The 72,089-nt window shown below is 34.8% G+C and overlaps 1 protein-coding gene across 1 annotated transcript; it reads left to right on the forward strand.

Moving 5' to 3' along the window:
* The first annotated feature begins 27,153 nt into the window (after window positions 1-27,153).
* LOC141691636 (uncharacterized) lies at window positions 27,154-29,135 on the forward strand. The gene is made up of 3 exons (XM_074496402.1): window positions 27,154-27,480; window positions 27,717-28,022; window positions 28,146-29,135. The coding sequence occupies exons 1-3, from the start codon at window positions 27,154-27,156 to the stop codon at window positions 29,133-29,135; spliced, it is 1,623 nt and encodes a 540-aa protein (XP_074352503.1).
* Window positions 29,136-72,089: the final 42,954 nt, after the last annotated feature.

Consider the following 72,089-nt stretch of genomic DNA (forward strand, 5'->3'; position numbering starts at 1 on the left):
CAAGAAATGCAAGATCTCTCAGAAGCTGATGAACTTGAGTTCCACAGACAACTCCAAAATAAGATAGAAGAGAACAACAGAAGGCTTGGGAAGAAATCTAGACAATCAAGGAAATAGACTTATCTGCTCAGACTAGAGGAGTACCTTGATAATGATTTTGAGCAACTCTTTGTATACTTTGCTTTGTTCAATTTTCAGTAAATTTTTTAGCACTTATCAGTTTCATCTACTATTTTCAATCTGTATTTTTAGAGTGTTTTGTTATCATCAAGTTTCTTTTAATTTATGGCTACAATTCCAGTAGACATAAATTGGAGGAGATTGTTAGGAACATGTTGTGAAATTGATGATAAATTAAACAAAACACCTTAGTAGATTTAACTTAGTGTATTTTGTAGCACTCGACGGATGATCAAATATAGTCCCGACGGATAATTTAATATAGTCCCGACGGATGACAATTTGACATCCACCGGGTGAGTAGCTTATGTAACAAATAAGTATTGTAGCACATTTCTGCAAACAACTTTGTGTAGATTTTGTAGGAGCATATGAGTCATGTTGACTACTAGTGGATATGCAAAATAGGTTGATTAATTGTAAATATAAGATGTCTTGTAATTATATATAAATGAAATGGAGTCAAGTGACAAATAGCTACCCGACGGATGATCAACAAAGCTACCCGATGGATGATCAACAAAGCTACCCGATGGATGACAAGCATGTACCCGACGGATGATCAAATTCAAATATCAGTTGACAGTGACAACACAGTCACATGCGTTGGGTGTTTGCAAAAAGGAATGTGGCGGCCTGTTCAGCAGGGATTTGAGAACAAAGAAGCATTACCATTTCTATACTATTGTGAAGATATTCAAAGATGCTGGAATAGAGTAGTGAAGTAGCATGGAGTTAGACTAGATATGTTTTGTTTTATTTTCTTGTCTTATTGTCATGTAAACTTGGTGATATATAAACCAAGTGTAGCTAGTAGAATAATTAACTAAGCACACATATTTTCAGAGAAACATTTTCAAGCTGCATTATGTAGCATTTCTCTGTAAGTTTAGTTGTTCAACTTATAAGCGGCTGTGAGCTATTCAAGCTTCACAGGGTTTTCATTCGATATATATATATATATATATCTGGTGGATACTTTCAAATCCACCAGAAAGTTTTAAAAACTTGTGTTTTTATTACTTTGTGTTTTGATTCATATAAATCATTTATTCCGCACTCTGCAAATCAAACACTTATATATTATCAAGTAAGAACTGTTATAAAATCTTGAAAAAGAAGCCAGAATTACATTCAACCCCCCTTCTGTAATTGTTGTTGTATTGTTAGGGAATAACACTAGCCACCAAGAGAGAAGATGGAGAGAGCAAGAAGAAACGGGTTTGTGCTAGTACACATCCAATCCTTGAGTTCAAGCATTCGTGTGGATACCGATAGAGCGTAGATCGCTAGAGCGGGATACATGGTGATTGAACAATTTTTGGATATCCATTATTCAACCAATTTGTAAAGCTTCTAAGGTAAACAATCTGATCTACGAATTAAATATCTATTTTTTCGCATGGATCCTACGGTGGGTTTCGAAAATTCTGGTTTTTCACGTTTCTAATTACTATTTCCGTTTATGTGCTCGAAACCCTTTAATGGCATGTATACAATATTCCATGATTGTTATGTATGCGATTTTGTATGTTTTACATATTGTTATATTTATATATACATATGTATGTATATGTTTTGAATATATGATATTCATGAGAGTTGTACAATCATATGATGATTATATAATCTGTATATATAATGATATATACATGTTTTATTCTTATTATAAGAATCATATTTGATATGATTCTGAATCGGATGCAGCGGATTTGCTGAAATCAGGGTATGGTGTTCGATTTTGGCAAACGAATACGCTATTTTATATGGAATCGAGCGTCTGAACGAAATAGATGGCTAAAGCCATCACCGAATTGTTTTGTAAGGCGTTTGACGCCGTTTAGACCCTGTAATCTGCGATTTAATGTTATCATATTAAACTTCGAATTTTCTGATTTTTTCATATTTTGTTTCTATGATTAGATCATAATGGGTATGATATGTTACAATCAGATTATGTGTTCTAACATGTTCTTATGTGTTAATTGAGCATGATGGATGGTTATGGCTTATGACCTTAGGTTAATGTTTTTGGTTTTTTAAATACGGCTTGCATGTCGTTTAATCTTGTAATTATTAAATCTCGAATGTAACTTGAGTTCTTATTGTAAGTAAATTAAATTAGTTTTTATTTTCATTCATGTAATGTACATGAAGACATGAAGATTTGAATATCAAGGAAGGGTAATCTCACATGGAGGCCATCTAAGGAAGCAATACAAGAAAGAAGACATGTAATAGTTAGCTTGTATTTATTTTTTACCTTAGATTGACTTAGATCTTTGTCATTAGCTTGATGAAGATCATATAGGATGAAGCCATAACCAACCACGTTTATTTATTGCACTTTATATATATATATATATATGCACATATGATAAATGTATGTATAGAGCAGTTTATAAAGATGCATGCTTAATTAGATTAAGGATGTATGTATTAGATACGACACTCATGCCATTCTTGCCAAACAAGATAAAATCTGTAACGACTCAAGATTTTAAAATGAACAAACAATTATGAGGTTCTCGTGTTTATGAAACACGGAATAAAATATAAATTTTCTTTATTTCTGACATGGGGTGATTTTGTCAAAAACGAGCTCATTGAACTTGTAAAGTTGTGGGTTTTAAGCGAGACCGTTGTGACTCCCTCACTACCTGGAAATAAAACCATTGACGAATATTGATTTATAGTATTTTATTCAAGGAAAAATTGGGAATCTCTTTATGATGGGATCATGATCGTTTTAAAATTAACAAAACCCTAAAGTTAAAATTAAGTTGATGAGATGCCTTCCAATGAGTACAATGCATTAACACCTAGATCGACAAGGAGTGGGTTCACCAAAACGAAGTACTCCCATATATCGTGGGAGATGTGTTGAAGTATATTGATAATTTTTTTTATTGGGTTTGACTTAACCAAGTTACCACAATAGGATTGTGAACTTAGAGGCATAGAGTTTGGCGAGATTTATTAGATAAATATGAACAAATGTTGTTCCGCCAAGATATCCAAGAGTTATATATTTGATATAATTGACAAATGTTGTCTACCTAAATAATCATGTTTTAGGAGAAAAGCCAAAGATGACCTAACGCATAGTGAAATATGGATCTTGGCTCACTAGAAAGGATATAGAATATATTATTTCCGAATTAATAGTTAGGGCTATTGATTTGATAAAAACAGTGGGAGATATATATTATGAATATATATATATATATATATATACGAATAATCACTTGAACATAATTTAATGATCATCTGTAGACTAAGTCAATTTATGCACTTTAATATTATAGATATCAAATGACAAATAACACAAATAACTTCTTTATGTAATAGTCCTTGAGAAGGACAAGCTGACATGAAATAATTTCCTCAATTGACATGGGAACTTGAGGATTGTCCTCAGGTTCAAGAATGTCACTCAAACTCTCCCTTATTTCTTCTAACTGAGAATGAAACATGTGCTAAATAAAATGCTTACCAGAAGCAAATTAATTATGCAACTGATATTTCATGTCTCATGCTTGTAATTATGAGTGCTGAGCTTTAGAAGCAATAAGAGCATAATGATGCTTATGATATAATTGAGTACCTTCAAAAGATGTTTGAAGGATAGGCTCGTCAGAAAGATTTGACAATAATAAGGCACCATAATTTTGCATTAGTGGGAGAATGATATCCGATCGGACCACATGTTCTAAAGATGATATGTATATGTACCTTGATATTTTGGGTTTCAAGAATGGTCTAGAGACTCATCTTGATTTGATCAAACAATCTTTGAACAACTTCTATTCTCGGTTTGTTAAGAACAAAAGGAATGAGATAGACATAACACTCACTGAGTTGTTAGGCATGTTTAGAACTGCTGAAAATAACACGGTAAAGGCATGAATTACGTCCATAACACGGTAAACAATAGTTTTTTAGGAATTTTAGGTTTTTATTGGATAACAGGGAGTTTCGAATTTCGAGATTTATTTAAAATATTCAATAACTTGATTTCTAATAATCATAATGAAGTCAATTTTTTATTTGTTACTTTCTGTGCTGTTCTATTATTTGGCGGTGCGGTTGCTAAATCTGCACAATTTCCCCTTCATGTATGGTTACCGGATGCCATGGAGGGGCCTACTCCTATTTCAGCCATCAGCTGCCGGCTCGTTGGTAAGGTGAGAGCCTATCAATGACTTGATATCTGTAATCCCAGATCTATTTTAATGATAAGGCTTATAATGTTGCATAATTAGTTAACAATTTATATGTTCTAAGATGACTCAAATCAAACATTACCTCTAGCATTGTCGTGAAGCCATATTAAAGAGAAACACATTTCTGAGTTACATATAGATGGATACTTGGATAAGTTTGATTTTGAATCATACGGAAGATGGGAACTTTGTCTCATTGGCAAAATGACTAAAGCTTCTTTTACCTGATCAGGTGAAAGGGCCACCGCACAATTAGGACTTATACATAATAATGTATGTGGTCGAATGCGTATGATGGCAAGGGGTGGCTTTTACTACTTCATAAAATTTACTGTTGACTTCATTAGGTATGGAAATGTATATCTTATGAAGAAAAAATCTGATTCTTTTGAAATGTTCAAAGAATATAAGGCTGAAGTAGAAAAGCAAACAGAGGAAAGTATAAAAGTGAGATACTTGAATATATTACTATATGATCCTTAGAGTGATTCTGAGGACAGAATCCTTTTAAGGGGGGAAAGATGTAATATCCGGGACATAGCGTATAATTATTTTATCGATAAATGATTATTATTGATTATTATGTGATTTTTGGTGAAATATTTGACGATTGATGTTGTTATGTGGATGTTGATATGTGGTAAAGTATAAGTATGTTAATTTTATTATGACGAGAATAAAATATAGATAGATATGGTATTTTTCTGGTAATTTTTGGACTGTTATATGATTTTATATTGATTTATGAATTTATTAATTATTTTCTGAATAATTACAAAATTATTTTATAAAGCCGGGAATCGCCCGACTTCAACCGTTTTTACGTTTTTACAACCCGAAACTCTTCCAAAAACACCTTCCTAACCTAATTTGGTAATTCCAGACATTTTTCGTGTTTCGACTTTTTCGATCCGGATTACGATTTGACCCGTGCGCGGCCCGACATAAGATTTTCGATACGATAATCATTTTGGTGAATCAACAAAACCCGTATTCTCAAAGGACGTGATAATATTACGTTATTTCCGTATAAAGTATTTTATAAGAAGACCGGTTTGGATAATTATCCAATACGGGTACCAAACCAGATCCTTTTTGCAGTTACTTAGCGGCTAAATAACTAATTTGTCGATCCAAAATGATCCAAAACGGACCAATATTCCAAATATATATATATAGCCCTTTTATCATTTCATTTTATTCATATAATCATAATCAGTCAGTAGAACCCTGTAAAATACAGAGAAAATGTCGAATTCATGTCGCGTTCTTGAGAATCAATCATACGAACGAAGGCGTTATCGAACTCCGATTCGGGAGTGTAATATATCAAACCGAAGCTCTCGAAAAGTACTTTCATAATCAATGATCCATTTTTATGCAGGAATCAAGGTATCTTCCTTTTTTAATTAATTTATTTCGAATTAATTATAGATTAATTTATGAAAATTTGTTCTTGATGTTCTTGATGTTGTTGATATGATTTGATGATTCCATCGTGTAGATAATCTTTTTCTGGTCAATTTGGTATATTATATGTCAAAAATAGAGTTCAATAACATATAGAAATTGATGTTTGATTTTGAAAAATTAAAATTAGGGTTTATGTTCTCGAATAATTTCAATTGGAATCAGGAACTTTTAATCTGTCAAACCTAGGATTGATTCAAGGGTACCATTAGGTAGATCGTGATTAGAAGGTTCGATTCATGTATAATTTTTTTTTTGGTGTTCGATTTTGGGTTCGCCGGATTCTGGGCACAGCGGCGGCGACGATGTTCGTCCCGATTTTCCCGACTGTAGCCTGGTTTTCTGGGAAAATAAGAGTGGGGATTAATTCAGGATGTTGTGAACAGCACATCTGCAGTTTTTCAGACCTATCTGAGATCAGCGTGGCTGACCGGCATTTTTCCGGCGGCGAACAGCGGCGGTTGGGGGCGACGAATGGTAAAATTACCATTCGTACCCCTGTAGTTTGGGGAAGACACAGTTTTTACACCAAACTTTCCTGAACGTGCAATTTACACCCTAGTATAAACTTTTAAATAGTTACAGTTTAACCTTTTGTAAATTATTTGTTTTATGTACTTATTTTAATTTCAAAAATGTTTTTTTAAATTATTTTAAATTCTTAAAATAAATCTTAATTATTTAATTAATTAATATTTATTGATAATTAATTATTTAATTAGCCAATTAGTTTAAATATTATTTGATTAATTAATTTAATTAGTTATTAATTAATTTTATTTGATTTAATAATTGAATTTAATTATTTATTTTGATTTAAAAATTCTGAAAAATAGTTTTGAGCTTTAAAATATTATTTAAAATTCAAGGCTCGATAATTATTATAAAATTATTTTAAAGTCAGATTCGGGTGTTCGGACCCTGTTATTTAACTATAAAATGATTCGGAGACCCATTTTAACTCCGAAAAATGTTCAAAAATTCGTATTAAATACCTGGAAAATTATTTTGACCCCGAATCTTCTTTGAAAAATTATTTTGATCGAATATCTTGCATGCTATGTGATACGTGCTATTTGATTGATGTGTTATATGCCTATGTGGTTGTTGTTTGACGGTTTTTGCTATAACTTTCAATTCGTAAATTGGATTTGGGTAAAACGAAGGGTAGATAAAAGCTTATGACGTCTATGTGATGATTAAAATGATATGAGATTGAGTATTGATAGATACTTGTGATGCCTAGCAGAGTAAGTGAGGCATAGAAAAGAAAGCAAGTGATCGATGAATAGAAGCAAGGCATTGAAAAAGAAGGAAAGTGATGGAAAAGTAAAAATATTATATGAGTACAAGTAAAGTTAGAAATCATCGGTGATAAGGCAAGTACTTCTGAACCTTCTTCAAGATATATTGCCAATATTTTCAAACTTTCTCATAACATGTTGTTAGTATTCAAACTAAATCTTGTTTTGTATTGCAAGCGCTTTAAACTATTCAATCTTGAACCCTGATTCTTATTGATCTTGAGCTATAAGCCTTATTCTTCATAAACCATTGATTGTTGAATTCTCAGATACGAGCCAGACACATACGATACTACTCCATAAATACATATCTACCATATACTGATTTCTGATATTGAATTGCTTGACATACCAACCCTTACTCCTTGTTGAATAGAAGACCAATCCTTGGAACCATTGAACCCTTGGTCTTTTACTTTCTGATTCTTTCCTTGATTGAAAGCCAGTCTTTTTGAATTTCTTGTTACACCTTCATGGTGTTGTAAATCACCTTATACTTCAAGATAAATGTTGTTTATGATTCAGCTCATTGAATTACATTATTTATCATATTTCTATGCTGGAATCGGATTATTTTTAAATGTGGACCAGATTCGTGGTCGGACTAGATTCATGGTCATAATAGGCCAATGTGTGCCTTGGATCTAGTATATAGAGCAAAGCTGGGAGCCTTGCTCGGGGTTAGTGCGTGACTGATCAGCAGCCTAACCTTGGTTTTTAAAATGAAAAGTGAATATCCAATTCAAATCATTGCTTATTCAGAAACTTGATTCTTCTGAATCATTTCAACTGGTTATTGTTTAACCTCAGTTATTGCTATTATGACTTGCTGAGCTATTTAGCTCACTCTTGCAAACCTTTTTATGTTTTCGACAATTGAAAAGGAAATTTGTTGATAACGAGGATTCTCAATCTAGTGTGCAAACTAGGATTCCAGGTTAAGTTGGATCGAGCTAGCAGGAGATTTATATTGTAGATGAGTTATGCAAGATTGTAGGAACGATAGCATTATCAGTTATAAGTTGAATTTGTTGGGATTTGGTACGATGTTATAAAAGATAAGGTTGTGGCTTGTTTTCATACTTTAACTATTGCGATCCGTGGTTTTGTAAAGAAGGGTCAATGCATATAATATTTTATATATACAGGTTTATATATTGTGTGTGTGTTGTGAGCCCCAAACTTCTGACCCGGGTTTGGAGGGCGTTACAGTTTGGTATCAGAGCCACGGGTTATAAGTCACTGAAACACGCCTAGATTGTCGGGAATGGATAGAAGGTTAGGATTAAGATTAAGAAATAGAAAAATATGACGTCGGGAGGTTGAGTGCGACTGTATAATAGGTTTTGGTATAATTTGTGATGAGATTCGATATTCTTATCTAGCGACACGATTGTTGGATAGCGGCGATGGCAGATTCTTTTATCCCGGGATCGTCTGACCATTCGCAGCCTTCAGTCGAAGGACCATCATTTGATTCACGCCCTGCTCTTCCACTGGTGTTAGCTATATCACCTCATGTTACGATGGTTGTACCTTTTAAGCTATTATTTCATCCTCCGATGCGAAGCTACCTATTCGAGAACCCCCCACACGCTGATTCTGGTTTTACCGGATATTCACTTGTGCGCGCATCTTTTCTGTTTACTCTACACCATGTTTTGTAACATCTGTTTAAAAATCTTATGAAGTGACAACACCTATGAGGATAGATTCGAGAGCTACAACATATGGTGAGTATACGAGGTATTAAGAAAAGTGGGAAGGAACCTAGGAAAAGAATTTAGTTATTCCAAAAGATAGCCGCTACCAGGATATATGGAACTACTAGTAAGTATGCCACACATGATTATTTTGTGAAGTGAGCTAGATGGATTTTAAAGGGTTTGAAAAGATTGGAAATCGAGAATTTTCTTGGAAGTAGATCATGATATTATGACCAAACATGATATGTATAGAAGTAATATGATATAAATCGACCTTGTGTTATAAAATAAATCTGATGATTACTAGATAGATTTGTTATACTTAGTAATAATAAGAGATGATGATGGGAATGTTACCAGTAGGGAAGACTATAAGTGAAGTTACGAATAAGATAATATGCATCGGTAACTGAAGTTTTGTCGACCAATGAAGATAAAATGGACTCAATGAAGGGTATAAGGTATATGGAAATGAATGAGTTCTTATCTGAAGTTTTTCCTTACTTGATACTCGGTAGTAGTTAAGAAGGATAACAACCAACTCATATAGTAATGACGACCAGGTGTATGATTTTTAAAATTTAAACCAGTTTTCAAAAGAAATTTTCTTAACAAAATTTTTCCTAAAAGTCCTTTAAACAAAGCAAGTTTTAAAACTTGGTTGTCCAATTACTACTTGAGTTTCTTAATTGGTATAAGATTTGGATTATCCAGAAGAATACTTGTTCTAGAAGTTAGTATGGTTCGTTTAGAAGGCCAAGTGGACCCGCTATTACGAAGAAGATTTGTTCCTAACAGAAGAATGCAAATCTTGTTTGATAAATTTAATGACAAAACCAATGTAAAGAGAAACTGTTCATCCAATTTCGGAGACGATTAGAGTTCGAAGAATATGTCGATTCACGAGAAGTCGAGTACGAGCAAAGAAGATTAGAGAAATCTCCAGACTTTTTAAAGGAAGAATGTTATTAGCAAAAGAATGGATATGTTCAATGATCAATATTATAAGTGGAATTTGAAGTTGTGATTGTAAATTTCGTAAAGCGTGCAAATAGGGTCAAATTATAGAAATATTGAACGTGGAAGCGTGACGCTAAAAATACAAGACTCAATAAATGATAAATTATTCTAATGGTCGATTCAAGAAAGCATTTTTGAGAACTTTCTAAAGTTAATATAGGACTCAAAATGGGATCTATTGATCGGACAAGCGTTGAAGCTATAAACAGATGAAATGTTGATTATAACCAATAATATCATTCTTTCCTATAATATTTATAAATCTCAAGTAAAGTGTGAACTTCTTTCATGATCAACTCTATAAGGTGACAAGAAAATTGTTGAATCCCTTTCAAATCATTCCTTCTTCAAAATATTGTTTTCTGATTGGGACAAACAGTGTTATGGTGTGACGCTTTGCCGAAATGATAAAGAGTTTGGTGGGACGCCACCTAATCATGTGTTGTGTGCCATATAGTATGAAAGACTGGTCATCTTAAGTACAAATATGGTTGTCTCATTCTTATCTAAATCATTGTTCATTCTTTCTTCTTCAATCATGATTTGTTGATTCATGAATCCTTCCGATTGTTTCCTTGTACTCTTATCCCTTACCAAAAGGTTTCCAATCAGAATCATATACACAAATTCCCTTCTTGTGTAAGGTCTATCCTTTGAATGTTTTAAAAAGGAAGTAAAATGAACCCGTGTAGCAGATGGAGTTATATGATGAGTACGGATAATTGCAAGCCAATAAATAATGGACATTTACGTGCAGAGAAGGACCATTATGCCAATAACGGGATTGTTGCAAGGACATCACATCAGAGGCGGAAATCTGTATACACGATATGTTGTAAGTATGAGATTTTGGCGTGTATTGGAGTAGTTAGCGAACCGTATGAAGTAAATTAACAAGAGGAATAAAAAAGTAAAGGTGTGTATATCGGATAAGGCAAATGATTGATTGGATAACGGAAGTGAATGAAGAAATTCTTAATAATACCCAGATACTCGATTAATACGTTATGAAGATGAAGCATACCTCAATCAGGTGAGAGATATTTGGCATGTAGATTCAAGATCGAAGAAATGCTAGTTACAAATAAACTTTAAGTATGTTCATCAAGGAATGGTTGGGCTTTCCCACTCAAGTAAATGAGTTATGGTAAAAATTGATGCTTATAACTGGGTCATCAAAGAAGGTTCAGTATGGAAAGATATAAGGGGAGATGATGGTATGGTGGTTTGACTGCAACAATTTTTAAGATATGATGCTTTAAAACCAAATGAATTCATTCAAAGATTATAAAAGTGTTGGTTGAGACCATGTGTTGGTTATCAGAAGTTGAACAATTTAACTAATAAGAACAAGTGTATGTTTTCAAGGATGGATAAATTGTTAATTAGGGAGCTTGATTTGAAACATGAACTGGAAGAATTTTAGATTAATTTTTAATTGTACTCAGGAGTGATATTATGGTAGAATAAGAATTGTTCGCTATAATCTTAAGTTGAACTAAAGACAGGGGTTGTGCTGATTAATATTACATGAGATGGTGAAATGGCGAGTTTAGAAAGTGGTAGTGGATTGGTATACTTAGGGGTTGATTGTTGGTTATTTGAATGATTGTTGGTGTCGGCTTGAGCCCGACTGGTAGTCAATAATATAAAGGAAATGCTGCCCAAATTTTTAGAAATTACCCTGCTTTTAAAGATAGAATGTAAACTTCCGTATGTTACTGATTTTCCTGTGATACTCCAAATAATTATGATCTCGGTTTTCGAAAGAGGTTGTTACATCCAATCCGACTATATATAATTGGTTTTTGATTTCATTTAGCTAGTCATCATTTGGTGTAATTGATAAATTAAGTGAGTTAATTAGCTAATTTTACCAATTAATGGTCAGTTACATGGAGATCGATTCCAATTAGATTAAGTCAAATTTTGAGGTGACTTTCAAATTCGAAATCAAAATAATGAGGAATTGGGGAAAAGTAAGGACACTGGTAGAATTTAGAAATTGCTGCAAATGTGTGAGTTTTTACGTGGATGAATATGCCCTTCATAATGGGCAAGAGAAATAAAAAGTTATTTGTATGGACAAGTGGGAAGAATATTTTCAAGAGCTAAAGATTTAAGATAAAGCAACGAGTAGTTTGGAAGAAGGGAGATGGAATAAAGCAGAAGTTAATAACTACATCAATATGGATTTTATTAGACAGTCAAGGAGAATTTATCATCTGCAACAAAGTTTTATCAAAGGACGTCTTGTTTCTAAATTGTTGTGATAATCATACAATAAATGATTTTTCAAGTATTTCTGTTTTGGATAAAGTGTGAGATACAATTTTAATTCAGTTTTCGATTTATGTTGATACTTAGGTTGTTGTTAAATATCAAAAGTGGTATTAATATAGATAATTGATGTTTACTTCAAAATGGGATGTTGTGAGCATCAAAGTTTGTATTAATATTTAATTTGATATGACAGCAAAATGAGTATTAATATCAAGAGTTCGGTTTTGAATGAGCTATGAGAATGAAGAACAGAGATAGAAAAGGAAGTGGAATCAAAAGGGTGATGAAGAAACTTTATTACATGCTAGGATATAGGTAAGATGTGGGCATTATGTGGGACTGGAGTAAAGTGAAAAAAAATTTGAGACATGGAATGCATCCCAGGAATACCATCAAGTACCGGGGCATAAAAGAAAATATTTAGTGACCAGACGTGAAGAGGAATTGGGAGAAACATGTAAGTAGGTGTTATACCTAACCAAGAATCAGGACGAAGCGTAAAAGGCGAGATGGATTATTATAACCATTGATTTTCAAAAATAAAGATAGATATATTTTTCCAAGAGACGTCGTAGTAAAATCATCTGAGAACCAAAGGTGACGATAGCATAAATTAAATTCATTAATAGGTTATCCAACCCAGTCTTTCACTTTTATTTGTAAGTAGTTCATCCAATAAGTGGGTTATTTGCTGCTTGAAGAAATGGTGGTACGTCATCAGATCCAAAAATTGAGTGTAAATGATCAATATTGTTTGATTTAAGATTTGACCGGAGTATACAGAATACGATGAATTGTGTCAAGCTGGAATAGTATATACCACTCCTAGAAGCACGGGCATTAAATAAGGCGGAACCAAAAGATAAAAATTTGGCTAAACATCGATAACTCAAGGGATTCAGGCTACTTCGAAAATATGATACAAGACCGAGATGGCAAAGAAGACTTTCTGATAATATGGCACAACGAAAGAATAAACGTTATAGGTGACTAGACGTCAAGGAAAGCATTGCAGTCGGTTTCGTATGAGAACTCCTTAGACCAAAATAAATGATAATATAGGTTAAAAATATGCCGGTGATGCCTCCAGGTTAGTGTACTTTCTTCAAAATGGTAAGAGATCTTCGCTCGATGAATATACTCGATTGTGATTCAAGGAAAATAAGATATGGTGATAAGTTTGTGCGTCAATCATATTCAGTCAAGATTTTCTCGTTAATTCTTAACTCTGGAGTAATTTCAAGAACGTTAGAAATCGAATATGCCATGGTTTCAGTATATCATTCGCAGATGGACGAGAGGATTAAAAGAACGATTAAAGAGCCTGGAATGTGATTGGAAGCGATTATGAACTAAGTTAATTGAATAGAGAAACATGCGGGAATGGGGTTGAATAACCAGTAGCTATTGCAAATGTTCATGAGCATAAATTACTAGTATTACAAAGAAAAGATAATTAGTAAGCATTATGTTGTTCCTTGAGACAGTAAAAATAGTAAGGATAAGTGTAAGTAAGTTGGCTTCACCACCACACGTTTAGCAGATTCATAGGGTATTTATATGTGTATATTCAGGAAGAGTAATGTAGCTCCATTATATATAAAATGGAGACTTGAGTTGAGTTATATGAGCAACAGATAGAATATGATGTCAGCAAGAGGCTATTAAGTAATGAGTGATGCGGTGAGTAAAAGTTTATGAAAAGTTGTAAGGGTGAGGGATCAACCCGAGAAAATAAAAGTGAGATACTCGAATATATCACTATCTGATCCTTAGAGTGATTCTGAGGACGGAATCATTTTAAGGGGGGAAGGATGTAATATCCGGGACATAGTGTGTAATTATTTTATCGACAAATGATTATTATTTGATTATTATGTGATTTTTGGTGAAATATTTGACGATTGATGTTGTTATGTGGATGTTGATATGTGGTAAAGTATAAGTATGTTAATTTTATTATGACCAGAATAAAATATAGATAATTAAGGTATTTTTCTGTTAATTTTTGGACTGTTATATGATTTTATATTGATTTATGAATTTATTAATTATTTTCTGAATAATTACAAAATTATTTTATAAAGCCGGAAATCGCCCGACTTCAACCGTTTTTACATTTTTACAACCCGAAACTCTTCCGAAAACTCCTTCCTAACCTAATCTGGTAATTTCGGACATTTTTCGTGTTTCGACTTTTTCGATCCGGATTACCGCTTGACCCGTGCGCGGCCCGACACAAGATTTTTGATACGATAATCATTTCGGTGAATCAACAAAATCCGTATTCTCAAAAGACGGGATAATATTATGTTATTTTCGTATAAAGTATTTTATAAGAAAGCCCGGTTTGGATAATTATCTAATACGGGTACCAAATCAGATCATTTTTGCAGTTACTTAGCGGCTAAGTAACTAATTTATCGATCCAAAATGATCCAAAACGGACCAATATTCCAAAAATATATATATAGCCCTTTTATCATTTCAGTTTGTTCGTATAATCATAATCAGTCAGTAAAACCCCGTAAAATACAGAGAAAATGTCGAATTCATGTCGCGTTCTTGAGAATCAATCGTACGAATGAAGGCGTTATCGAACTCCGATTCGGGCGTAATATATCAAAACGAAGCTCTCGAAAAGTACTTTCATAATCAATCATCCATTTTTATGCAAGAATCAATGTATCTTCCTTATTTAATTAATTTATTTCGAATTAATTATAGATTAAATTATAAAAATTTGTTCTTGATGTTGTTGATATGATTTGATGATTCCATCGTGTAGATAATCTTTTTCTGGTCAATTTGGTATATTATATGTCAAAAATAGAGTTCAATAACATATAGAATTTGATGTTTGATTCTGAAAAATTGAAATTAGGGTTTATGTTCTTGAATAATTTCAATTGGAATTAGAAACTTTTAATCTGTCAAATTTTGGATTGATTGAAAGGTACCATTAAGTAGATCGTGATTAGAAGGTTCGATTCATGTATAAAATTTTGTTGTTGGTGTTCGATTTTGGGTTCGCCGGATTCTGGGCACAGCGGCGGCGGTGACGATGTTTGTCGCGATTTTCCCGACTGTAGCCTGGTTTTCTGGGCAAATAAAGAGTGGGGATTAATTCAGGATGTTGTGAACAACACGTCTGCAGTTTTTCAGACCTATCTGAGATCAGCGTGGCCGGCAGGCATTTTTCCGGCGGCGAACAACGGCGGTTAGGGGCGGCGAATGGTAATATTACCATTCGTACCCTTGTAGTTTGGGGAAGACACGGTTTTTACACCAAACTTTCCTGAACTTACAATTTACACACTCGTATAAACTTTTAATTAGTTACAGTTTACACCTTTTGTAAATTATTTATTTTATGTTTTTATTTTAATTTCAAAAATGTTTTTTTTAAATTATTTTGAATTCTTAAAATAAATATTAATTGATTAATTAATTAATATTAGTTGATAATTAATTATTTAATTAGTCAATTAATTTATATATTAATTGATTAATCAATTTAATTAGTTATTGATTTAATTAATAAATTACCCTGCTTTTAAAGATAGAATGTAAACTTCCGTATGTTACTGATTTTCCTGTGATACTCCAAATAATTGTGATCTCGGTTTTCGAAAGAGTTTGTTACATCCAATCCAACTATATATAATTGGTTTTTGATTTCATTTAGCTAGTCATCATTTGGTGCAATTGATAAATTAAGTGAGTTAATTAGCTAATTTTACCAATTAATGGTCAGTTACATGGAGATCGATTCCAATTAGATTAAGTCAAATTTTGAGGTGACTTTCAAATTCGAAATCAAAACAATGAGGAATTGGGGAAAAGTAAGGACACTGGTAGAATTTAGAAATTGCTGCAAATGTGTGAGTTTTTACGTGGATGAATATGCCCTTCATAATGGACAAGAGAAATAAAAAGTTATTTGTATGGACAAGTGGGAAGAATATTTTCAAGAGCTAAAGATTTAAGATAAAGCAACGAGTAAAAAGGAAGAAGGGAGATGGAATAAAGCAGAAGTTAATAACTACATCAATATGGATTTTATTAGATAGTCAAGGAGAATTTATCATCTGCAACAAAGTTTTATCAAAGGACGTCTTGTTTCTAAATTGTTGTGATAATCATACAATAAATGATTTTTCAAGTATTTCTGTTTTGGATAAAGTGTGAGATACAATTTTAATTCAGTTTTCGATTTATGTTGATACTTAGGTTGTTGTTAAATATCAAAAGTGGTATTAATATAGATGATTGATGTTTACTTCAAAATGGGATGTTGTGAGCATCAAAGTTTGTATTAATATTTAATTTGATATGACAGCAAAATGAGTATTAATATCAAGAGTTCGGTTTTGAATGAGCTATGAGAATGAAGAACAGAGATAGAAAAGGAAGTGGAATCAAAAGGGTGATGAAGAAACTTTATAAGATGCTAGGATATAGGTAAGATGTGGGCATTATGTGGGACTGGAGTAAAGTGAAAAAAAATTTGAGACATGGAATGCATCCCAGGAATACCATCAAGTACCGGGGCATAAAAGAAAATATTTAGTGACCAGACGTGAAGAGGAATTGGGAGAAACATGTAAGTAGGTGTTATACCTAACCAAGAATCAGGACGAAGCGTAAAAGGCGAGATGGATTATTATAACCATTGATTTTCAAAAATAAAGATAGATATATTTTTCCAAGAGACGTCGTAGTAAAATCATCTGAGAACCAAAGGTGACGATAGCATAAATTAAATTCATTAATAGGTTATCCAACCCAGTCTTTCACTTTTATTTGTAAGCAGTTCATCCAATAAGTGGGTCATTTGCTGCTTGAAGAAATGGTGGTACGTCATCAGATCCAAAAATTGAGTGTAAATGATCAATATTGTTTGATTTAAGATTTGACCGGAGTATACAGAATACGATGAATTGTGTCGAGCCGGAATAGTATATACCACTCCTAGAAGCACGGGCATTAAATAAGGCGGAACCAAAAGATAAAAATTTGGCTAAACATCGATAACTCAAGGGATTCAGGCTACTTCGAAAATATGATACAAGACCGAGATGGCAAAGAAGACTTTCTGATAATATGGCACAACGAAAGAATAAACGTTATAGGTGACTAGACGTCAAGGAAAGCATTGCAGTCGGTTTCGTATGAGAACTCCTTAGACCAAAATAAATGATAATATAGGTTAAAAATATGCCGGTGATGCCTCCAGGTTAGTGTACTTTCTTCAAAATGGTAAGAGATCTTCGCTCGATGAATATACTCGATTGTGATTCAAGGAAAATAAGATATGGTGATAAGTTTGTGCGTCAATCATATTCAGTCAAGATTTTCTCGTTAATTCTTAACTCTGGAGTAATTTCAAGAACGTTAGAAATCGAATATGCCATGGTTTCAGTATATCATTCGCAGATGGACGAGAGGATTAAAAGAACGATTAAAGAGCCTGGAATGTGATTGGAAGCGATTATGAACTAAGTTAATTGAATAGAGAAACATGCGGGAATGGGGTTCAATAACCAGTAGCTATTGCAAATGTTCATGAGCATAAATTACTAGTATTCCAAAGAAAAGATAATTAGTAAGCATTATGTTGTTCCTTGAGACAGTAAAAATAGTAAGGATAAGTGTAAGTAAGTTGGCTTCACCACCACACGTTTAGCAGATTCATAGGGTATTTATATGTGTATATTCAGGAAGAGTAATGTAGCTCCATTATATATAAAATGGAGACTTGAGTTGAGTTATATGAGCAACAGATAGAATATGATGTCAGCAAGAGGCTGTTAAGTAATGAGTGATGCGGTGAGTAAAAGTTTATGAAAAGTTGTAAGGGTGAGGGATCAACCCGAGAAAATAAAAGTGAGATACTCGAATATATCACTATCTGATCCTTAGAGTGATTCTGAGGACGGAATCATTTTAAGGGGGGAAGGATGTAATATCCGGGACATAGTGTGTAATTATTTTATCGACAAATGATTATTATTTAATTATTATGTGATTTTTAGTGAAATATTTGACGATTGATGTTGTTATGTGGATGTTGATATGTGGTAAAGTATAAGTATGTTAATTTTATTATGACCAGAATAAAATATAGATAATTAAGGTATTTTTCTGTTAATTTTTGGACTGTTATATGATTTTATATTGATTTATGAATTTATTAATTATTTTCTGAATAATTACAAAATTATTTTATAAAGCCGGAAATCGCCCGACTTCAACCGTTTTTACATTTTTACAACCCGAAACTCTTCCGAAAACTCCTTCCTAACCTAATCTGGTAATTTCGGACATTTTTCGTGTTTCGACTTTTTCGATCCGGATTACCGTTTGACCCGTGCGCGGCCCGACACAAGATTTTTGATACGATAATCATTTCGGTGAATCAACAAAATCCGTATTCTCAAAAGACGGGATAATATTATGTTATTTTCGTATAAAGTATTTTATAAGAAAGCCCGGTTTGGATAATTATCTAATACGGGTACCAAATCAGATCATTTTTGCAGTTACTTAGCGGCTAAGTAACTAATTTATCGATCCAAAATGATCCAAAATGGACCAATATTCCAAAAATATATATATAGCCCTTTTATCATTTCAGTTTGTTCGTATAATCATAATCAGTCAGTAAAACCCCGTAAAATACAGAGAAAATGTCGAATTCATGTCGCGTTCTTGAGAATCAATCGTACGCATGAAGGCGTTATCGAACTCCGATTCGGGCGTAATATATCAAAACGAAGCTCTCGAAAAGTACTTTCATAATCAATCATCCATTTTTATGCAAGAATCAATGTATCTTCCTTATTTAATTAATTTATTTCGAATTAATTATAGATTAAATTATAAAAATTTGTTCTTGATGTTGTTGATATGATTTGATGATTCCATCGTGTAGATAATCTTTTTCTGGTCAATTTGGTATATTATATGTCAAAAATAGAGTTCAATAACATATAGAATTTGATGTTTGATTCTGAAAAATTGAAATTAGGGTTTATGTTCTTGAATAATTTCAATTGGAATTAGAAACTTTTAATCTGTCAAATTTGGGATTGATTGAAAGGTACCATTAAGTAGATCGTGATTAGAAGGTTCGATTCATGTATAAAATTTTGTTGTTGGTGTTCGATTTTGGGTTCGCCGGATTCTGGGCACAGCGGCGGCGGTGACGATGTTCGTCGCGATTTTCCCGACTGTAGCCTGGTTTTCTGGGCAAATAAAGAGTGGGGATTAATTCAGGATGTTGTGAACAACACGTCTGCAGTTTTTCAGACCTATCTGAGATCAGCGTGGCCGGCAGGCATTTTTCCGGCGGCGAACAACGGCGGTTAGGGGCGGCGAATGGTAAAATTACCATTCGTACCCTTGTAGTTTGGGGAAGACACGGTTTTTACACCAAACTTTCCTGAACTTACAATTTACACACTCGTATAAACTTTTAATTAGTTACAGTTTACACCTTTTGTAAATTATTTATTTTATGTTTTTATTTTAATTTCAAAAATGTTTTTTTTAAATTATTTTGAATTCTTAAAATAAATATTAATTGATTAATTAATTAATATTAGTTGATAATTAATTATTTAATTAGTCAATTAATTTATATATTAATTGATTAATCAATTTAATTAGTTATTGATTTAATTAATAAATTACCCTGCTTTTAAAGATAGAATGTAAACTTCCGTATGTTACTGATTTTCCTGTGATACTCCAAATAATTGTGATCTCGGTTTTCGAAAGAGTTTGTTACATCCAATCCAACTATATATAATTGGTTTTTGATTTTATTTAGCTAGTCATCATTTGGTGCAATTGATAAATTAAGTGAGTTAATTAGCTAATTTTACCAATTAATGGTCAGTTACATGGAGATCGATTCCAATTAGATTAAGTCAAATTTTGAGGTGACTTTCAAATTCGAAATCAAAACAATGAGGAATTGGGGAAAAGTAAGGACACTGGTAGAATTTAGAAATTGCTGCAAATGTGTGAGTTTTTACGTGGATGAATATGCCCTTCATAATGGACAAGAGAAATAAAAAGTTATTTGTATGGACAAGTGGGAAGAATATTTTCAAGAGCTAAAGATTTAAGATAAAGCAACGAGTAGAAAGGAAGAAGGGAGATGGAATAAAGCAGAAGTTAATAACTACATCAATATGGATTTTATTAGACAGTCAAGGAGAATTTATCATCTGCAACAAAGTTTTATCAAAGGACGTCTTGTTTCTAAATTGTTGTGATAATCATACAATAAATGATTTTTCAAGTATTTCTGTTTTGGATAAAGTGTGAGATACAATTTTAATTCAGTTTTCGATTTATGTTGATACTTAGGTTGTTGTTAAATATCAAAAGTGGTATTAATATAGATGATTGATGTTTACTTCAAAATGGGATGTTGTGAGCATCAAAGTTTGTATTAATATTTAATTTGATATGACAGCAAAATGAGTATTAATATCAAGAGTTCGGTTTTGAATGAGCTATGAGAATGAAGAACAGAGATAGAAAAGGAAGTGGAATCAAAAGGGTGATGAAGAAACTTTATAAGATGCTAGGATATAGGTAAGATGTGGGCATTATGTGGGACTGGAGTAAAGTGAAAAAAAATTTGAGACATGGAATGCATCGCAGGAATACCATCAAGTACCGGGGCATAAAAGAAAATATTTAGTGACCAGACGTGAAGAGGAATTGGGAGAAACATGTAAGTAGGTGTTATACCTAACCAAGAATCAGGACGAAGCGTAAAAGGCGAGATGGATTATTATAACCATTGATTTTCAAAAATAAAGATAGATATATTTTTCCAAGAGACGTCGTAGTAAAATCATTTGAGAACCAAAGGTGACGATAGCATAAATTAAATTCATTAATAGGTTATCCAACCCAGTCTTTCACTTTTATTTGTAAGCAGTTCATCCAATAAGTGGGTCATTTGCTGCTTGAAGAAATGGTGGTACGTCATCAGATCCAAAAATTGAGTGTAAATGATCAATATTGTTTGATTTAAGATTTGACCGGAGTATACAGAATACGATGAATTGTGTCGAGCCGGAATAGTATATACCACTCCTAGAAGCACGGGCATTAAATAAGGCGGAACCAAAAGATAAAAATTTGGCTAAACATCGATAACTCAAGGGATTCAGGCTACTTCGAAAATATGATACAAGACCGAGATGGCAAAGAAGACTTTCTGATAATATGGCACAACGAAAAAATAAACGTTATAGGTGACTAGACGTCAAGGAAAGCATTGCAGTCGGTTTCGTATGAGAACTCCTTAGACCAAAATAAATGATAATATAGGTTAAAAATATGCCGGTGATGCCTCCAGGTTAGTGTACTTTCTTCAAAATGGTAAGAGATCTTCGCTCGATGAATATACTCGATTGTGATTCAAGGAAAATAAGATATGGTGATAAGTTTGTGCGTCAATCATATTCAGTCAAGATTTTCTCGTTAATTCTTAACTCTGGAGTAATTTCAAGAACGTTAGAAATCGAATATGCCATGGTTTCAGTATATCATTCGCAGATGGACGAGAGGATTAAAAGAACGATTAAAGAGCCTGGAATGTGATTGGAAGCGATTATGAACTAAGTTAATTGAATAGAGAAACATGCGGGAATGGGGTTCAATAACCAGTAGCTATTGCAAATGTTCATGAGCATAAATTACTAGTATTACAAAGAAAAGATAATTAGTAAGCATTATGTTGTTCCTTGAGACAGTAAAAATAGTAAGGATAAGTGTAAGTAAGTTGGCTTCACCACCACACGTTTAGCAGATTCATAGGGTATTTATATGTGTATATTCAGGAAGAGTAATGTAGCTCCATTATATATAAAATGGAGACTTGAGTTGAGTTATATGAGCAACAGATAGAATATGATGTCAGCAAGAGGCTGTTAAGTAATGAGTGATGCGGTGAGTAAAAGTTTATGAAAAGTTGTAAGGGTGAGGGATCAACCCGAGAAAATAAAAGTGAGATACTTGAATATATCACTATCTGATCCTTAGAGTGATTCTGAGGACGGAATCATTTTAAGGGGGGAAGGATGTAATATCCGGGACATAGTGTGTAATTATTTTATCGACAAATGATTATTATTTGATTATTATGTGATTTTTGGTGAAATATTTGATGATTGATGTTGTTATGTGGATGTTGATATGTGGTAAAGTATAAGTATGTTAATTTTATTATGACCAGAATAAAATATAGATAATTAAGGTATTTTTCTGTTAATTTTTGGACTGTTATATGATTTTATATTGATTTATGAATTTATTAATTATTTTCTGAATAATTACAAAATTATTTTATAAAGCCGGAAATCGCCCGACTTCAACCGTTTTTACATTTTTACAACCCGAAACTCTTCCGAAAACTCCTTCCTAACCTAATCTGGTAATTTCGGACATTTTTCGTGTTTCGACTTTTTCGATCCGGATTACCGTTTGACCCGTGCGCGGCCCGGCACAAGATTTTTGATACGATAATCATTTCGGTGAATCAACAAAATCCGTATTCTCAAAAGACGGGATAATATTATGTTATTTTCGTATAAAGTATTTTATAAAAAAGCCCGGTTTGGATAATTATCTAATACGGGTACCAAATCAGATCATTTTTGCAGTTACTTAGCGGCTAAGTAACTAATTTATCGATCCAAAATGATCCAAAACGGACCAATATTCCAAAAATATATATATAGCCCTTTTATCATTTCAGTTTGTTCGTATAATCATAATCAGTCAGTAAAACCCCGTAAAATACAGAGAAAATGTCGAATTCATGTCGCGTTCTTGAGAATCAATCGTACGAATGAAGGCGTTATCGAACTCCGATTCGGGCGTAATATATCAAAACGAAGCTCTCGAAAAGTACTTTCATAATCAATCATCCATTTTTATGCAAGAATCAATGTATCTTCCTTATTTAATTAATTTATTTCGAATTAATTATAGATTAAATTATAAAAATTTGTTCTTGATGTTGTTGATATGATTTGATGATTCCATCGTGTAGATAATCTTTTTCTGGTCAATTTGGTATATTATATGTCAAAAATAGAGTTCAATAACATATAGAATTTGATGTTTGATTCTGAAAAATTGAAATTAGGGTTTATGTTCTTGAATAATTTCAATTGGAATTAGAAACTTTTAATCTGTCAAATTTGGGATTGATTGAAAGGTACCATTAAGTAGATCGTGATTAGAAGGTTCGATTCATGTATAAAATTTTGTTGTTGGTGTTCGATTTTGGGTTCGCCGGATTCTGGGCACAGCGGCGGCGGTGACGATGTTCGTCGCGATTTTCCCGACTGTAGCCTGGTTTTCTGGGCAAATAAAGAGTGGGGATTAATTCAGGATGTTGTGAACAACACATCTGCAGTTTTTCAGACCTATCTGAGATTAGCGTGGCCGGCAGGCATTTTTCCGGCGGCGAACAATGGCGGCGGCGAATGGTAAAATTACCATTCGTACCCTTGTAGTTTGGGGAAGACACAGTTTTTACACCAAACTTTCCTGAACTTACAATTTACACACTCGTATAAACTTTTAATTAGTTACAGTTTACACCTTTTGTAAATTATTTATTTTATGTTTTTATTTTAATTTCAAAAATGTTTTTTTTAAATTATTTTGAATTCTTAAAATAAATATTAATTGATTAATTAATTAATATTAGTTGATAATTAATTATTTAATTAGTCAATTAATTTATATATTATTTTAAATAATATTTTCAAGGCTCGATAATTATTATAAAATTATTTTAAATTCAGATTCAAGTGTTCGAATCCTATTATTTAACTATAAAATGATTCGGAGACCCCTTTTAACTCCGAAAAATGTTCAAAAATTCGTATTAAATACCTGGAAAATCATTTTTACCCCGAATCTTCTTTGAAAAATTATTTTGATCGAATATCTTGAGTGCTATGTGCTACGTGCTATCTGATTGATGTGTTATATGCCTATGTGGTTGTTGTTTGACGGTTTTTGCTATAACTTTCAATCCATAAATCGAATTTGCACTAGTCAAAATAGATTTTTAGTGTCGCACTTTAGGCATCAGTTATACTGTAAATCGTTGCTTATTATACTTTTAGGCGTCGGTTTTATGTTAGTCTGACGCTTATTATCAATCACTGTGGTTCAGAGGCATCGGTTGTATAATTAACCGACGCCATAAACTCTCAAAGACGTCGGTCAAAAAGAAATCGACTCCAAAAAATGCCTTATAGTGTCGTTAAACAGAAACTGACTCCTAAAATTACTTTATAGCGTCGGTGTTTAAAATGCCGACTCTGTAGATGTTGTGTAAGGTGTCGCCTACAGTTTACCGATGTTATAGATATTATTTAAGGTGTCAGTTCTGAAGAACCGCAGATGTAGATTATGTTTTATAGCGTCGGGCAAAGATGGCCGATGCTACAGCCTTCCTTAATGTTTTCACTCTCCTGTTTTATGCCCGCCTGTTTTTGCCTGCCAAACAGAGGTTCCTTTTCTGTTTAAACATTTAGCATTTTTGTCTTTTTTAACATAAATTGAATTTTTATATTGCTAAAATATTTGTTTAGTAAATTTCAGCTAAGTATATTTTTTTTCCATATATGTGTATGAGGTATCATTTTAAAACTTTTTCCACAAAAATACCGAACATTCAATTTTTATGTTTTAACCAAAATTTTAAAATCAAAAAATCGGATGAGACCAAGATATATGAAATGTAATATTTTTAAATTCAAATTGGCTTGGACTTTTCTTAAAACCGAGTCGGGCTATGTCAAATATATATATATATATATATATATATATATCATCTAAAATATATAGACCCGCGAATTGGCCGGAATAGATTTTTTTAAATTTATTTTAATATTAATATTTATAATTTAATTACTTCAATATTAATCTATTTATTTTGATTTATTTAATTTTGATTTTTTTTAAAATTATACTTCTATCCGAGATTTTTTAAGATAATTTAAAATTCGATCCAAATTTAATTCTATACAATTTGATAAATGATTCAGATTTAACATATAATTCTATTCAAATATTTATTCATATTATTTGAAATTCACTTAAAGTTCAAATTTTTTTCGAGAAGCACCAGTACAACTGTGTATTTATATCACCAGGATGTGGTCAACCTATTGTTAAAATCTAAGATTTATCAAGCTGGCCATTTTATTTTTCTAAAAAAAATGGCATATTTAGGATTGAAGGAGACTGTTATCGGATGAAATTTTTGATTATTTTTGGGTTGAATTTAAATTTAATATTATATATATATATATTAATTTAATTATGTAATGTAATTTAAAAATTATATGCAATATGTAATTTATATAATAAAATTTGTATATATATTTTTGTAATATATATACACACATATTTTAATATAATTTATAATTTTTAGTGTTTCAATCAATACATGTAAATCAAAAAAAATATTTTGTAATTAAAATTTTAAATATTTAAAAATATTTTTAACTCTCAAATTAATGAAATACATATCAAACTTTAACAAAACAGAGCTGTGAATCCCTAAGTCTCCCACTACTCTTTTTACACGCCATCGGGGGTTACCAAGGGTTCCACCCGCACCGCTACACCGCTACCACATTCATTCTAGTTCTACTGCACTTTACCGATTGGTGTTCAGGGTACTCTGTTTGCCGGAGTAAATAATTGATTTCATTGCCCAAAGATAGGGCTTTTCTTATCCTTAAATCTCCAAATAATCAATCTTATTTGTATATGTATATCTTTTGTTAGTGGTTTGAATGTATATATGCCTATGGTAACAATTTTGATTTAAGTCTATCTTTTGTATCCTTGTTACTACAGGGTGTACATGTGTATGATGAATGGGTGTTTGATATAGTGTGTATCTTATTTCATATGTTTATATGGGTGTTTGATATAGTGTCGTTTGAGTGTCTAATTTTATATGTATATATGAACTAGGGACACACTGGTTTCTATAATTGACTGATACTATGTAGAAATTTAGTAAATTTAATTCATTTGGTCATTTAGTCATCTTGTTCAATTAAGCCCCAATTAATATGTGAAATCTATAAGTGGTGGCAATATTGATATAAATCACTGTCCAATGTGTGTACTCAATGCTCAAGAACTAGATTCCTAGATTACTATGTCACTATTCATTTTCCAGTATAACGAAATTACCTACAAAAATATTCTATCCGTTATAATGACTTTAAGAATTTTCTTTAACGTATTTGTAGTAACACAATATTGTAGTCATACAACATGGATCGTCAGACATGGATGTACAAAATATCGCGTGCAACACAAGAATATGTTGATGGAGTTGATAAGTTCATTAATTATGCGGAGAAAAATCTAAAGAAGGAAGGAGATAGGATGACATGTCCATGTAATGATTGTTATAATTTACAAAAGTTTCCTAGTACCACAGTGCGTGAGCATCTATTTCGGCTTGGTTTTATGGATGGGTATACTAAGTGGATTTGGCATGGAGAAGGAATAAATTTTGATGGGACAAAGACACTTGATGGGAATACTGAAAGTAATCGAGATAGTATGAGCAAGAACAAAGAAGGTGATGTGGGCACTGACAGGGTGGAGGAAATGATTGAAGATATTGAAGATATTTTAAGGAACCAACCAGAAATTTTTGAAAACTTGGTTAATGATTCTAAAAGAATTCTATATCCAGGGTGCAATGACTAATTCTCTAGGTTATCAACAACCTTGAAGTTGTGTAAGTTAAAGGTCAAGAACGGGTGGAGTGACAAGAGCTTCACAGAATTGTTAAAACTTCTTGGAGACATACTTCCTCCAAATAATGAGCTTCCTACTTCTACCTATGAGGCAAAGAAAATACTATGTCCTATGGGTATGACGGTAAAGAAGATACATGCATGTCCCAATGATTGTGTCTTGTTTCGTAATGAGTATGAACATCTAGAAACGTGCCCAAAGTGCGGAGCCTCTAAGTACAAATGCCTCAAAAATAATTCTTCAGCTAATGGTATTAAGAGGCCTCCTGTGAAGGTGTTGAGGTATTTACCCATAGTGGAACGATTTAAATGTCTTTTTGCAAATGCTCATGATGCAAAGTTAATGAGGTGGCATATGGAAGGGAGAAACGTAGATGGGATGCTCAGACACCCCGTGACTCTTCACAGTGGAGAACTATTAATAGAAAGTTCCCAGAATTTGGTGGTAAAATTAGAAATCTATGACTTGGACTGTGTGCGGATGGCATGAATCAATATCGTACTCTAAGCTCTCAACACAGCACCTGGCCAGTTCTTCTAATAATTTATAATTTGCCTCCTTGGTTATGCATGAAGCGGAAGTATATCATGTTGACTTTGTTAATCCCCGGTCCTAAAGAACCCGGGAATAATATTGATGTTTATCTTTAGCCACTTATTGACGATCTAAAGTTATTGTAGGATCAAGGTGAGAGGATATATGATGCATACAGTCAGGCATATTTTACTTTGCGTGCCATGATTTTTTGCACTATAAGCGATTTTCCTGGCTATGGAAACCTTTCAGGGTACACCATCAAAGGAGCTAAAGCCTGTCCAATCTGTGAAGATGCTACTATTGATCTTCATTTAAATAATTGCAAAAAAAATGTCTATATGGGTCATCGTACATTTCTCCCTCCTACTCACCATTATCGTAGGAGGAAAAAGTCTTTCGATGGAACTATCGAGACTCGAGTAGCTCGTTTGCCGTTAACTGGGGAGAAGGTTTTTGAACGAGTTAAAGATGTTGACATTATACTCAGAAAGTTGTATTAGAAGCCAACTCTGAATAGTATTTGGAAGAAGAGATCCATATTTTGGGATCTTCCATACTGGCAGCACTTGCAGGTTAGACATTGTCTTGATTTTATGCATATTGAAAAAAATGTTTGTGAAAGCATTGTTGGGACACTGTTAAATATACCTGGTAAGACAAAGGATGGGATTAAAGCCAGATTAGACATACAAGAGATGGGTGTACGAGTAGAGTTAGCACCGCAACAATCCGGTAAACGTGCATACCTACCTCCTGCTTGTTACACTCTGTCCAGAAAAGAGAAAATCAGCTTTTGTCAATGTCTATCTAGTGTAAAAGTTCCATCGGGATATTCATCAAACCCAAAAAACATTGTCTCAATGAAAGATTTGAAGTCGGTAGGTATGAAGTTACATGATTGTCACGTTATAATGCAACATCTATTACCAGTTGCAATTCGAGGTATATTGCCAAAGCATGTCAGATTGGTAATCATGAAACTGTGTTTCTTCTTTAATTCTATATGCAGTAAGGTCATTGATCCCATGACATTGGATATATTGCAAGCAGATATTATTGTTACACTTTGTGAATTTGAAATATATTTTACACAATCATTGTTTGATATTATGGTGCATTTAGTGGTTCATCTTGTGAGAGAGATTAAAATTTGTGGGCCTTTATATGTAAGGAAAATGTATCCTTTCGAGAGATTCTTGTGTATCTTAAAAGCATATGTGAGAAACCGAAGTCTGCCTGAAGCCATCATAGTTAAAGGGTATTCGGTTGAAGAGACTATTGAATTTTGCATGGAGTATTTAGCATCTGCCAATCCAGTTGGAAATCCCAGATCTCGTCATGAAGGAAGACTTGACGGTCAGGGTACATTGGGATATAAAATGATCACTCCTAGTATTGAAATTCTTGATAAAGCCCATCTCTTTGTATTACAACACATGACAGAAGTTAATCCATACTTGCAAGAGCATATAGTCATAATTCGACAAATGCATCCTTCTAAAAGTGGCAAGTGGGTTACAAGTGAACACAATCGTTCATTTGTTAAATGGTTTAAAAACTAAATCATGTCTCAGTATTCAGAAAATCATTCCTCTGTCTCTAATACGCTTAAATGGTTAGCATATGGCCCTGACATGCCAGTGAGATCTTACCAAGGATATGATGTAAATGGGCATACTTTCTATACACATTATCAAGATGACAAAAGTATTGTGCAAAATAGCGGAGTATCTGTAGAAGCATCTTCTACAGAGTTTGAAAGAGGCAGTTCCATCACATCACGAGATATAAAAAATGCATATTATGGGGTGATTGAAGAAATTTGGGACCTTGACTACAAAGATTTTAAAGTTGCTCTCTTCAGATGTAAATGGTTCGATATTAGGCATGGTGTTCGAGTGGATGAGTCGGGCTTCACTTTGGTAGACTTCAATCAGTTTGGCCATGAAGATGATCCGTTTATATTCGCTACACAAGTTAAATAAGTTTTCTATATTCGAGATCCCGCTAATTGTAGGCGGTCCATTATTCTTCAAGGCAAGCGACGCATACCTGGAATTGATAATGTTGAAGATGAGGATGAGTATAATCAATTTGATGAAAATCCCCCTTTCTCAACTGGTCTACCCACCACATTTAGGGAAGACAATATAGATATAAATTATGCACGAAGTGACCATGATGAAGGGCTGTGGATTGATCGTCAAGTTTGAGTTTTACCAACTCCCTGCTGGTAAAGATATTTTTTTATAAAATTTTAATTTGGGATCCAAACGCAACAAGCCTCTTTGTGATATTATGCCTTGGTACTTTTTGTGGCAGGGTTGTCTGTACTAAGGCACGCCAGATTAAGGTTAAGTGTTGTTTCATCCTGCTTATTTAGTTAGGCTCCCTGATCCTGCTTAATTATATGATTTTGCATTAGCTTGTTTTTTAACAGTAGGTTATTCTATTATAAAATTGATGTTACTTGCTACCAGTTTAAATAATAATTCCATATGTATTTAAGTTGCTTACATTGACCAATTTTCCTATATAAATTGCTCTTCTACTGATTCTTTTTTTTTTGTGCTTAATTCTTCTAATCAATTTCTCTGTTCATGTTTTGGCATCTTAATACTTCATATGCAATAGTTAATGCATCTTCCCGCCTGCATTTTTGGTATGAGACATTTTCGTTTCTAACGCCTCGAACTCCTATGGGCATATTTTATATAATTTACCAAATTAAGATTATTTGAGGCTCTGCTTATTTAGTTAGGTGCCTAATCCTGTAGAATACTGTAGCAATTTAATTTCTGGATACTTGCTTTAATTACTGAATCTTTTTTTTGGGTGCTAAATTCTTCTAATTGATTTAACAATATGATAGCACATAAAGAATTAAGATTTAAAAACCAAATCAGTTCCTGAGTATATATAAAACGGAAAAAGGTATTTAGAGAAAAAAAAACGGAAAAAGGCTGTTTGGAAGTTCGAGGGGGACTTCCTTATAGGCATGGGAAAATGCACACTCGTTAAACCTATATACATAGCTTGTAAAAAATGCAGTTCAAGTTTTCTAGTTTTATTTTATTAAATGAAGCATTATGATTCTTGGTTAAGTAGAATCATCTCATTCTGTGTTTGGCAAATCAATTATGCTTTCTAAAATTGATAGTTTAATATTATTTTGTAAAGTTCTTTCCTTTTAGCTTGTGTATTTTAAATAAGCCTGCATAGATGATTACATGATTTAATTACATGGCAAAGCAAAATAGACTAGAACCTTAAATCTTTTTTAATTACATAATTTTGCATTAGCTTGTTTTTTAACAGTATGGTATTCCATCATAAAATTGTTGTTACTTGCTACCAGTTTAAATAATAATTCCATATGTATTTAAGTTGCTTACATTGACCAATTTTCCTATAGAAATTGCTCTTCTACTGATTCTTTTTTTTGTGCTAAATTCTTCTAATCAATTTCTCTGTTCATGTTTTGACATCTTAATACTTCATATGCAATAGTTAATGCATCTTCCCACCTGCATTTTTTGTATGAGACATTTTCGTTTCTAACGCCTCGAACTCCTATGGACATATTTTATATAATTTACCAAATTAAGATTACTCTGCTTATTTAGTTAGGTGCCCTGATCCTGTAGATTATTGTAGCAATTTAATTTCTGGATACTTGCTTTAATTACTGAATCTATTTTTTTGTGCTAAATTCTTCTAATTAATTTAACAATGTGATAGCACATAAAGAATTAACACTTAAAAACCAAATCAGTTCCTGAGTATATATAAAACAGAAAAAGGTTGTTTGACAGAAAAGCTTGACATGTCCAGTGCTAAGACAACTGAGTTTTATTTGTGCTTCTTCAGTTTTACGCTTCTGTTTGTGCAGCTTACATCACTGATCTTTAAATCTCCTGATCAGTGACAAAAATGTTTCACTATGCTTTATTAAAATGATATCCTTAATCATGGTACAACTATTATTTCATCTAAAAGTCATACTTTAAGCTAGTGCTTTTCTGCATTCCCGCTTTATTTTGTTGCCGATAATTCCCATTTATGTGGGTATTAAATCAATGAATGGCTGGCCTTACTGACTAATGGTTTACTTTCTATTTGGGGTTGAAGCTAACGGTGTTTGTATCTGATAAAGTTCCAGAAATTGTTGTTGGAGATCCAGGAAGATTCCGGCAAGTGATCACAAATCTTGTGGGAAATTCTGTCAAGGATAGTGTGGCTTTCCAACCTATATTGATTTTGTCACTACCTTGTACTGATGGCAATCATTAGGAATATTTATTAAAATTTGTGATTACTACTATCATTACGTATTGTAGAACTCATTTTTTTGAACTTCATTCAACAATGATCACATTCACTACGAAATCATGTTTATATAGGTTTACATATGTTTATATAAGACTTGAAAGAAAAGTTTGACATGTTCAGAGCTAAGACAACTGAGTTTTATTTGTGCTTCTTCAGTTTTACGCTTCTGTTTGTGCAGCTTACATCACTAGTTTCCTTGAGAGCAAGAATATGTCAATTAAACATAATATACTACTTTGATCCTCCTCATTTCAAGAAAATCATGTGATACTTCATACTTGTCACTATATATGGCATACATTAAAGAATTGTCATATGACATACATTAAAGAATTGTCAAGAAAATCTAATTTGAATATATTAAGTTTCACAAATATAAGAAAACTCATTTAAGCACATTAAAATCTGAGGCCCAAGTTATTAAATCACTTATTAGGTACACTCCAAGATTAAGTCAATCATAGCATTGAATTAAAAGTCAAAATTCATATCTAAATTGATATAAACTCTAAATCTTGCTTAGTTTTGTCAATTTAAATTAGAGCTAATGCCCAACAACCTTCTCTGACTCTCTGTTTTCGTACACTATATATCTCTGTTTTAGGTGTTTCCTATGGATAAAGAAAATATTGAGCATGGTCCTACAGAAGTTTCCAAGAAACGGACAAGAGGTCCAACAATGTGCAAAAAATTAAAAACAAAAGAATGTTGAACCGAGATTTCAAGTGTAGCATTTCGTTCAATGAGTATGGTGACTCAATTGGGGATATGTTTAAAGATTTCAGGATTTACGTAGGAACAATAGTTCGATTTCAAGTTGATATTAATATCGAGAGTTGGGATGTGGTTAATCAAGGATTGAAAGATGCAATTTGGGATGATATCAAGGCAATTTTTATTTTTTTTATTTTTTGGCATTTAAGAATTCATTTTTTTATTAGACCTGTAAGAGAAAACCTATAAAAAACCAATCTAACTACTATAAAGTTATTATCAGTTTTACAATCTAGTTGCAGAATTAGAGTAATTTTAGTGTAGATAATATATAGTTCTACTTATATATGATCTATAAAAGAATTAGTCATCTAACACGATATAAGAACTGTGAAGTACAGAGGTCAAATTTTACTGAACAGTAATCTAGTACATAATACATTATCATTCTCTCAGGAGTCAGAACTGTACAAAGAGCACCAACTTTTGGTTTATATTTTAAGTAAATCTGTAAATGTTATAAGTAGATGGAACACTGTCATTAATTTGTAATTCTTTCATTATTTTCAGAATCGTTGGAAACTTGATGAGTCGCGTAAGAAGAATGTCTTAGAAAGAGCAGGAAAGCAATGGAGGGATTTCAAGGGTAAGTTGACTAGGAAGTATGTGCGTACAGGGAAGGATCCATTTGAAAAATATAAATATATTAGCGAGGAGATGTGGGAAATATTCAAAAAGAGGCGTGAAAGTGAAGAGTTTAAGGTAAAAAAGAAGTCAGTTATCTAAGATATTATACCAATTCAATTATAAGTTGCAACCCCTAGACTAACAATTCTTTTTTCAGGAGATAAGTGATAAAGCATAAGTAAGTCAATCACATAATGAACATGTGCATTATCTTGGTCCTGGTGGATATACTGGAAAAACCAGGAAGTGGTGTGTTGATGACCCTATCACTTCTTTGAATGACTTTGAATATGTTAATCCATCAATTATAACAAGTGAGCATACAGGGCGTGGTTATGATTGGGCTAGAGCACGTACTGAACCTAAAGAAGATGGAGGTTACTACTTCCCAAATGAAAAGACAAAGGAGCTGTATATGAGAAAATGGTAAATTACTTGTTTATTTTCCGGTCACATTACCCATAATATTAATGAAGCTATAAAATATATTTTATAAATGATGTTATAAAACAGGAAGAGTTAAATAGGGCAGTTTCAGATGGGTTATGGACTCCACAAGGACACGGAGATGTATTATCGCGTGCACTTGGCCGTAAGGAGCATGGAGGACGTGTTAGAGGGGTCGGTGGAGGAGCAAAAATTCGAGAAGTATTTGGATCAGGAAAAAGTAAACATAGTGGGGTTGTCTCAGTCAATGAGTTGGCTACAATTACACAAGAAATCACCAAAAAGATTCAGAAGGAGTGCGAGGACAGGATGAATGAAATTATGAATTCAAAACTGGATGGTATTTTCAACCAGTTGAAGCAGATGGGTATGTCACTCCCTAATGTTAATTTTGTGAATAATGTTGGTACACAGAAAAATGAAGTTCGAAGTAGTTGTTAGTCAGTGGATCGGGAAGATCATTTGTCAAATCTCCAGGTACTTTTGTATAATTTTTCTTTTTACTTTGATGAACACGTGCCTCCAATACATTTTTGTAATTTATGATGCAGGTTCCAATGCTTTGTCGTCTTTCTGTGATACATACACAGAAAGGAAGAGTTGTTGTAGCAAGAGGGACTGTTTTTCCAACAAATAGTCAGGGGAATATGATTCATAATAACCCGATTGCATCCCAAAATGTCAAAGTATCTGTTGATGAAGTTTTAGCTGAATATCAACTAACACCACTTCCTGTGCCATGTGATAAACATGAGACAGTAGGAAATGCAGCGGGTAGCTGTTAGATATATTTGATAATGTCATGACTAATATGATTTATGTTTAGTTTTCAGATCTTACTTAAACAGGACAAATCAGTACTTAACTGAAATCAGCACTTATACTAAAGTCAGAACTTAAGTCATCAGTACTTAAGGTTCAGGAGATATTTATCAGAAGATAATATCAGGACTTAAAGGAAACGTTCAGATAAGGAAGGTGGCTGATTGATTGAAGAGAAGATCGAAACAAACATAAGAAGAGATATGCATGAAGAAGGAATTCTATGAAGAATAGAATACTTGGAAGAAAAGATATCTGATTGATATATTTTAGGAAGCAGAATTATATTCCATATCAATTAGCGATTATCTTGTAACTGTGTAGTATATAAACACAGACATAGGGTTTATACTATAAGTGTTATCATTATCGAGAATATTATTCATTATAATCCTAGCAGCTCTCGTGATATTTGTTCATCACTGAGAGAGGACAGTTCCATATTGTAACAGAGTTTATTGCTTTGAATAAAGTCTGTTTTTCTGTTACTTGTGTTATTAGAATTCGATTTGATTGTGCTATACACTGTATTCAACCCCCTTCTACAGTGTGTGTGACCTAACAAGTGGTATCAGAGCCTATCTGTTAACACACAAACAGTTTAAGATCCAAAAATAATCATGTCTGAAGTAGAAACTCCAACTAAGCCCACCAAAATTGAAGAACCTCCAAAGACACATATCCATAGTCAATATGAGACTATTAGAGTTCCCATATTGAAACCGTCTGAATATCCCATATGGAAGGTGAGGATGACTATATTTCTGGAAGCTACAGATCCGGAATATCTTGACAGAATCAAGGAAGGACCTCACAATCCAACAAAACTCGTTGTTGCAGTTGCAGGTGAAGCAGCAAATTCTGTACCAAAGGAGAAGAGTGATTACACTGCTGAAGATATCGCTTCAATTGCTAAGGATGCTAAGGTACGACACTTGCTGCATAGTGCCATTGATAATGTAATGTCAAACAGGGTAATTAACTACAAGACTTCAAAGGAGATATTGGATGCCTTGGAAACAAGATGTCAGGGAACTGATTCGATTACGAAGAACAGGAAGACAATACTCACTCAAGAGTATGAACACTTTGACTCAAAACCAAATGAGTCATTGACTGATTTATATGACAGATTTGTCAAACTCTTGAATGATTTGTCACTCGTTGATAAGGAGTATGATCTTGAAGATTCAAACCGTAAATTCCTGTTAGCTCTTCCTAAAAGCTGGGATTTGAAGGCAACAACTATAAGAGACAACTATAATCTTGATGATACGACTCTTGATGAAATTTATGGGATGCTCAAGACTCATGAACTTGAGATGGAACAAAGAAGCAAGAGGAAAGGAGGAAAGTCAAGAACAATTGCTCTTAAGGCTAAAGAAGAATCTCCCAAGGCAGCCACCTCAAGGAAAGGCAAGGGTAAAGCGCTCTTCACAAAATCTGATACTGAGTCACCAAGTTCTGATAGTGATGGTGACTCAGAAACTGAAAGCTCTCCTGAGATGGATGCTGATGAAGAGATGATGAAGCTATGTGCTCTTATGGTGAAAGGAATCACAAAGATTGCATACAGGAAGTTCAGGAAGGGAAAGAAGTTTTCCAGGAAAGGTGCAAGTTCTGATAAGAAGAATTTCAGAAAATCTGAAGGTAAAGGAGGGAAGTCTGACAGAGGAGATTACACAAATGTCAAATGCTATAATTGTGGTGAGAAATGCCACATATCTCCTGATTGCAAGAAAGTGAAGAGTGACAAAGGCAAGGCTCTTGTCACAAAGAAGAAAAGCTGGACAGACACCTCAGATTCTGAAAGTGAGGAGAACTATGCCTTGATGGCAAATGCTGATATGGCAAATGCTAAAGCAGTACTGAAGCTGCTGAGTTAAAGGTACCTCAAACTACTTATGCCTTTCATACTGATGATATTAATGAGTTGAGAAGATATCTTAAAACCATGTTCATTAGCTATAGAGATCAAACTTTAACATGTGAAAGATTAACTACTGAAAATCTTGCTTGTAAAAAGAGGAATGATTATTTAGAAAAAGAGTTAGTCATGTTCCATCAAACTCAGAAAGATAGAGATGATGCTTTCTATGTTAGGGATGAAGTACTTAAAATGAATGAACCTCTAAAAGCTGAGTTAGAAAAGGAAAGAGAGATTATCAGGACTTGGACTAACTCTGGCAGAACAACCCTTAGAATTTGTTAAGTAGTGAAAACTAGAAAGAGGGCTTAGGTTATGGAGATGATAAGAATGATAAAGGAACTGTAGATATTAAGCCTATAGTTGTTAAACAAAAGCCAAAGTTAAAACCTGTTAAGTTTGTCGCTGTAAAGTCTGATACTGAGAAATCAGAAGTTAAAGAGGAAGTAACTTCTGACAAACTAAAACAGGAAAAGACAACGGAAGTTAATATAGGCTTAATGACAAAGAAACATCTTAAGCATAAGCTGAAAGATGTTAAGAATGCAGACAAGGTAAAATCACCTAGGAAAAATAGGAATGGAAAGGAAGGTGTAAATAAAAGCAATGATTATAAACCTGTTCCTAATGCTCCTAGAAAAACATGTCATAACTGTGGAAGTTCTAACCATCTAGCTTCTTTTTACAGGAAGAATAAGAACATAAACTCCTTACCTTCAAAGTAAGGAGTTAAGAGTCAGTCTGTTAAATATAAGCCACAAAATCCTTGTTTTCATTATGGTAGTTTATGGCATTCCATTTATACTTGTAAGGAATATCATAGTTTGTACTATGATTATTATCAAATAAAACCTTCTTTAAAGAAAGTTAGCATTGTTCCTTCTAGTGTAAGTTCTGATTCAAAGTCTGATAGTGTAAATTCTGATAAGAAAAATGTTAACATAAACTCTGATGCTAAATCCGCTGCAAATGTTAACAAACTTAATAAGGCCAAAGGATCCAAGCAAGTCTGGGTCCTTAAAACTAATCATTAGTGGTCTTTGTGATTGCAGGGCAACAGGAAAAACATCCTAGTTCTGGACAGTGGATGTTCAGGACATATGACTGGAAATAAAGCCCTGCTATCAGACTTTATGGAGAAGGATGGCCCAAGTGTTTCTTATGGAGATGGCAACATTGGGAAAAAATTGGGATATGGCAATATCAATCTTGGGAATGTTATCATTAAAGAAGTAGCTCCGGTCTCAGGACTTAAACACGATTTGCTGAGTGTTAGTCAAATATGTGACATAGGTTATCATGTGGATTTCTTTGAAGAACACTGTGAAATTGTAAGCAAATCTACAGGCAAAGTTGTTCTGAAAGGATACAGGCATGGTAACATTTATGCATCCAAGCTTTCAACAAGTACTAATGGTTCTGCAATCTGTCTGATGAGTAGAGCATCAATTAAAGAAAGCTGGAACTGGCACAAGAAACTCTCTCACTTACATTTCAACAATATAAATGAACTAGTCAAGAAAGATCTTGTGAGAGGACTGCCAAAGTCAGTATTTGCTCCTGATGGCCTTTGTGATTCTTGTCAGAAGGCTAAACAAAGGAAATCTTTATTCAAGAGCAAGATTGAATCATCAATTCTTGAACCTTATCACCTTCTACATGTTGATCTATTTGGTCCAGTAAATGTCATGTCTATTGCAAAGAAGAAATATGCTATGGTCATAGTGGATGAGTTCACCAGATACACATGGGTGTATTTCTTGCACACAAAAAGTGAAACTGCATCTATCTTGATTGATCATGTCAAGCAACTGGATAAATTGGTTAAAGACTCTGTGAAAATAATAAGAAGTGATAATGGCACTGAGTTCAAGAATTTTACAATGGAAGAGTTCTGCAAAGACCATGGAATCAAGCAAGAATTTTCTGCTCCTGGAACTCCACAGCAAAATGGATTTGTTGAAAGAAAGAATAGAACTCTCATTGAAGCTGCACGAACTATGCTTGATGAAGCAAATCTTCCAACCTATTTCTGGGCTGAAGCTGTGCAGACTGCTTGTTTTACTCAGAATGCAACACTCATTAACAAGCATGGAAATACGCCATATGAGATGGTGAAGAAAAAGAAGCCAAATCTGAAGTATTTTCATGTATTTGGATGCAAGTGTTTTGTTCTTAAGACTCATCCTGAACAGCTATCCAAATTTGATCTAAAAGCTGATGAAGGAATCTTTGTTGGATATCCACTTTCCACAAAAGCCTTCAGAGTCTACAACTTGAGAACAAGGGTGGTCATGGAATCTATCAATGTCTCTTTTGATGATAAGAAGAATACCAGACTTGAAGATTTCAATGATCATGATCAACTGAGATTCGAAAATGAAGAATTAAATTCTGATACTGAAAACCCTGACAGTCTAAGTCCTGATACTGCAAACTCTGATGGATTAAACTCTGATGTCATTGAAACTGTGGTGACTACGTCAAAGGAGAATGCACTTGTGCAGGGGGAGCATACTGAAGATACAACCACATATCAAGAAGCATCAGAACATACAACTGGCTCTTCAAGTTCTGATTCATCAAGTTCTGATAAGCCAAGTTCTGATAGTTCTGAAAACTTAAATACTGAAGGATCCAACTCAGAGAGCATAGTTTCAGGGGGAGCATCATAAGATGTTGATAAAGATGGCATGGATCATGGGGGAGCATCCAGTTTTAGAGAAAACCTTCCATCTGCAAGGAAGTGGACTAAATCACATACACCTGACTTAATAATTGGAAATCCTGATGCAGGTGTCAGAACTAGAACTGCTACTTCAAGTGAATGTCTTTACAATTCTTTTCTTTCTCAGACTGAACCAAAGAAAGTGGAAGAAGCTCTTCAAGATACTGATTGGGTGCAAGCAATGTAGGAAGAGTTAAATGAATTTGAAAGAAACAAAGTCTGGACCCTATTGCCAAGACCAAAGAACAGATCTGTTGTTGGTACAAAGTGGGTATTCAGAAACAAAACTGATAGTGATGGCATAATTACAAGGAATAAAGCAAGGTTGGTTGCTAAAGGATATTCTCAACAAGAGGGAATTGATTATGATGAAACATTTGCACCAGTTGCTAGATTGGAAGCCATAAGGATATTTTTGGCTTATGCTGCTCACAAAAAGTTTACTGTCTTTCAAATGGATGTGAAAAGTGCTTTTCTCAATGGAGAATTGGAGGAGGAAGTATATGTTGAACAACCTCCAGGCTTTGTAGATCCCAAATATCCAAATCATGTCTACAGGCTTGATAAATCACTTTATGGCCTTAAGCAAGCTCCAAGAGTATGGTATGAGACTTTAGCTCAGTTTCTATTGGAAAGTGGATTTAACAGAGGAACTATAGACAAAACATTATTCTACCTCAACCATGGAAAGGACTTACTTTTGGTTCAGATATATGTTGATGATATCATCTTTGGTTCTACAAATGACAGACTTTGCAAAAAGTTTGCCAAATTGATGCAGTCAAGATATCAAATGAGTATGATTGGAGAACTTAGCTATTTTTTGGGCCTTTAAGTCAAGCAGAATGAAGAAGGCACTTTTATTTGTCAAACCAAGTACACCAGAAACTTGCTGAAGAAATTTGGAATGCAAGATTGTTCAAGTGCATCCACTCCCATGGCCACTGCAACAAAGCTGGATAAGGATACTGGTAAATCAGTAGATATTACTGATTACAGAGGTATGATTGGCTCTTTACTTTATCTAACTGCTAATAGACCTGATATTATGTATGCTACCTTTCTTTGTGCAAGATTTCAAGCAGATCCAAGAGAACCTCACTTAACAGCTGTGAAAAGAATCTTCAAGTATCTTAAGGGAACAGCTGATCTGGGATTGTGGTATCCCAGAGAATCATATTTTAAACTAATAGGTTACTCAGATGCAGATTTTGCAGGTTGCAAAATTGACAGGAAAAGCACAAGTAGAAGCTGCCAATTTCTTGGAGGCAGATTGGTTTCTTGGTTTAGCAAGAAACAAAAGTCAATTTCAACATCAACTACAGAAGCAGAGTACATTGCTGCAGGAAGCTGTTGTGCACAGATTCTTTGGATGAAGAATCAGTTACTGGATTATGGGTTAACATATTTTAAAATCCATATTTACTGTGATAATCAAAGTGCTATTGCTATGACAGGTAATCCAGTTCAACACTCAATGACAAAGCACATCAGCATTAGGTACCACTTCATAAGGGAACATGTGGATGAAGGTACAGTGGAATTGCATTTTGTTCCAACAGATCAACAACTAGCAGATATCTTCACAAAACCACTGTGTGAAGCTACTTTTACAAGATTGGTAAATGAACTTGAAATGGTTTCAGGTTCTTTCTCTAAATCTGCTTAACTTTTGTTCTGCTGCATCAGACTTTATGATCAGAATTTACAGATATTACTATCTTTGTGTATTCAGTGCTTAATTGAAAATTGCTTAAGTACTGATTGTTGTCTGATGTATATTTCTAAACTCTAATAGTGATATGACTGTTTCTGTGACTATTCAATCTTATGAGGATAACTGTGCTAGATGTTGACCTAGTAGTCTTTAATATTCTAAAGATCCCATGTTTGAAGTAATTATTTATGTGGAAATCTATTGACACAAGGAAATTCTGATATTGAGCTTAGTTAAGTTTACTTTGTCTATCTTACTACTAAGTCCAAAACTAGAATAATGCTTCTCATCTGTTAAGTTCTGATGTTAGTAAATCTGGTGAATGTACTAAGTGCTGATAAACCTCACTTATCAAAAGAAAAAGGAAAAGAACAAGGAATAAAAATCAGGTACTCCTTTGAGATCTAGAGTAAAAATGTGGAAGGGACGACCCAAGTGCGTTGCTGGTATTAAGTAATATGCATCAGAAAAGCAAATAATTATTTTTCTTGGTGACTTTTCACACTATGTGATTACTGGAGAAATACTCTGATAATATCATAAATTCTGATAAGCAGTCGTGACTCACTTACACTGAGAAGCCACTGTAAAATGGAATTTCAAAAGATGCATAAAATAAGCACAAAACAGTTGAGGTGGACTCATGCATGAACTCATTCACTAGTAGGCTTCAGAATAATGACAGATTTTAAGTAAAGTTCGTAGTTATGCCTTATTTCTAAGATGTACTAAAGTGAATCAGACTTTACTCTTTGTCTGATATTTAGCTTAATGCACACACTTACACTCCATATGAATGATGAAAATTACTGTGGTGATCAATGTTGTTTTAGATGAACAGTTTATGTGTCAGATTACATAAATTCTGAGGACAAGTTATGATGGAAGTTCTGATGAATAAGTTCTGAAGAACCGAAATCAGAATTTGTGTGAAGAATTACAGAAATAGGCATTCATTTTTAAGAGTTAAGAAATCATGTTCTGATGACTGTTAAGTTTTGATATAAGTCTAAGTGTTGATATTAAATTCTGATCCTTTACTTGACTTATTTGTGGTTAAAATCTGAAACAGTCTTATTTTAAATCAGAATATGTTCGGGTGAGATATTAATAGTCAATACACTTAGGGTTAGTGGTACACGTCCATGCACAGTAATGTTTACTTGTTTCTTGTGCGCATTAAACCCTGTTTTACACTTCCAATGGCTGTTTTTATTCTCCTCAGTCTAGGGAGATGAGGTAGAATTATTTCTACCTGTTAGCATTAAATTTTCCTTGCGTCTCCTGACATTCTATTGCCTATATAAACCAACACTTCACTCCAGCTAGCACATCTCAAAATCCCTCACAAACTCACTCTCATTTTATTCTTAACACCAAAAATGGCTGCGTTTGGCTGGTTTTACAATTATGGCGATGAGACTGTACATGTCTTTATAAATGGAATTCCAACTCCATACCCTATCGCCAACATCCCTCACAATCTCTGGATTCAATTTTCAGAGGTTATTAAACGTGATCTGTTGACAGTTCGCAGAGAACTACATCTCCGTCATCTTCGACAGCAGGAGCGAATCATACGACTCGTTGTTCATTTTGTTGAGAGCAGGAAGAAGAAATAGTTTCTGCTCCCTGTTTCTCTTCACCGTCAGGTTTGTCAGGCTTCTTAGCTTACGACAATAGTTGTTGCTGTTAGGATTAGTAGCTTAGGACAATCTTGTAATGTTGTGCTGTAATTTAAATTTCATGAATGTATTTTCTCAATATATTAATGAAATTTTCTATTTTTGCAAGATTTTGTCTCTGAGGTGTTTGAAATTCTGATGCATTTTTAAATCCTGATTTATCCATATTCTGATGACCATTTTATTTCTGATACAAATCAAGTTCTTATTCTGACGTGGCAGTACCTGTTTACTTGATTTATTTTTTTGGTCATTCTCTCACTTAGTGTATTTTTACAGAATATTGGTTTCGCAATGAAAATGATTTAATAAGTGGGAACAGTTTAAATTTTAAATTAAAACTGAACTACCTAAATTAATGGGATTACTTGGTAAATGAAACGGTTTTTCCTTGAAAAACTGCATGTAAGAAGTAATGATTACTGTTTTTCCGTGCCCATTAATTATTCTTTACTGCTGCATGTCTGACAGGTGTCCAACGGTTACTTTTTCTACCGTGTATAAGTAAAGGAAAGAGAAGATTGTAAAATCTTTTATTTACTTTCACACTTTATCTCTCTTTTCTTTACTTCTATTCTATCTCATCTCCTGACATTTTTTTTTCATACAGACATTTTGTCAAACACCTTATAGGAAAACTTATTTCTCAATTATTCTCATGGCACCTAAGGATTTGATTATAGATGGAGCCAAGTTTGTTCCCAACAACTATGCTGCAATCTTAAACCATGATGAAGCTCCATCTGATTTGCACTTTGTGCAAGATCTTCTAGCACACAGTGAGATTGGGTATGCATTAACCCAGCCTCAAGTCACTTCCAGCCAACAAGTCCTGACATTCTGGCGGACTGGGCATTTTGATAATGGTGGTGCTACTGGTACTCCAAGCATTATTTTTGAAGTAAATGATGTTGAGCATGTGGAAACTCCTGGAGCAGTTCGTAAAGCTCTACACTTACCAGAAGGCTGCATTTTCTCAACACCGGAGGAACCCGTTCTACAGCAGCTCATACAATTTGGGGTATGAGAAGAGTTTGGCCAAGCTTAGACAGTTGAAAAGAGCACATATCATAAATGAATGGAGCTTTTTCTTCGACTGCATCACTAAAGCATTCGGTAATAAGTGTTCCAACTTTGATGCCATTCCTATTATGAGTCAGCACATCGGGTATGCTATTATTAACCAAACTCATTTTGATTATGCAAGTGCTGTGCTAGGCTTTATAGGGGATAGGATGACAGAGGATAGGAATGTAATTTACTTTTCTAGATTCTGTCAGCTTATATATACCTTCTGTTGTGCTGATGAACCTCAACTAGCCAGTTCTTTATTTCCACCCTTTAAACTTGCAAAACGGGCGTTTAATGATTTGGTAAATGTTGACCTTAAGAAAACGGTGGTTAGACCCTTACAGATACCTCAGTCTGTAAAACAGATCTTGGTAAATGCTGATCCTCTAACCTACAGATCTGTTTACCCTGATATACAACCCACCAGCACATCTCAGACACCACAACAACCATCAGAACATACCATACCTACATCTCAACCTACTAAACCCTCTATCAGAACACATCTCAAACCTTCACAGATAACTCAACCTTCATCATCAGCACATATTGTGAAGCCTTCATCTTCCAAGCCCAAGAGGACAAAGACTGTACCTCAGACACCACAGAAGAGAAGGAGGATTGTTCTGAGAGATGAGTCAGACAGTGAGGAACAGGTTCCTGCATCGGAACCTGTTGTTAAAGAAGCTGAGAAGGTCCCTTCTCAGAAGGATACTGGAATTGGGGGATCTAAGCTTCTCAAAAGGCTTAGAAGAATGTCTTCTTCTTCAAAGAGATACAAGAAACAGAGAGCTCACAGGCCAGTTTCAGATGATGAGGAAGCAGCAGCTAAGGAAGGAGATCAGGAATCTCTGATCTCACAAGAGCCAAAATTTGCTGAAGTTACTGCTACAGATAAAGCATCTACACCACCTGTGTCTCCTGTACATGAACTAGTATCTACTGCAGACCCAGGCACAAGTGCTGAAATTGATATTCACAACCTAATTGTGCCTGAGGTTCTCTACTTAGAAGCTCCAACATCTCCAATTAATCCATCAACAACACCAATTACTGATGCTAATGAAACTCCAGAATTGTCTAAAACACCTTCTCTGCATCTAGACATTGAAGATCAGACTATAGGTGAGCATCATAATATGGCTGTTGATCAGAACTTGGAAGCAGATCAACACTTAGAGGATGATGTTGAAGCCTCAATTGCTTCACATACTGTTCTTTTGTCAGAAGATGCTGACTCTATAAGTTCTGATGCTGCAAATGCTGATTCTACTGGTGATGCTGTTATAAATGAAGATGCTATTGCAGCTGGTCCATCAGGACATGCACCTCAACAAACTGTTCATAAAAGTGAGATAGTCAAGAAGTTTGTTACAGGGGAAGCACCAGTACCTTGGAGTGAAACTCCTAGAGGACAGGAGTGGACTAAGGAGTGGAACACAGTTACCTTTGTTCCATCTGAAAAAATTCTTGCTGAGCACTTGGCAAAAGCTGATGAGATGCTAATTAATGATGATTTCAAGACACAGCTAAGAGTTACTACACTTACTACAAGGCACCTTCAAGGTCAACAGTCTGTCACTCAAGACAAGTTGAACAGGGTTCAAGAACTCTTAATGCAGCAAGATACACTTGTCAAGCTGGACAAGAAAAACTTTTTCAAACCTAACTTTGACAGAGTTGCTTACATTGAGAAGACCCAAGAGAAGCAACAATCTCAGATTGATGAAATTTTGAAAAATCAAGCTTCTCAGCAATCTCAACTCGATGAAATCCAATCCTCAATGGAATTGCTTGTCTCACTTTTCTTACCTGCTGATGCCAAAAAGGGGGAGAAGGTAATTAAGTCCAAATGCAAAACTGTTAAGACACTGAAGGGGAAGGATGATGAAAAAGATGACCAGGGAAACTCTGGAATGGGTGGAGGTCATAGTTAAGGTAGAGGTCTCTCATCAAGAAGAGCTGAAGCTACAAGTCATAGAACAAGTTCTGATACAGGAAAAAGAATTACTTCTGCTACTGGTAAAAGGATAAGTTCTGATGAACTTTTAGATCTTGATGAAGAAATGTCAAGACAGTTATTTCTTTGGGAAAATCCAGGAATGGACTTGGAGAGTTTAATGGAAGAAGAAGCTAAACTTAAGTCAGAAAAAGTTAACTCTAAATCTGAAGCTTCTGTTGGTAAAAAGAAACTTCCAAAGGTCAAAGGCATTGTGATAAAAGAAATGACAAATATTGAAGCAACCAAGGCCAAATCACAAATGCAGATAGATCCAAGGTCAAAGGGCAAAGAAAAAGTTGGTGAACCTATAAAGGTTTATGTGCCTCCTGTGGATGAAGAAATTACTGTTGAAGATGCTGATCTTACTCTGACTTCAAGAAAGATTTCTAAGACAACCTCTAACATGGCTCAAGTTATTCAGAGTCAAGATATAGTTAGTTCTGATATTACAAAGAAGCAAGTAACCTCTGACATAGCTCAAGTTGACTTGATATCAGAAGATAAATCAAAGGAAACCTGTGACATTGCTCATGTTAAATCCTCAAAGTTACTCCTACCAGGATTCACCAAAGCCAAATAGACTCAACCTTTGAAGACTGCTGCAAGTGGTTTTGAAGCGAGAGTGGTTACTGGAAAGGAAGCAAGAGATAAATCTGGACTGGGTAGTGCTGATGAAAGAAGAGTACAGAACACAACCAATGATCCAACTTCCTTAAGTGAACTAGGTGTTGGAGCAACTCCTGAAAGATTGAATCAACTAGAATCTGTACAGATGGTTTACCATACCCACTTGAAAGAACACATTTTGTTATACTTCATGACAGATGGTAGGGTTTACCATATAAGGGAAAATGCTATTCCACTGAAGTATTTTGAAGAACTGGAACATGTTTTATTTTTACTTCAAGTGAATGACAGAATAACAGAAAGTGTTGCAAACTATTTGAAGAATCAAATTCAGAGACAGAAAAGGCTTTATTCTATAAAGTCTGACAGCACATATCTTCCAAAGTACAGAGATCACAAGGGGGATATTGTTGAGATGAAGCCTAACTCTGCTAAGATTATAACTACCTTTCTGGGTTATAAGGATGTAGAATTCAATCTTGAGTCTGACAAGGCGTATTTGATCAAACTGGATCAGGACATAAGGAAAGCTAGAATAAATGATCTCAGGGATGCTATCTTCCAAACTGGTGAAGATTCTGCAGAGCTTAAAGATGCTAAAAGGAGGATGATTGATGAACTCAGATATGCTGAGAGATGTTTGTTGAAGAACTATCTCAGAACAACTCCTGACATCAGAGAGATCAGAAAGTGAAGCCAAGTCAAGATCTACAACTGCTCAAATTCTGATATGAATATAGACTGAAGTTGTTATCAAATTTTAAAGTTGGTAAAGCTTTAAGGACTGTAAGTTGTAGTTATCTAGTCAATTTCTCATACATTTGTACTTAATGTTTTTGTCATCATCAAATATTTGTTAAACTTGTATATTATGCTAATTTATAAGTTGGGGGAGATTGTTAGATATATTTGATAATGTCATGACTAATATAATTTATGTTTAGTTTTCAGATCTTACTTAAATAGGACAAATCAGTACTTAACTGAAATCAGCACTTAACTGAAATCAGCACTTATACTAAAGTCAGAACTTAAGTCATCAGTACTTAAGGTTCAAGAGATATTTATCAGAAGATAATATCAGGACTTAAAGGAAATGTTCAGATAAGAAAGGCGGCTGATTGATTGAAGAGAAGATCGAGACAAACATAAGAAGAAATATGCATGAAGAATGAATTCTATGAAGAATAGAATACTTGGAAGAAAAGATATATGATTGATATATTTTAGGAAGCAGAATTATATTCCATATCAATTAGCGATTATCTTATAACTGTGTAGTATATATTCACAGACATAGGGTTTACACTATAAGTGTTATCATTATCGAGAATATTATTCATTGTAACCCTAGCAGCTCTCGCGATATTTGTTCATCACTGAGAGAGGATAGTTCCATATTGTAACAGAGTTTATTGCTTTGAATAAAGTCTGTTTTTCTGTTACTTGTGTTATTAGAATTCGATTTGATTGTGCTATACACTGTATTCAATCTCCTTCTACAGTGTGTGTGACCTAACAGTAGCTTTGTTCAATGGCCAAAGGAGCTTGTGATGTTAGGGAAGGTATACCTTTTGAGGTTCAATTGTTAATCTATTTTTTCTTCTTATATAATTACAATAGAACTATTTCTAGAAATGTTTTTATCAGGATCCTGTATCACTGGAAAAGAAAAAAAATCAAGAGGCGACCTCCAAAAAAATTGTTCATAAGCCAAAAATGGTTGAAAGTAAAGGTTCAGTGACTCCTGTAAAGAAAACTCATGCAATATCTAGTGATGATAATTCAATTGAGCATCTCCAATCTTTGTGTTTCTTGCTTAACAAGAGGTCCTCTGGTAAAAAAAGTGAGTTATTTAAGTTTGAAGAAAATGGAGAAAATCCGATATACATCACGTATGAAGATGTCGACCAGTTATATGTCATCTACATATAATACTTAAATAACTTAATATTTAAGTTTGAAGAAAATGGGACATTACTTTATTGCCTATTTTTAATAATTCTTGTTGGTTTATGTGCAGTGTCCTCAGCAAAAAGGAGGTACATAGTGTGGTTTTTTTGTTATGAAGTACATGCATTAAATAATCACGCTTTCCAATAAAAATCCTGACACGAATTGGAAAGTGGTAAGAGAGATAACTAAAATATTGTCCTACAAATGTTGAACTCTTGATTTATCTACATATCTTGTTTTTCTTTTGCAAGGGTCTCAGTTCAAGAACTTACACCAAAAAGGAACTCAATGAGATTCAAGATCTTTGGGCAAATTTTTTTACTGTAGAATGTCTTTAATTAGGTATTCACAAACACTTTTAACAGGCTATATTGTTTTTTGCTATAGACTATTTGTAAGTGGTTTTATGTTGCTTAAATTAAATAAACAGATGGCTTAAAATAATTTATTATTTCAACCAAATGTAACCATTTTCAATTGCTAAGTTTAACAATTTTTTGCATATTTGTTATGTTGCAAGGATTTTCCATGAATCATGCCATAGAGCCACGAAACGGGCTTTGAAGATGGGGGGGATTATTGAAGAAGAAGAAGAAGAAGAAGAAGAAGAAGAAGAAGAAGAAGAAGAAGAAGAAGAAGAAGAAGAAGAGAATGTTATTAGATTTAGAACATGAAAACCAAGTACTAGACTGTTAATGTACTTCTTTCAATTGCAATTTATTAGTTTTGTCAATTGATGTATTTCCAAGTTTAAACAAGATACATAAAAACAAATCTTTTAAATTTTTTAATCAAATTTTGGATGAGTTTGTGTTATAATTTTTTTGGTGGTGTTTGTTAATATTTTTTATAAGCATGTTAATTAGTACCAACCAAACAGGGTAGAAAAATCATTTTTTGACTTTAGGCGTCGGTTTACCACATATCCGACGCAAAATTAAAGGGCTTTATACGACGGTTTTTGTCAATAACCGACACTACAAACTTACACAATATGCAACGGCATTTCCCTAACCGACACTATAAAATAACACCATATGTGGCGGCATTTTTAGGACCGACGCTACAAACCTATATTTTATGCCACGGATTTTCAAAATGCCGACGCTATAAAACATAATTTTGGCATCGGTTTAGTGTATTAAGGCTTCGGTTGTCAGCCGACACTAGTTTACTATTAGCATCGCCATATTAACCTACGCTACAGGACTATACCTATAGCGTCCCCTACATAGACTACGCCCAATAACCGACGCCTTAAAGCTATTTTGACCGACACTAAAAGCCCATTCTATACTAGTATTGGGTAAAACGAAGGGTAGATAAAAGCTTATGACGTCTATGTGACGATTAAAATGATATGAGATTGAGTATTGATAGATACTTGTGATGTCTAGCAGATTAAGTGAGGCATAGAAAAGAAAGCAAGTGATCGATGAATAGAAGCAAGGCATAGAAAAAGAAGGAAAATGATGGAAAAGTAAAACTGTTATATGGGTACAAGTAAAGTTGGAAATCATCGGTGATAAGACAAGTACTTCTGAACCTTCTTCAAGATATATTGCAAATATTTTCTAACTTTCTCATAACATGTTGTTAGTATTCAAACTAAATCTTGTTTTGTATTGTAAGCGCTTTAAACTATTCAATCTTGAACCCTGATTCTTATGATCTTGAGCCATAAGCCTTATTCTTTTATAAACCATTGATTGTTGAATTCTCAGATACGAGCCAGACACATACGATACTGCTCCACAAATACATATCTACCTTATACTGATTTCTGATATTGAATTGCTTGACATACCAACCCTTATTCCTTGTTTAACAGAAGACCAATCCTTGGAACCCTTGGGCTTCTACTTTCTGATTCTTTCCTTGATTGAAATCCAATCTTTTTGAATTCCTTGTTACACCTTCATGGTGTTGTTAATCACCCTATGCTTCAAGATAAATGTTGATTATGATTCAGCTCATTGAATTACATTGTTTATCATATTGCTGTGCTGGAATTATATTATTTTTTAAATGTGGACCAGATTCGTGGTCGGACTAGATTCGTGGTCATAATAGGCCAATGTGTGCCTTGGATCTAGTATATAGAGAGCCTTTGCTTATTCAGAAACTTGATTCTTCTGAATCATTTCAACTGGTTATTGTTTAACCTCAGTTATTGCTATTATGCCTTGCTGAGCTAGTTAGCTCACTCTTGCAAACCTTTTTATGTTTTCAACAGTTAAAAATGAAATTTGTTGATAATGAGGATTCCCAGTCCAGTGTGCAAACTAGGATTCCAGGTTAAGTTGGATCGAGCTAGCAGAAGCTTTATATTGTAGATGAGTTATGCAAGATTATAGAAACGATAGCATTATCAGTTGTAAGTTGAATTAGTTGGGATTTGGTACAATATAATAAAAGATAAGATTGTGGCTTGTTTTAATACTTTACCTTGTTGCGATTCGTGGTTGTGTAAAGAAGGGTCAATGCATATAATATTTTATATATACAGGTTTATATATTGTGTGTATGTTATGAGCCCCAAACTTCTGACCCGGGTTTGGAGGGGGTTACATATAGGGTGCAAGTGCGTTTTCAAGAAGAAAACTAACATGGATGGTAAAGTACAGACCTATAAGGTGTGACTAGTGGCGAAAGGTTTTAAACAAATTCATGGTATAGACTATGATGAGACATTTTCACCAGTTGCTATGGTCAAGTCAGTCAGGATTTTGTTGGCAATAGTTGCTTACTTTAACTATGAGATTTAGCAAATGGATGTCAAAACTGCTTTCTTATATGGGAGCTTTGAAGAGGATGTACATATGATACAACCTGAGGGTTTTGTTGATCCAAAGTTTGCTAAGATAGTTTGTAAGTTATTTCTACCTATTTATAGATTGAAGCAAGCCTCAAGGAGAATGAATATTCATTTTGATGAAACGGTCAAAGAGTTTAGCTTTATTCAAAACGAAGATGAACCATGTGTTTGCAAGAAGGTTAGTGGGATATATGGGACATTCCTAGTATTATATGTAGATGACATATAACATATATGGAATGACATACCTTCTCTATAGCCTGTTAAGACTTGGTTGAGAAATAGTTTATCGATGAAAGACTTAGGCGATGATACCTATATATTAGGGATCAAGATCTATATAGATAGATTGAAGAGATTAATCGACTTAGTCAGAGTATATACATTGATAAATTATTACATCATTTATGATGCAAGAGACAAAGAAAGGATATGTTTCAATATCTCATGGGATAGTGATCTCAAAAGATAATTGCCCCCTAAATCATTAGATGATAAGGGCCGTTTGAGAAAGTTCCAGATGCGTCAATAATTGGATCTATAATGTGTACAATGATATGTATTTATCCTGATGGTTCGTATGCTTTGAGCATGATGATCAGATTCCAGTCTAATCCAGGTGAGTGTCACTGGATAGTTTTCAAGAATATTCTTAAGTACTTAAATAGGACTAAAGATTTATTTTTGGTGTATGGAGAAGATAAGGAACTAGTTGTAAAGGGTTACATTGATGCTAGTTTCTAAACCTATTTTTTGGACAAACAATGATGATTATGTGTTTATGTCTATTTTGTGTTTTGTCTAAATATAATTGATGTTAGCTTGAATAGTTCACAACAAGAATATTGATGATTCTATAATGGAAGCCGAATATATTGATACTTTCTAAACAGCCTAGGAGACTGTTTAGGCATGTCCTTAAGAGATATCACCCTATTAATGAGATTAATGATCAAGGAGATATAAATGTAAAGTGCATAGTAATGATAGTGTTGCAGACCCACTGACTAAGGCTTTGTCATAGCAGAAGCAAAATGGTCATACTAGTTCCGTGAGTATTAGATACATGGGTGATTGGCTCTAGTGCAAGTGGGAGATTGTTAGTATTTGTGCCCTAGAGACAACACTATGATGTTTTAGTTTAAAACATTTGGATTATTAATGTTTATGTTATATCGATTATTCTCTTTATAATATATTAATTCTTAATTTACTGCGGTATAAATGTTAGATTAATAAATGTCCTTAGAATAAGATATGCAATTCTATATCTTTAAGTACATGACTTAGAAATGAGATTATGAGAATAGTATCAATATTCCTAAAGGTCCCTAGTCGAATATTATTATTAAGGGACAATAATAATGCATTAAGACTGGTGTGTTTGTTGACTGATGATCACATCTCATTGATCATAGGTAAAGTGATACTAAAGTCAAAGACACGGGCATATATAAATGTACATGGTGCTAGACAGACCCGATGTGAGATTCTACATGTCTGTTGAGTCATAAGTAATTCTCACAGTGATAATGATGTAATGGTCCTTAGACCTGAAGTCGCTATATTTCTATACGAGAATTAATATACATTGATTCCATTAAAAGTTATCCTTGACCGGGTAATGATTGGATATTGGGTATATTATGAATCGCATGAGAAATATGAATGATCTAGATGGGATTTAACCCTCCTATTTTAAGAGTGATATTATTGGCCGCTTGTGTGAGCTAGACTATGAAATGCGTGGTCACGCTCAAATTTTGATTTGATATGATAGTCTACTCACTGATCAAGGAAACTTAGATTGAACTATGATGAGGGTGACACATTACATGCCTCTAGTTTAATCTATAATATTTGGTTAAAGGGATTATATTACATTGTACATTATTCATGAAAGGTTTAATCGATCACTGATTCAACTATTATTACTTGGGTAACAATGATGTATTACTAGATGTCGCTCATTGTTTACGATTTTAAAGTAGATTTAAAATTCGTTGTCAATGTAATAATAACCTATAGGGTCACATACAAAGAATGCTTGAAGAATTATTTAATTTAAATTGGATTTAAATTAAATTAAAGTAGTTCAAATTATTTATAATATTAATTAAGTATGACTTAATTAATTAGATAAATAATGATATTCGAGTTTACTATTATCAATTATGAAATTCAGTCGTTAAATAATTAAGTGTGACTTATACAAATACGAATTTCGAATTAATAATAACTCCTAATTAGTTAAGAGTTATAATTCTTTTTCTACTCTCTATATAATATCTCTTGTGTGGTTGATTTTATGTGAAAGACTTTTACTAAAACCCTAGCCACCAAGAGAGAAGATGGAGAGAGCAAGAAGAAATGAGTTTGTGCTAGTACACATCCAATCCTTGAGTTCAAGCATTCGTGTGGATACCGATAGAGGGTAGATCGCGAGAGCGGGATGCGTGGTGATTGAACAATCTTTGGATCTCCATTATTTAACCAATTTGCAAAGCTTCTTAAGGTAAATAATTTGATCTACGAATTAAATATTTGTTTTTTGCATGGATCCTGCGGTGGGTTTCGAAAATTTTATTTTTTCACATTTTTAATTACTATTTCCGTTGTATTTATGTGCTCGAAACCTTTCAGTTTGACCTTTACCTTTGAAGTACCTAGGTTTCTTGACTCTTATATTTAAAAAATTTCTTGCTAGGTAAGCCATAGACCGGTCCATTTCATCTAACTCATCAAGAGTATAGTACTCATCCCCTTCCAACTCTAGAATGACTTATTTTTTTGGATCCTCGTTCTTCTGGAGTCTGGGAGTCAACTTGAATAACTTGAGTCTGGGAGTCAGCTTCATCTTCAGTTATTTTTTTGTCATTTGTTATCAAGGCACCTGACATATCCACAACATGTCCTTGACTCACCTTCAATGACTTTCTCTGCATCATTTCCAGCTCATAAGTTTTGAGAATACCATACAAAACCTCTAAAGTTATTCTTCCTAGATCTCTTTATTCTCTTATTTCAGAGATTTTTTATTCTAGATGGTCAGGGAGAGTGAGCAGGAATTCCAGGTTGACCTCCTTCATTTCATAGTATTTGTCATGCAGTTGCAAGTCATTTATCAACTTGTTAAATTTTTGAAGACCTCGGTAATATCTTCTTTAGGTTTAGCCAGGAAACCCTCATATTATGATACTAGAATCCCTCTTTGGTTTGACCCCACTTCTTCAGTACCTTCACACATAATCTCTATCTTTTTCCAGATTTGCTTGGAAGACTCACAGATAATAATGTTGGTATACATAACATTATCAAGAGATTCAACGAGGACAAGTTGCAAGCTACTTTCAAGTGAAATTTTCTCCTTTTCTGGTTTAGTATATGAGATGGATCTTTAGCAGCAAAGTGACCAGGAATGACCTACCATCATCTGTTGCTTCAGGTACCCTCACCGTAGGAATGAATGGTCCATGCTTGAGAATTTCAATATATCATGGATTGGCCATCCTGATGAACAACATCATCTTCTTCTTCCATAGAGTATAGTTCACTTTGTCGAAGACAGAATTCTTGATACTACTAATTTTCTGTGCACTCATACTTCCAAGATCTAATATGTTTACTTTCAAATTTTGCTCTGATACCACTTGTTAGGTATGAAGTGCAACACAGAGGAGGTGAATGCATTTTCTTGTTTTTCTTGATTATTTGAAAGTATTTGTAGCTTTTAGAACTTAACAACTAGAGTTAAATTTGCAGTGATAAAATAGTAAATGTTCATAATTTATCAAAAACTCACTTGATTTATATTAAATTAAATTTGTTTGTACTACAAATCTGTGTTCTTGAAAATAAGAATTTAGCTTCTTCTTCTCTTTAGAGAATACAAGATTTTCTAGATTTGTTTGTTACTTCTAAAAATAAAGGACCCGTGACATGTTTTATAGATCAACATGCACGGTTTACAGAATTTGCACTAAAATAAACCAACAGAGTTTCTAAAACTCGTTTGTCTATTTCTATTTCTAGTGCAGCATATTTGTGTAGAATTTACTAGGTTTGTAACCCTCCTTTGTCCAGTTTATCTTGGCCCTTGATCTTGTATTCTTCTAGATGCACCTATAGTCTTTCCAATACTGTGATAGAATTGTTTATTAACTGATAATCGTGGATCTTCAAGTTGTCTGTATTCTGAATTTCAAAGTTATTGTCGAGATCTCTTTTACTGTGTAGAGAAGTCACATATCAATAAGTAGGATGACTTATTGATATCTCCACTTTTCTATATGTATTATGACTTATCGAGGTCTTTAGTTCTCTACAAGAATGACTTGTCGATATCTAAACTTCTATACATAGGGTTTTGACTTGTCTATATCTCTAGTTCTCTACAAGTAGATTATGACTTGTCAATATCTCTACTTCTCTATATGGACTTTTTGAATTGTCGATATCCTCTACTTTTCTAAAAGCAGATTGACTTATCGATATCTCTTTGAACTACTCTACAAGACATTTTTTACTTCTCGACATACATCTTTATACTCCTTGATCTATGACTTATCGATATCTGACTTATAACAATTTTTCAGGATCAATATTATTCAACTCCAAACTTCTACGCTTCTCTCTGAGGCATGATCAGAATTGATCTTCTTCCAGAATTTATTCCTTACATTGATGGTTGTTCATAGAAAAATCTTCCAGAATTTATTCCTTAGCATTCTTACAAACTCAAAACATACAAATAAAATATACAATAAGATTATCATACAACTGTTTTTTAGGGTTGTCAAGTTGACTTAGTCTTATTATATACAGGCATGCCTTGCACAACAATTTCATTTCAAATTAAAATCCAGAATTTGAAATTTAGAATATTTTCAATTTTCAAGATAAGATTTTTTTCCAGAAAAAATTTCTCTGACCGAAAAATTATCTAGTAAACAAATTCTCATGATTATTTTTTCTCTCGGAAAATTTTCTAAAAAGTATTTTTCTGAAAATTTTTCGAAAAATCATTTTTCCGAGAATTTGTTTGCCAGAATATTTTCTCAAAGAAAATTTATCGAAAATTTTTTTTAGGAAAAACTTTTTTGAATCTTGAGAAACAAATGTGTTCTTCCCTGAAAAATTTCTTAGAACAAAATTAATGAGAAATTGTTTTTGTAGAAAAATTCATTTGAAATAACATGAATTTTGGTAGAATTTTCTAATTCTAATTTTTAAAATTGTTCCTTATAAATTATGTTGGATTTGAAGATATTTTCAAATACCTAACTGTTATGGATCAAAAACTAAAGTATAACAATTGTTGTATTTATTACTAAGAAACGTGAGCTTCGAGGCTCGATTTAACTGCTCTTGTGTTTCGTGACTGGATCTGCCTTACAAGATGCCTACGTACCTTGCTGTGTGCCAAGGATCAAGTCAAAAATGTAGTTCTGATTTGTGGGGTAAGGCCCCTTATATAGATGTTAGGAGTCTTGGAATTGGACTTGGGTTAGGAGACTTTGTGGGCAAGTCTCCGAATTAGAATGTACTTTGGAGTCCTAAGAAGTAGGAAGCTGATTCCTTATCTAACCAGGTTCCTTGGAGACCAATCTGCAAGGATTTATTTCTCCACAAGGACTCATCTTATCAGCTTACTTATCCCTTATTAATTATTTACGAAATTAATTAATATTCAGGGTTCTGGGCCTTCTCAAATGGGCCTAGCTGTTGACCCAATTATAGTATGATTAATGCAACATTAATTACATACCCAGGTCTTATTTTCTTCCCTATCATTTGCCCCCCAACTTTTGGGAAACAGTGACTAGGTTTCGCATAAGTTAAGTTTATTCATTTCCTTATAGGGTATCGTTTTTGCGTAAAGTGTGGAGCAACCTACACATTTACAGCGATTTACTTTAACCCCTATTATTTAGGAATTATCTTAATTTTCAGGAATTTTCCCTGAATTTCTGGGATTTTTCCTTAATTTTCAGGAATTCTTCCCTTAATTCTGGGATTTTTCCTTAATTTCCTGGAATTTTTCCCTTAATTCTGGGATTTTTCCTTAATTTCCAAGAATTTTTCCCTGAATTTCTGGGATTTTTCCTTAATTTTTAGGAATTCTTCCCTTAATTCTGGGATTTTTCCTTAATTTCTAGGAATTTTTTCCTTAATTCTGGGATTTTTCCTTAATTTCCAGGAATTTTTCCCTTAATTCTGGGATTTTTCCTTAATTTCCAGGCATTTTTCCCTTAATTCTGGGATTTTTCCTTAATTTCCAGGAATTTTTCCTCATTTTCCGAAAATATTAATATTTTTCAGAATTTTTTTAAGGAATCTCCTTTAATTTCAGGATTTATTCCTTATTTTCTGAGAATATTCATATTTTCTAGAAAATATTCAAGGAATTTCCTTTAATTTCTGCAAATTTTCAGGATTTTCCATCTTTTTGTTTTTTTTCTTTTTTTTCTTTTTTCTTTCTTTTCTTTCTTTTTTTATATCTGGTTCGATCAGGAATCCTGTTCGACCAGGATCCTGGTCGAATTATCCTCCTGGTTGCCCAGGTCGAAGCTCTTTCGATCAGAACCCATTCAAGTAGGAATCCTGGTCGAATTTCGGCCAGGATTTTCACCCATTTTTGTTTTTTTTGTTTTTTTAAAAAAAAATCCTCGCCTTTTCGACTAGGAATTTTTGGTCAGGATGCATATTTTGACCGAATTATACCCCCTTTGTTAGCCCTAGTCGAAGCTCTATCGACCTCAATCATTTTGACCAGAAATTATACAGACATTCTGGTCGAATTGGGTCAGATTCTGGTTGAATTATCCCCCTTTTTTAGCCTTGGTCGAAGGTATTTTCGATCTCATCCATTCGACCAGAATTCATAAAAGAATCCAGATCGAATAGGATCAGGATTTTATATATTTTCATAAGTAATATCTTGGGCCCCTAAGTTTTCTGGGCTTCTTTTTTCAACTGGGCCTTTTGTTTGGGCCTTTTAACTTCAATTATTTGGGCCCTTTTCTGGGCTTATTCTTTGGGCCTTGGTTTTGGGCTTCCTTGGGCCCAAGATTTTTCTAGGCTTTTTGCACTCTCTTTTTTTAGGCCCAAAAGATTTGGGTTTATGTATTTTCTGTCATGGACCCTTACACTGGGCTTTTCATAACCTTAGGCCCAATAAAATTTGGGTTGGGCCTTCATTTTAAGCCCAAATTCCAGATTTTTCTAGAATCTCTAGGGTTTCTTCTGGACTCTTCCAGATTTTACCAAGTATTATTTTCTTTTTCTAGAATTTACTTAGATTCTTCCAAAATTTACTAGAACTTTCCAGAATTCTCTATTTTTTGGGCCTAAATGGGCTTTTTAGGCCCAATTTGCCCTCCATGCCTATATAAGAGTAGGGGGTGTGACTCTCCACACTTCTCATTTCACCCCTCATTTCTTTTCAAACACTCTCTATTCTCCTCTCAACACTTCTCCTCCTCTAGTGATTTTCCGGCCACCGGCCTTCTTTCAAGTTTCCAGGGTTCTAAGGTTCCTCCATCAATGGCTGATAAGAACTCCGAGAGAGCGGCCAAGATAGCCTCAGCTTCGAAATGAGGTAAGAATATCAAAATCTGCTCTTCTTACATGTCTTTGTTAGATATGATTAATACTAGGGGGAAGAATATGCCTCAACTGCACATCTTGACTCTTTCAATCATTGCAACACATGGCACAATATAGATTACGATAAGTTAAATGCACGTTATAACGTTCGTCCTCCTCTTGGGTTAGTTCCAGTTGTCGGTGGCGATCGTACTTGCCACTGGAAACCCGATACTCTTTTTGTTTACACAGATGCCCTTGATGCTGGGCTTAGGTTTCCTTTTAATCCCTTCATTCCTCACCTCTTAGCTGATTTGCAAATTAACCCCTGTCAACTTCCTCCAAACGCCCGGAGGAACATTTTATGTTTCATGGTTTATTTTTAGGAAGATTTTCCAATGTTATAACAGTTCTTCGAGTATTTTTGGTTGGGTCTACATTAAACAAAGGCCCAAGTGTAAGCACATTTTTAACAGTGCCTCCATTCCCGACAATAATCAACATTGGAGGAATAGTTTTGTCGAGTTAAGGTGGGAGAATGGTGAATGGGGCACCCTCTTCAGATCTTCCATCAGGAAGGTTAGTGATGGTAGCCTCAAATCCATTCACCTAACCCCCGAGGAAACTATCATTTATGATGAGCTTACTCGGGATGATGGCGCCACCACTAGCTGGACCCTTTTAGAGGAGTTTTCTCTTATTCACGTAGGGCTATCCTCCGTTTCTCAGCAGGGTATTTTTCTTCCCTTCATATTTTTACTTTCTTTCATGCATTATTGACACCGCTTATTTTGTTTTCCTCTTGTTTTGCAGCTGCTAAAGAAATCAACGAGGATAATGTGCCTCTCGTTGAGGAGACTGTGAGGATGAAGAAGGCTCTCCTTGCGGGTCTGGATACTCGAGAAAAGGCTACAGAGCCTAGCTTCTTACGGAAGCACAAGGAGCCCATGGTGGAGGTTCCAGCTGAGGGAGCTGAAGCCCATAGTGCCCCTATCACTGCTGCTGCTCATGTCTCTGTTGCTACGGGCGCCTTTCAGCCTCTTTGGGGATTCCGCCGAGGGGATACCGTGGTTGGATCCACAAAGCACGCTTTGGATTTGTCTTATCACAGTGTAACCCCCAAGGACTTTACTGATGTGGTTGCTACCCCCGGCCTGGAGAGGATAAAGCTCATGGGAGCTCAGTCCCTGGCCTCGGTATGACCCTTCCTTGAAATTTTTCTTTCTTTTTACTTGTAGCATTTTCTTGCCTTATTATATCTTCGTTTATTGTTTCGTCTCAGTCTAACGCCTACTTTCAAGGCGCTGTGAGGCAAGCTGAATCATGGAAGAGGGCTTCTGAAAAAGCTGACAATGCCCTCAGGAAGCAGCAGAAGAAATACACCACTTTGGAGCGAAAGCTGAAGCGCAAGGAGAAGGAGCTTGGAGAGTCCAATGCTGAGCTAGTTGTCCTTAGGGCCGAGAAGGACAAGGCAATTGGCAACTATTTGGACTCGGAGGATTTTACCTAGTCCATGAGGGTGAGGGACGATTCAGTGTTCCCTGGGTTTTTTAAGACTGACTGGGACATGGCCCTTGGGACCGTGAACGAGGCTTGCCCTGATATTAACCCAGAAGACTACGTTTGTCCTGACGATGAGGATTTGCTATAGAGGTTCCGCACCCGAGTGGTTGTCTCAGATCGTATCCCTCGGGACCCGCTTCTTCCTCCCCCCGAGTCCTAATCTAGGCTCGCCGCAGATGATAGCTCTTCCTCTTCCGGGACTACTGAGACTTCCAACGAGAGCGGGGAAGACGATGATATGGATGCTGAGGGCACCTCTGCTCCTTAGAGTTTTTCTAGCCCTGCGTGGCTTATTTATTTTATATTGTCTTTGAGACTTAGCTTATCAGACTTTGTATTATTTATTTGAACCTGTTTGATTTACCGAACTTTATGCTTTCATCTCATGCACTTAGTTTACTTGTCTTGTTACTGGAATTCAAACATATTTCAAAAACTTACTGAATTTCACAAATTGTTGGGTAACATCCCTTACACAAGTCTTAATAAACCTCAAAATAAACTAAAACATGTAAATCCTAAGCAAGCAAAGCTTTAAGGTGCTTTTTAACCTTCTTGTCATCTTAACAAGTGAGAATCGTGCTCTACCATTTTACAAATAGTAAATCTTCAGGTTTTGTGCATGCCAAGTCCTCGGGACTTCAAAACCATCCATAGTCACAAGCTTGTAGGTTCCTCTACCCTGAACACTTTTGACCTTGTATGGCCCTTCCCAATTTGGGGCAAGTTTCCCTTTCTTCCCTACACCAGAAGCTTCTACTTTCCTCAAGACTAAGTCACCCTGTTTGAAGAACCTTTCCTTAACCCTTAGGTTGTAGTAGAATGAAGCCTTTTTCTGATATTCCACTATCTTCGCATGTGCCTCATCTCGTACTTCGTCGATTAAATCCTTCCTCATTTTTCTCGGCATTGAAAGCTTGAATCCTGGGAGAGGAATGCGATATTTTTACAGGAAGAACCGCTTCTGCCCCATATGCAAACATGAAGGGAGTTGCTCCAGTCGTGACTCTACAGGTAGTCCTATAGGCCCATAGTATTGGGAGTATTTCATCCACCCAATTATTCCTCGACTTCTCGATCCTCTTCTTTAGTCCATCCAAGATTATTCCATTCGCAACTTCTGCTTGCCGATTGGCTTGCGGGTGAGCCACATAGGTAAATCGTAATTCAATTTTATTCTCCTCACAATACTTCTTGAATTCCTCATTGTTGAACTGTGTTCCATTATCAGTGACTAGGATGCGGGGAATTCCATACCGACACATGATATTTTCCCACAGGAATTGTGCTACCTGCTTAGTTGTGATTTTGGCCAAAGGCTTGGCTTCAATCCACTTAGTAAAATAAACAATGGCTACAATCAGGAATTTCCTTTGTGTCGTGGCCATGGGGAAAGGCCCAAGTATATCCATTCCCCACATAGCAAAGGGGATGGGTGAGTTGATGGAGGTCAGCATATCGGGGGGTTCTCTAACGACAGGTGCATGCTTCTGACAACGGTCACACTTCTTCACATACTCTTTGGCATCAGCCATCATTTCTGGCCTATAGAAGCCTAAACGGGTTATCTTATAAGCTAGTGCTCTACCCCCTAAGTGTTGTCCACAGATACCTTCATGCACTTCTTCAAGAGCCAAGCGTGCCTCATCGGGCCTAAGACATCTTAAGTAAGGAACTACATAAGATCTTTTATACAAAGTCCCATCTATCAAGGAGTATCTTAGTGCTCGAACAACCAACTTTCGTGCTTCAGTAGCATCATTTGGCAACCAACCGGTTTGAATATGGGTATTAATGGGATCTATCCATGGCGTCCCCAGACCTATAGGAGCTACAAGATTAACATCAATGATCCGTGTCTTCAGAACGCGGAAGTATACACTTCCTGAACTTTCCTCTATCTCAGATGAAGCAAATTTTGATAATGCATCTGCCTTAGCATTTTTCTCCCTTGGAATGTGCTCAACATGGCATTCATCGAATTGGGTCATCATAGCCCTTACTAGGCGGATATACTTATCCATCGTACCATCCCTTGCCTCAAACTCTCCCTTTACCTGGGATATGACCAGCCTCGAGTCTCCACAGACCTTTAAGTTCTTAACTCTAAGTGTCCCTGCTAAGCCAAGGCCAACTATCAGAGCTTCATATTCTGCCTCATTATTTGTGGTCGGGAAGTCTAACTTCATAGCATATTCGATTAAGAACCGATCGGGGCTTTGTAAAACCAAACCTGCTCCACTTGAATTTATTTTTGATGCTCCATCAAAATATAGAACCCAATATCCCTTCTCCTTATCATCCTTTTCTTTGTTCCCCTTATCAACTTCCTTATCTTGAGGTATGGTATCTTCCTGCCCCCCGACTTCTTGGTTGGATATGGTACATTCCACCACGAAGTCAGCCAATGCCTGGGCTTTTATTGTCGTTCGTGGCTTATACTTGATGTCGAATTCTCCCAGCTCTAATGCCCACTTGATCAACCTCCCACTAGCCTTGGGACTATGAATGATATTTTTCAGGGGCTGATTTGTTAGCACCTCAATTTGATGAGCCTGAAAGTAAGGACGTAATTTTCTTGAAGCCATTACCAAGGCTAAAGCAAACTTCTCAATAGTTGAATAATTCAACTCAGCTCCATGCAGAATTTTGCTGACATAGTATACGGGTTTCTGGATTTTCAGTTCCTCCTTAACCAATACAGCGCTCAAGGCACTTTCTGAAACGGCCAAGTACAAGTATCAAACTTCATTTAAAGCTAGCTTGGCCAACAACGGGGCCTGAGCCATATATTTCTTTAATTCCTTGAATGCATTCTGGTTTTCCTCACTCCATACAAAATCTTTAACCTTCTTTAAAGACTTGAAGAACGATAAGCACTTGTCTCCAGACTTTGAGATGAATCGTCCCAATGCAGCAACCCTTCCAGTGAGCTTTTAAACATCTTTAATAGTTTTTGGGGGCTCCATGTCCAGGATTGCCTTTATTTTATCGGGATTGGCCTCGATTCCTCTCTTGGAGACCATCAATCCCAAAAACTTTCTAGATTCTACTCCGAAAGCACACTTTGTAGGATTTAACATCATCTTGTGGTACCTCAGGACCTCGAAAGCTTCCCTCAAATGGGTTATATGGTCAGTCTTCACCAGACTCTTGACTAACATGTCATCAACATAAACTTCCATGGTTTTGCCAATAAGATCCTTAAAAATTTTATTTACCAACCTTTGTTAGGTGGCTCCTGCATTCTTGAGACCAAATGCCATAACAAGATAACAATAAACACAAAAATCAGTGATGAATGATACCTTTGGGATGTCGTCCTTGTGCATCTTGATCTGATTGTATCTCCTAAATCCATCCATGAAGCTCAGCATCTCATGTCAAGCAGTGGCATCTATCAAAGTATCTATCCTTGGCAACGGGAAACAGTCCTTAGGGCATGCGTCATTCAGATCAGTGAAGTCCACACACATCCTCCATTTTCCATTAGCCTTCTTTACCATTACAGGGTTTGCTAACCATTCTGTAAATTGTATCTCCTCGATGAAACCAGCCTCTAAGAGCTTCTCTACTTCCTGTTTTATAGCTTCTTGCCTCTCTGGAGCAAAACTTCTTTTCTTTTGCTTCACTGTCTTCCGATTTGGATCCACATTCAGGTTGTGATTAATCAGTTTCGGGTCTATTCCTGGCATATCAGCTGATGACCTTGAAAACACATCACTATTTTCTTGCAAGAATTTCACTAACTTCCCTCTAAGGGGCTCCTCTACTGTGGCTCCAACGAAAGTCACCTTCTCAGGATCCTTAGGAGCTAAAGAAATCGAAACCAAGTCTTCTGCTGGCTTCCCTTTTTTCTCATCATTCTCTCGAATATACAGATCTTCAATAGGCAGAAACTTCCCCCTGACTCCATCTGCCCTTAGTGAGGCCACATCACAACTTCTAGCCATTTTTTGATCTGCCCTCTCTTCTCCAATCCCATTCCGGGTGGGAAACTTCATAACTAAATGGTAGGAAGAAGGGACTGCCTTGAAGGCGTGTATCCCCGTTCTTCCCGTGATAACGTTGTAAGTTGAACTAGCCTTTACCACCACAAAGTCCAACATATGTGTTGCTTTCTTTGTTTCCTGACCAATGGTGGTTGGCAACTTGATTATTCCTTCCACGGGGCAGTCCACTCCCGCAAATCCATATATTGGCATGTCGGTTGGGGTCAAGTGGGAGTCATTATAACACATCCTTAAAAATGTGTCATGGAGCAAGATATCCACTGAAGCACCATTATCCACGAAGACTCTCTTGACCAGGTTGTTTCCTATTATCGGTGTTATGACCAGCGGGTCGTCATGAGGAAATTTCACACCCTCTAGGTCAGAATCATCAAATGTCATTGTTACTCCTGTCCTGGCCCTCTTCGGGTCTTCCCCAATAATATGCATAACCTCTATGGTATATGCTTTCCTGGAGTTCCTGGATAACCCGGCAGCAATTGGTCCTCAAAAAATTGTGTTTATCACATGCCCTCGGGGTCGCGGTCATCCAAAGATTGCATTTATAACCGGTCCCCTAGGCTGGGGATTCCGCCCTTGATCGTCTTGGTCCCTCCTACGATCTTCAAAGTTCTTTCTCCTATTGTTATTCCTATCTCTTTCTTCCCCAGTGTACTTGTTCAATCTTCCTTTCCGAATGAGGAATTCTATTTCATCTTTCAGTTGTCTACACTCATCGGTGTCATGACCAATATTCTTGTGAAATCTATAATATTTGCTCTTTTCTAGCTTGGCAGGATCTGCCTTCAAGGGTTTAGGCCAACGAATATCTTGATCTTTCTCGATTTCCATCAAGATCTGGCTTATAGGAGCATTCAGCTTAGCGTATTTAGCGAACTTTTTCCCAGGTCCTCCCTTCTTAGGGGTTGATTCAGGATTTTGCTCAGTTCTAGGATACTTGTCCTTAGCGATATATTCCAGATCAGTTTTCCGCTTCTTGCCTCCAGCGGGCTCGTTGCTCACTATGGTCTTCCTCATGCTCTCTTCCATCTTGATGTACTTCCCGGCCCTATCTTGGAGCTGCAACATGCTTTCAGGGGGCGCTTGGCCAAGGACATCTTGAAGAACTCATCCCTAGTTCCCTGTTGTAGTGCTATCACGGCTACCTTGTCATCAAGGTCCAGGACTTTTAAAGCTTCCTTCGTGAAACAATTCAGGTAGTCTCTCAAGGATTCCTTCGCTCCCTGCACAGTGCTCATGAGGGATGCTTAACTTTTCTCATGCACTCTCCCGCTGATGAACTGCTTAATAAAAGTCTGACTTAATTCTCTGAAGGACCCAATAGAGCTCGGGGGAAAATGACTATACCATCTTTGAGCCATACCCGACAGGGTTTGAGGAAAGGCCCGACACTTAATAGCGTCATTCACGGGCTGTAACAACAGTACATTGGAGAATGTCCTGACATGATTAGCGGGATCTCCCGTGCCATCATAAGCTTTGATAGTGGGCATCTTGAACTTCCTTGAGATATGGGAATTCATTATCTCTTCAGCGAATGGTGGAGTAGGATCATCATGATCTCCAAGGGGAAGAAGATTGCTTGGATCAACTCTTGGGACTACAGCCCTTCTTTGTGACGGACCATCCAGGTCTATGATTGGAGGAGAATTTATCCCCCTAGGTGGTAATGGGGGCCTGCGAACCTGGTGCGCCTCCAAGTCGCATTTCAGCCTTTGAATCTCAGCCTCATGGGCCTTGATTCTCTCCTGCACTTCTTGGAGATTCACCCCTCGGGTGCTCCTAGGACGTTGGTTACCATCAACCATCGGCTCTTTGCCAGCACGTCTCCTTCTTGGGGCCACTTCATCCTCCGAAGATTCGGAGTCTCTCTCAGCATAAGGACCAGAAAATTCCTGAACCTCCGGGATAGGAGCCAAACCTTGTATGTAGGGGGTGTTCGCCCTCGTGCTTCACCCCGTCCAGCATGTCCACTTCCTCCAACCTCGGGGTAAAGGGGCATCCCATAAGGGGGGTTAGTAGTCACAATAGTTGAATACTCATACCCAACAGGTCGAGAATTCACAGGTGTATGTAGCTGCTAAAGTTGGGAATTCGTCCCTTGAGTAGCCGAGGGAATCGTCCCTTGTGGCTGAGGTTCAGTTGCCCCTACCTGGGCTTCTCCTTGGGTGGAGGCATAGGTTGAATGCGGAGGTACCTCCACGGTTGACGAAATCGCTTGGGTTGTCCCCGCGGGTGTTCCTCCTTCAAGGCGCTACTTGTTCTCTGTGTTCTCGCCATGGTTGTTGTTGTGCTTTCCCACAGACGGCGCCAAATGTTATGAATCAAAAACTAAATTATAACAATTGCTGTATTTATTACTAAGGAACGTGAGTTTCGAGGCTCGATTTGACTACTCTTGTATTTCGTGACTCGATCTGCCTTACAAGATGCCTACGTACTTTGTTGTAGGCCAATGATCAAGTCAAAAACGTAGTTCTGATTTGTGGGGTGAGAACCCTTATATGGATGTTAGGAGTCCTGGAATTGGACTTGGGTTAGGAGACTTGGTGGGCAAGTCTCATAATTAGAATGGACTTTGGAGTCCTAAGAAGTAGGAAGCTGATTCCTTATCCAACCAGGTTCCTTGGAGACCAATCTACAAGTATTTATTTCTCCACTAGGACTCATCTTATCAACTGACTTATCCCTTAATAATTAATTACGAAATTAATTAATATTCAGGATTTTAGGCCTTCTCAAATGGGCCTAATTGTTGACCCAATTCTGATATGATTAATGCAATAATAATTACATACTCAGGTTTTATTTTTTTCTCCATCACTGACTTAAACAAATTTAGAATTTGAAATGAAATCCATACTTCTAGACTCGAAATTAACGACATGGGCTCTATCGTATCATTTTTCACTTTAGGACAACATATATTTAATAAAACTGTCGAAATAATTAGTTAAAAATAAGAAATACTTTTACGCATATTAATACGTAAACAATTTTTAATATGATCTTTCTCACTATGGATTAAAAATACTTAACAGGATTTGTAAAATGCTAGTTTTTCTAATTTTTTCTTCAAAAATTTCCTATAATAATATTTTGTCACATAGATAGCAATTTTTTAAAAAACATTATAAAATCTCAGGTTATAATATGCGCCCATAGATCAAAATTTGTCACCTATATTGATCACATTTTTTGAGAAAATTTTTTGAGAATTTTGTTTTGAGAAACTTAGCCCTACTTAAAATTATAGGAGTATAATATAATAGCATATCTCTTTGTAAGCAGCAATTAACCTAGTTGATTTTTTTTTTCCGCCAGTATTCATCGCCAACTAATGCGCGTGGATATAATTGTTTATGTCACAACTTACAAGGAAAGATTAGATATGAGCAATACTACATTACTACACACAATACTACATTACTGCATGCTCCGAAAAAAAAATCATATTTTAGAATAAAAGATGAACAACTAATTTAGACTTTTTTTTCTTTTTTTTTTTCAAAAATAGACATGTACAAGGGATTGTGATTCAAATAATAACATAACTTAACAGTTAAGAACTTTTCTTTAGCACTCATCCTAAGCAAACCGTGTTGATGTGCTAATGCAAATTGGGAATTGAGAAGTGAGATATGAACACGCGAAAACAGGGTATTACTTACATTTAATGGAGGGGGAAATCAAGAATTTGAAGATAATCTTAGGCATTGGTCAGATTAATCAAACTTCTAATTCTCAACGCTTGCAATTAATGGTGTTCACAGAGATACTTATATTGGTACATCCACCCTTGCAACTGGTTGATGCAACTTCTAGATTAAGGAACAAAACGGGGTCAATATAAGACGCATTTGACTAATCACCAGACAAACCATACACGTTCTACAACTACTAGGTTTCAGGACATGCAGTTTAAGTTAGGTATATTCTGTTCCGATTCTAGATCATCTTAGCTTTTTGACATAGTCAGTCTACAATACGTACCTTTGTCATATTTAACTTCAGTATATCTGAGTTTTGACCGGTTAAATTTATACTGAAAATTATTAATATTTTATTAGTTAATAAAATAAAAAGTACAGTTTTAAAATAATTTTTAATCCACTTTAATATGTAATTATCAATTTTTTTAAAATTATGTAGGAGTAATTAATAATTTTTGATCAAGAATTAGTCAACTTAATCAATAAAAATAAAATGTAATAATTAAAAAAGGACTGAGGGGATATTTTCTATTTTATAAATTTTTAGGTAAACATTAGTTTAATAATACATTTTAATTGTACCTACATTCTTACTCATTTTGAAAATGGATTTAGAATAATGGCAAGATTTATTACTTGGGCTCGTTTTGAGAGTGCTGTTGAAAACTGTTGTGTTGTGAGAAAAAGTGTTGGGTAAAAAGTGTTGCCAGAAAAATTATATTGGTAATTTTTTTAATTTACGCATATTTTGAGATATAATATATAAAAATAATATTTTTGAGAAAGTTTGATGGTGAAACTGATATCTATTTCTTACAAAAACTGAAAACAACTTTTTTCAAAAGTATGGGGACATAATTTTGCTAACAGCAACTTTTAGACCAAAAGCGCTTATCCAGATAACAGGTTTTAGAATTTACCAAACTTCTTTTTGGCGGTTTTTCACCAAAAAGTTGTTGTAACTGTTTGTAAAAGCAATACTAAACGAACCCTTAGCCCTTTAAGAAAAATGTTTTACTCAATATATTTTAATAATTCTTTTTTTGGGTAAAAGCATTATAAAAGTATTTTCTTCTTAGAAAAATAAATCATCAAAAAATATCAAGTAGAATTTTTTTTTTTATAAAGATCTGGACCATAATCTTTACCGTGAATATAGGAAGTATAAAAAAATGAATTTTAAATATTTTTTCGAAGTTAATAACTCTGACGAAGAAAAGAGGAAGAAGATGTCAAAGTTAGTTAAAGTTTTGTTGTTTGTTTTGTGACAAATGTTAATTAAAGTTTAACTAATTAAACATTAACTTTTTCCTTTTGATAATTAATAAAACATTAACTTTATATTTAAAAAAATTATCAAATTTGTCGTATTCCACCGGTTTAGTGTAGGTTCAATCCTACTTTTATTTAGCATTAAATTTTTCCGGTATGACAAAATTAGATTCATGAATAAACTTACATCAACCATCAGATATCCTACACAAGGTGAAAAGAATCTATTACAGATAAACTTACTCTAACTTTACAGTCCTCTTATATATACTAGCATAATAACATGTGTCAGTCTCGGATCATTTTCTCGAGTTTTTGTTATTCCCAAACAATATAACAAGAATTACAGAAGGGGGTTGGATATAATTCTGGCTTCTTTTTGAGATTTTAAAATTTTTTAAACTTAATATATATAATAGTGTTTGATTTGCAGTAATACAGAACGGAAGAATAATAGAAATCAAAATACTAAGTAATAAAATACAAAGTTTTAAAATTTTCTGGTAGATTTAAATGTATCCATCATATATATATATATATATATATATCAAATTGAGAACTCTGTGATGCTTTGAATAGCGCACAGCTGCTTACAAGTGAACAAACAAACTTATAGAGAAATTCTTAACGGATACAGATTTATTTATTTCTCTGGAAAATAAGCTTTCTTAGTTACTTGCTTCTACTTGCTACTCTTGGTTTATATATCACCAAGTTACATGATAATAATACAAGACAATAAAACAAAATGAATCTAGTCTAATATCATGTTCCTACATTACTCTATCCAGCATCTTTGAATATCTTCACATTTGCATGAAAATGGTAATGCTTCTTTGTTCTCAAAATCCTGCTTAACAGGCTGCCACATTCCTTTTTGCAAACACCCGACGAATGTGACTGTGTTGTCACTATCAACAGCTATTTTGAATATGATCATCCGTCGGGACTATGTTGGTCATCCGTCGGGAGCCTTGTTGATTATCCGTTGGGAGGTTTGGTGATCATCCGTCGGGAGCCTTTGTAGATTATCTGTTGGGAGTCTTTTTGCCACTTGACTCTATTTCACTTGTATAGGATTACAAGACATCTTATATTTACAATTGGCCAACCTATTATGTACATCAATCTAGCAGTCATCATGACTTACAGAATCCTACAGCATCTACTCAACTAAAACATGTTTGCAGAAATGTGCTACAAAACTTATTATGACATAAGCTACATTCTCCATGGATGTTCAGTCGTCATCCGTCGGGACTATTAAGTTCATCCGTCGGGACTATGTTAGAACATCCGTCGAGAGCTGCAAGTTCACTAAGTTAAATCTACTAAGGTGTTTTGTTTAAACTTATCATCAAGTTCACAATATATTCCTAACAATCTCCCCCAATTTATGTCTACTGGAATTGTAGCCATAAATTAACAGACACTTGATGATAACAAAATACTCTAAATGTACAGATTGAATTATAGTAGATAAAACTAGTAAGTGCTACAATTTATTGAAAATTGAACAAAGTAAAGTGCAAAGAGTTCTCAAAATCATTATCAAAGTGATCATCTATTCTGAGCTGATGTTTTCTATTTCCTTGATTGTTCGTATTTCTTCCCAAACTTCCTGTTATTTTCTTTTACTTGATTTTGAAGTTATCTGTGGAATTCAAGTTCTTCAATATCTGATAGATCCAGTTTTTCTTGCATTTCTAATAGAGTCTCATTTCTAGAGATACTCAATTGGTCATCCAGTCTGAATAATCTTCTAACGCCCTTGTCATCCATGAATTTCATCAGCCAATAAGGCCTCAAATACACTTTATTTCCTGTGAAGGGAATTGATAGAGTCTTTGGAAGTGCATCTTTGGCTTTATTACTCATTAGATCTTCTATCTTCTTTAGGACTAATTTCCTTGCAATCACATTAAATCCAAAGTTTTTCTTGAAGGACGAGAAGATCTTTATCAGTACAGAGCAGCTTTCTTGAAGAATCATGTGAAGAGGCCATGTGATTTCTTTCCCTCCCTTGTATTTGAACACAGTCTTTCAGTGAGATTTCTGTGAGCATCAATTGCTCTCACTTCTTCTAGTTTATCCATGTAAAGATTATTCTCTGAAAATTCTTTGATGTCACATTGTATAGAAGATCTCCCTTGTTGACAGTTGGTTGAGCTTTGGTTAGGGCTTTGGTTCTGAGAGTCACAGGCTTGATCTTCTTGGTTGCTCTTATCTTTGTCTTATTTGATTTGTTGAAAATTGGTAATTTAAGTTCAGGAATTGGCAAACTTTCCCAGTCTATTGGCTCATCCTTGGGAATTATGGGCTCACCATGAAAATTCTTTATAGGATCCACCTTAAATTCCTCATGTACCACTGAGGGCTTGATGTTTGAGTTGAAGGTGTAGACTGTTTGGGAATGTAGTCTTCCATTTACTCATCACTGAAGTTCAGTTTTCTTTTGGAATGGAGCTTATATGTTAACTTTCTTTTCTGTTGAGGTTCATTGAGTATTTTCAGATCTCGAGCTTCAGTTATCACAGGTGGTTTATCAGAAATCGCAGTTGCATTTTTCACAGCTTGAAGTTTGGCCAAGATAGCAGCTTGCTTCTTCTTTTGTTTGAGCTTTTTAGCATCTAAAGCAGCCTGCTTCTTTTCTTGCTTGATTCTTTCTTTTTCTTCCTTCTTGGCTTCTGCAAACTGAGGGTGTCCAGCCACCACACAGATTTCTTTACCATTTATGTAGATCTTGGAAATTCTTCTTTTCAGCACTGAATCAGTTGCATCTTTGAAGAATGCAATGGACCTTGCCAACAACTTCTTTTCATCTGGCCTTGGAGT

Source organism: Apium graveolens, chromosome 10 (genome assembly GCF_009905375.1).
Source record: "Apium graveolens cultivar Ventura chromosome 10, ASM990537v1, whole genome shotgun sequence".
In the NCBI taxonomy this organism is placed as follows: Eukaryota; Viridiplantae; Streptophyta; class Magnoliopsida; order Apiales; family Apiaceae; genus Apium; species Apium graveolens.

Bases quoted from the DNA above. Each gene is read 5' to 3' on its own strand.
- LOC141691636 (XM_074496402.1), top strand. From the start codon at position 27,154: ATGACGGTAAAGAAGATACATGCATGTCCCAATGATTGTGTCTTGTTT. The intron at 27,481-27,716 runs GTAAAATTAGAA...AAGTTATTGTAG, and splicing joins AAAGTTCCCAGAATTTGGTG to GATCAAGGTGAGAGGATATA. The intron at 28,023-28,145 runs GTTTTTGAACGA...CAGCACTTGCAG, and splicing joins TGCCGTTAACTGGGGAGAAG to GTTAGACATTGTCTTGATTT.